Source organism: Larimichthys crocea, chromosome X (genome assembly GCF_000972845.2).
Source record: "Larimichthys crocea isolate SSNF chromosome X, L_crocea_2.0, whole genome shotgun sequence".
NCBI lineage: Eukaryota > Metazoa > Chordata > Actinopteri > Sciaenidae > Larimichthys > Larimichthys crocea.
This window is the reverse complement of record NC_040020.1, coordinates 1,291,801-1,363,889: the sequence shown is the minus strand read 5'-3', so window position 1 is coordinate 1,363,889 and position 72,089 is coordinate 1,291,801. Positions and strand designations below refer to the sequence as shown.

General features: G+C 41.9%; 3 protein-coding genes across 4 annotated transcripts; 2 read left to right on the top strand and 1 right to left on the bottom strand.

Annotated features, from left to right (window-relative positions):
• Positions 1–13,910: 13,910 nt before the first annotated feature.
• doc2g (double C2-like domains, gamma) lies at positions 13,911–55,537 on the top strand. Of its 2 annotated transcripts, none has more exons than XM_027283288.1 (11): positions 13,911–13,953; positions 18,009–18,414; positions 18,893–18,972; positions 19,561–19,635; positions 26,781–26,890; positions 35,795–35,921; positions 36,147–36,203; positions 36,939–37,063; positions 47,103–47,184; positions 47,464–47,560; positions 52,077–55,537. In XM_027283288.1, the coding sequence occupies exons 2-11, from the start codon at positions 18,027–18,029 to the stop codon at positions 52,214–52,216; spliced, it is 1,281 nt and encodes a 426-aa protein (XP_027139089.1). In that variant the 5' UTR covers positions 13,911–13,953; positions 18,009–18,026; the 3' UTR covers positions 52,217–55,537. The 2 variants fall into 2 exon arrangements, with proteins under 2 accessions (XP_027139089.1, XP_027139088.1); XM_027283287.1 differs by lacking the exon at positions 13,911–13,953 and adding an exon at positions 15,553–15,823.
• Positions 55,411–60,057, bottom strand: serping1 (serpin peptidase inhibitor, clade G (C1 inhibitor), member 1). Its single transcript, NM_001303372.1, is given in 11 exon segments — positions 55,411–55,782; positions 56,536–56,758; positions 57,062–57,201; positions 57,284–57,487; positions 57,615–57,758; positions 58,346–58,564; positions 58,701–59,003; positions 59,101–59,262; positions 59,358–59,466; positions 59,567–59,614; positions 59,960–60,057. Coding segments are annotated over 10 exon segments (1,800 nt in total). The 5' UTR covers positions 59,960–60,057; the 3' UTR covers positions 55,411–55,534.
• Positions 60,058–63,574: 3,517 nt separating this feature from the next.
• Positions 63,575–68,336, top strand: tmem134 (transmembrane protein 134). The gene is made up of 8 exons (XM_010752703.3): positions 63,575–63,811; positions 65,609–65,883; positions 65,967–66,037; positions 66,144–66,230; positions 66,328–66,404; positions 66,840–66,884; positions 67,522–67,575; positions 67,962–68,336. The coding sequence occupies exons 2-8, from the start codon at positions 65,653–65,655 to the stop codon at positions 68,042–68,044; spliced, it is 648 nt and encodes a 215-aa protein (XP_010751005.1). The 5' UTR covers positions 63,575–63,811; positions 65,609–65,652; the 3' UTR covers positions 68,045–68,336.
• Positions 68,337–72,089: the final 3,753 nt, after the last annotated feature.

Below are 72,089 nucleotides of genomic sequence, written 5' to 3'. Positions count from 1 at the left end.
AAATGGTTGGCATATCAATAACAATTAAGTAGATGTATAAACATGGATTTATAATGGGAACTGGGTAGAGCAATGGAGGCAATGATCCATTCATTCTTATGGAAACTGCTCGGTGCTGCATGAAGCAAAAACCTGGATCCTCCAAATATGCTTTTACATTGTGCGGCTGATAGAGCAAGCACACTAGTGACCCTCAAAATGGTTTATTCGCGTGGCTCTTCTAGATTTTCCAGATATTATCATACCAACTGGATCCAATTCTGATAGTGAAATGAGACGCAGGGTTGGTGATGCTTAAAAAAAAATGTATTCACTGTTTTATAGCTGCTTTTTTTTTTACAATGTAAGCTAATGGAAAAAATCTTTTTGGGCCAATGTGCATCACATGACATCTCCATAATGTTGTGGAATTTTCTATCCTTAGGCTACACATGTGGGGTCACGTGTGGGCCTTGAGGTCCTCGGCAGTATTAATTGTTTGTCTTTGACTAGGTGCCACCATATCTTAACACTGTGGTGGCCGGGGTTAAAGAGACCTATTGCTGCCTTCATAGACATAATAGATAGCCTAGAATATGCTGACAATAACACCTCCAAGGGTAAAGACATTCTCTTTGACTAATTCTAGGTGTGTAGTATTTGGGGTGTGATCTTGGGGTTTAAAGTTTATCCACCATCACGAGTTCGTCAGAATGTGAGACCGACTCAGGCACTTCTGATGAACTTTGAGAGTGTCTCTAATTCTACTTGGCCAAGCATCAATAAATAATACAGCATAAGACGTCAGAGGCTCCTGAACACTTTCTTCCCTCCTGACCTCAACATTGACCTTTGACTTCAGCAATTTATCCACAACACATAAGTCCCCATGTTAAAATGTCCAACCTCACCGCTGAAATAAACATGTTTACAGCCTGGTAGAAAGCTAATTTCTCCATTCATGACAGCTGCACTAGATATACAGTAACTCACCCATTCAAATTGTATTAAGACTTTAAAGTTATGCATAATTAAGACGTTACTAATTACGTCTTTCCATGAGGTTGACTCTGCTTGAGAACATTTATCAGATTTTGTTTAACGGGAACCACAAAAGACTTTGTACAGTTATTCTCCGAGCTCTGTGAACAGACTTTGATATGTAAAATCAGTGAAGTTTTTTATTCTTTTCCACTTTTCATTTCAAAGGAAATTGCAACACTTGTTCTTCAGCACATGGCACAAAATTTACACTGAAAGTCTTCGAAATCTGTTAATCGTTTTTCGAGATACACTTCCAGATGACATGCAAACAGACGAACAAATATTAATCTCCCTGGCAGGTGCTAACACACAACATACAAAGCCACAGAAAGAAAGCTCTATTCAGATTGGCTGCGAGTTCACCCATCCTTCTGTTTTCTCTTTGTCTTTCGTATTATTTTTCCATTCCTGCTGTCCAGTCACAAGACAATCAATCCCAGAGGGCCAAACCAGCGTGCGTCTGATCCATAAACAACCGATAGTAATGCAATCGGGTCTGGCACTCCATCTTATCGTCACCGATCTTAACACCTCTGCCTAACTTCATCCACTTCATCCACCTACCTTCCTCTAACACCCCCTCCCCCCCAGTACTGATTTCATGTCACGGCTCTGAAATGAGACTGTCACCTTCAGTATTGGTGCAGATAGGAGGAAACAGGAGGGTGAGAATTAGATATTTTTCTCATCCGCAGACATCTTTAACTGTCTCTTTACTCGGGACAATCTCCTCATTACTGCATTGTATAACGCGTGCCTAATTACAGCCTCTTCCTCCTCTTGTGTTGCCTAATAATCACACAGTGGAGCTGGCTTAAATAAGTCGAGTGTTGATGTGATTGTAGCGAGCAACGGGGGCACAAATATTGAACCAAAACAAACAGAAAGAGTGGGCTGGCCATCTGTCAGCCTGCACAGAGAAACATACTCCAGATCCAGATAATCAGATATTATTAAAGCAGAGAAGAGACGGCTGTCATTCTCGTTAGAGAACGAGCGGCCACCTCAAACAAAATCGCTCGCTCGCTGAAAAATGAACTTCAGCTGATTCAAGTAGTTTTGAATTATTAAATATTGGAGATTAGAAAAACAAGCTGACACAAACAAAACGGCAAAATTAACTTTTTGTACGAGCTTACCTTCTTCAGTCACAGCCAAAAGAAAGGAAATAAACAGAAGAGTTTGTTCTTTTTATAATCTATTTAATCTTCCTTGTTTGTCTCGGCCGATGAGGAGTGAGGTGTATCTCTATTGTATGAAGCGTTACCTAGCCTGAGGATTATATAATGAAGGGTGATTATCCGGCTAAATATGTGGGGATTAGAGAGGTAGCTGCCTGCCTCTGTCCTCCAGAACAAAAAGGGCAATCGTATCAACTCACTGCAAACATGTCGGGCAGGCAGATGAGCCAATCTATGAATCTAAATGAATTTATATTTAATTTTTCAATCTGTTTTTGGTTTAAATGGCTTTAGATTCAAGATGCAGGATCATTAGCCCTTATTACCTCACATCGGACAACCTGTGGGTGAATCATTCCAGGTGCACGTTTCAAATTATGGCCAATTTTCTACAGTCTAAGGGACCTGAATTTGTTTGATTTGATTAAATAATAGATTCATATTCTGTTTTTTAGAGAGGTTGAGCAAAAGCACTGATCTGAAAAACATTTTATCTAATTGAAATCTAGATAATTTGGTTGCATATCAATGAACTGTGAATTAAAATCCCTTAACTGATTATCTATTAAGTGTGAACTAATTACAAAGTCATAGTGACTTTTGACGACCTGCATTAATTCATCATGAGTCATGCATTAGTTGAGCATTTGTTCCCTAATTATGAAGTTTTTTAAAAAGCAGAGATTAGAACTAGAAACCTGACTTAAACTTATTCAATGAACACAACCAGGCCAGGACCAAACACAGACTCTGTGTCACTGAATGAGTCCAGTTTGAAGACGGGAATACAGTTCAGAGGGTACGAACAGCGGAGACAAAGACACGAGTTCTGGGTTCAGAAACAGAAGAGATGTCAGGCAGAGAACACTGAACAAACTTGGTGGAACAGTAGAAAGACAGTTCTGGCGAGTTTTATTCTGAGAGTTTAAATTAAGCATGTTTGACGATGAGTCTGAGTTCAGTGAGAGAGAGAAACTTTAATTCAGAAGGTGTACGGTTGTATTTTTCTGTTTGACAGTGAAAATAGATGTAAGAATATTTCAGTTTATTTTTTCTAACAGAGTTTGTGTAACATAGCAAACCTGCTGCTTGCACACATCCCTTGGCTGAAATAACAGGGAGGAGGCTTGAGCTACATGGACTATCACCTCTTGAGGTACAAAGTTGTATTTCAAGACAAGACGGGCTAATCAAGCTGGTTAAGATGCAAACTTCAGTAGATATCTCCACAACACAACGACATAACGTCAGAACGGTTACCTCTTACATTCTTTAAACTTGTAAATCTCTCAGATTCGTATACAGTCGTCCCTCACTATAACGCGGTTCACCTTTTGCTGACTCGCTGTTTCGCAGATATTTTTGTGTGTAATTTTGCATGCTTTTTTTACAGCGTACTGTACAGTGTGTGTAATTTTGCATGCTTTTTTTACAGCGTACTGTACAGTACGTATGTTCTGCACTCGGGAAAAAACACCTGCACCAAGGCCTTCAGAGGAAAAAGCCGTTACAGCGGAGCAGCACCAGGACAAAGAGGCACCGTCAGAGGAACTGTGAAATACGGTTTCATTTACTAAAACAGTATTGTACTTATTTTTGTTAAATCTGCGAAAGTTTGAACTTTGAGAGTGTTTAAATAAGAGAGAAATGTGAGAAAATGTTAATGCCTGTCTGAGAAAAGTGTGTGGTTAGGGGTTTTACGGCCTTAAAACATGTATAATAATTGTAAAAAATAAAGCTGATTACTTCGCGGATTTCGTCTATTGCGGGTTATTTTTAGAACGTATCCCCCGCGATAAACGAGGGACCACTGTATATCGCACCTTTTAACTTTCCTAATCCTGCATTTGTCCTATATATGGAATATGGAAAGTGAAACCCAGGAAGTCTCCCTTTTTTCAGCAAGACAAATGGAGGCAATTCTCAATGACAGATTGCACTGAGTTACAGATGATAGTAGAAAAGGAGTCTTGCCCAGACTTGACATCAGGACTTTGGCTCCCTGTTCATACTGTGAGTAAGTCAATTACTAGGCTTTCTTTTGCTGGAGGAGCGCCATATCAGGACACCGGTAACACGACAGAAACAAAAGCAGCCGGTAAAGTCAAAAAGATATATGTGAAACAAAATCTCACAGAAAGGTGACTCAACGTGTGAACATGACATATTATTGGACTTTTCTCAAAGAGTTTGATGGAAACGGGTGTGCAAATTTGCACACGATGTTGCAGCTATTAAACTGAACAGATCTTTGGATGTTCAGCAGATGAAGAATATATATTGCATATATGGTGTTAAGTGTGAAAAAAGCCCAACAGAAAAGGGGAGAATTCAAGGTTCAAGAGGTTAATTAACTGACAGCTGAAAAAGTGTGGGCCGCCATTCAAGCACGAAGTGGCGTACTGACACGCGGGATGTTAAATGTCACCGGTAGGACGACGGCGGATTCACATATTGAAGTTTAAACTAAAGGCGCTTTGTAAAGCTGTCTTGGTAGTGGCGGATGTGTATCCTTCTTTGTTCTGTCTGTCCTTTCATCACTGTGCTTTTTTCTTCACCGAGTGACTGCTGCTCGTTAATTAAGTCAGGCAAAGCATGCGAGGGCTTTTCATGTTCACGAAACCATCTTCTATCCAACTCCACGCTCTTCATTAACTGCCAACTTGTCTCACTAAAGGACCTTTAGGTTCAACCCGTGAAAAAAGGTCTTTATCTTAGTGTGAATAGTTATTTTGCAGGATAAAAGTAACACATCTTCAGTCCCTCCAAATCAAAGAGGTGTAACCGTCCATACAAACTGTGTTGTTCCGCTCCTTGGCATTTCGCTTTGGTCTGCAGTGGTCAGTGTCTGAACTTTGTCTCACTTCACTGGACAAACCTTCTGCACGACCTTTGATTCTTGTAAATATCACACCTCTCTATAAAATGTATAAAAAGGAAAAAAAAAAGGCTACATCTTCTTTGCCTTGTCATTCCAGTGGAAAAAAACATGCTGTTATCTCACGGATGAGTCATAGGATGTACGAGCGACTTTAAATAGGTAGATGATAGCCCGGTAAGTAGAGCAAAGAAGTTTCCTGTGTTCTCGTGAAAGCAAAAACTGCATGTAAGGCATAATCTAATTTTTGTGCTTCCTCCCCGTTTCTCACTTTGTCTTCCCCCGCTCTCTCTTCTTCCGCTGCCCAGTGAGGCAGTGCTGCAGTGGGAAAGCTGTTGAGGAACCTATTCCCCTGTGCGCCCAGACCCTCGCCACGCTCAGATATGCTTAGTGCGCCGAGCCAAAGCCCTTATTTAGCGCTTTGCTTTTTTTTTAAGAAGTGGAAACTTATTTCACCCCTTACCTTTTTTCCAGAGAAAAGACAAGAGAGTGCAATAATGTTGTGGAATTTCATGCACCACTCAGCTCCCAATGGAGTGTAAACCTTTGAAATGTTTACTTAGTGGAAATCATTTGGCTTGATTTTTGGATTGGCTCAAGCCAGCGGTGCAGTCTTTGAGCAACATGTAGCCAAATCTTAAAAATGCTGATTACAAAAACCATATGCTGCAGATGCAGTTATATAACAGGCATTTTTCCAACTTTACATTCATTTACTAAAGCTTTTAATGGAATTGCATTACTTTAAAATGCAGGACTTTGACACCGGAGAGTGGAGTTTGCAAAACATCTTCTTTCTTTCAAGTCACTGTTCACTTTTACTGTATTTAAACAAGATAACTACCCTTAACTAAGGATTATGAGTTTCTTAAACATAACCATGAAATGTTTGAATCATGCTTTAGTCAGTACTAAGTGGTTCTTATAGGGAAAACAAGTAAAAATATGTCTGATTCTCAGATAACGATTCCAGTAGACTGGATTGGATTGGATAAAGGCTTTATTTGTTATTGTAACAGTACAAGTACAGTACAACGAAATTACGAAACTGTATTGTAGACTGTATTGAACCAAATATCCATCCATCTACCCATTTCCTACCACTTATCCAGGGTCGTGGTGGAAGCAGGCTGAGCAGGGCATTCTGGATCTGCCCTGCAAGCTGGTCATACACCTCCAAAGAAAGTCAACCAGGGGGCATCCCTGGATAAGGCGCCCAAACCACATCAGCTGCACTCTTTCAGCATGAAGGAGCAGCGGGTACTACTCTGATATCCAAGCTCCTCACCCTATCTCCAAGGCTGAGCCCAGCAACCCTGTGGAGGAAACTCATTTCGGCCACTTGTATCTGTGATCTTGTTCTTTCGGTCACTACCCCAAAGCTCATAAACCACAGGTGAAGGTTGGAACTTAGATAAACCAGAAAATTGAGAGCTTTGCTTTCCGGCTTAACTCCAACTTCCCCACGATGGACCAAGTATAACGTCTACATTGCTGCTGCTGACGCTGCACCAATTTACCGTCCGTCTTGCGCTTCATTTTTACATGTATACAAACTCTCCCAACAAGCTGTTGGAGGTCAAGGTTTTCACTTGTCAAGAGTTTAATTCCTCTATTCTCCTGTAGGTTGAACTGGGCTAACGAAACACTTTAAGGGCTAAAAGACACAATATTCATAGACTTGAAGACACTCTAGTCCGGCAACAATAAGACTAAAAACAACCCAAAATGCAACACTTTCTTCAGGAGACACACTTTTCAGAAAGATGTCCTTGAATATAAAATGACGCCCACTTTTCATGGATGTAATTTTCATAATGCACTGCATTCTTTCCAAATGTATGCGCCTGCTCCATCCGTTTAAAAAAAAAAAAGAAGTCAATAAGGTATGAGTCAGATTAGAAATCAGTCGTAACCACCCTGTACTTGTGACCATTTCCAGTTGTCACCATAAATATTTTGCTGACGCTCGGTACGAACGCGTTGCTTGCCTACGGTAATGAAAAGATCATTGTGTTCTGTGCTTGTCCTCCTGTCTGTACAAAGAACGAAGGAGAAAGTACGGTGCCCGCGACATGAGCGAAAAATATTTATATTTAGAGCCAGTGTTTAGTTTGTCCGTTACAACGGACACCCTGCGAGAGGATCCGCGGCAACTACAAGAAGTAACAATAACTATAACATAATTTCTTGAAAACAAGCAACGTTGGACCGATTGAGACGGTTGATTTTTTACTTAAACTTGCACAGTCGTTTCATACATGAACGATTGTTAGCTTTATGTCGATTAACACATGCTTACGCAGTTTGTGTGCAGGGAGCGGGAGGCAGAAAATGACGGCCCATTGTAAGGGGTGTCATGGTTAATGGTGTGTTCACTCATTGGTGACTGATAATGTCATATCAGGAACTAATTGCCTGCACTGTTGCCTCATTAAGCACGGCATGACGTCCTGCCACGGGGCACTGGCTGCACACCTCGCAACAATCACTGCTATTTCAATACGTCCCAGTTTTTACTCCTTCTTCCATCTCCGGCTCATTCTCCTGTTATTTACTGCATTTACACGCCATTCATTGTGTGATAGCGGGGGGCCATTTTTTGCTCCAAATTATAAAAAGGACTTGGAGATCTGAAGGTTTTAGCTCAAGGATTTCATTTTTTTTTTCATCAGACCTGTCAATTTCTTCCTTTCTTTGCATTTCTTTTTATTTCATGTCTCTTCCAGCTCTTATCTATCCATCACTGATCTTTTCTTTTTGTACCTTCTGTCTATTTCCTATAACATTTGCATTTCTCTTTCATTTCTTATTCTCTGCAGTCACCTTCAGACTTCCGATCCGGAGCCTCACTCGTCCCCCTTCCCTCCTCCGTCCATTCACCCCAACATTTTTGCCCTGCCTCTGAGCCACACTCCTCTCCACCTCAACCTCTCCCCTCCCCTCTTTTATTTATGGTAATATGCTGATGGGGCAGACCCAGGTAAAGATAGAAAAGAATGCTAGTTACACGGGGGTGAAAACTGAAATTGAAATAGAAAAAATAATGGCGTGAGAAGGAGGAAGTGTGAAAGTGCACACACAATTAATCACGAGCTGTCATTTGTCCTAAAAAGCGAAGCCATTCATCAAAGGGAGCGGAGGAAAAATAAAGGAAAGGGTGAACAAGGGAAAGTGAACAGAGGGAAAATACATCACATCTATGCAGGATCTAATTGGGTCAGTGGCATATAATGTATAATGTGGCAGTGCTGAGCTTTGCTTTGGAGCTGGCTGGGAGATCAGCTTTTACGTGAAAATAATTTAACCTCATGGGAGATAAAAACAATAAATATGACAAACCCCACGAGCCACCTGACTCGAATCCAATCGTTTGTTTCTAACGGCACCACGTGGTGTGTTGCCACATGAAAACATGGGATTGATACCAAAACGACATGACCTAAATGTTAAGAGGCATGCACATGGCGAAAAATGACAAGAAGACGCATAAAATAAACAAAAGAAATTACACCTTTAACCTGAGGGGATGTTGTTCCACCACTCTGTGGTTTCATTTGACAGGGGTCATTCTTTTCTTTTGCATCGCTGGCTGGACCTGTCACAATAAATATTACAAGAATGAAAACTTGTCCGGTGACATTGTGTATGAATTTAGATTAAAAGAATCGCACGTCTGTTCTTCTTTTTTCGTGGGGCCCCCTGCTTGTCAGAGTTAAGGACGAATCACAGGTAGGGTTAATGGGATCTGTCTGTGTTAGAACAGCCCTCAAGAGGGGAGAGAAAGAGAGAGGAAGACTGATAACAAAAAAAAAAGGAGGGAAAGGTGAAAGTGGAAGGTGGTGTCGGGATGGAGCTGAGAGAGAAAGACGAAAGAGTGGAGATGCCTCTTGTGCGAGGCTGAAGTTGGGGGGCGCGTGGTGAGAAGAATAATGCACCTTGACAGAAAAGCACTCTCTGCCAACACGACCAATGATTTCCCCCTGAAGCAGAGTGATGTGGAGTGCAAGCAGCACCTGTGACACCAACTGCCACCCCCGGGGAACATCAACAACCAGCCACCTGTTAAAAAAGTACACTCGCCAACATCACGCCGCCTATTAAATTCAGTCAATTTATAGCGATTGAAGTCGCTTTGAGATATGGCGCCTGCCTCTTAATGACCTTTAAGTCCCCATTAAGTCAAAATTAATGTTTAAGTCTATTTATCTATATATATATATCTTCTTTACAGCAGCATCTGGCACAACAACGACACAAAAGTCATTTTTTAGATATTTCCAGAAATGCTTAAAAACTAAACGTTTGTTGGTGACTCACCCTGCTCTCTGGGGCATATACTACATTTGCATCCAATGAATCGCTCCTTCTCATTTAATGATGCCACTGGAGCGCAGTGATTCAGAGAGCTGCTAACATGGATCTATGGTCAAGCTTCACCGATTACTTTAATACTTTAGAGTGATTTCGGTGAGACTGGATCATGTTTTACACAGAATATATTTGTTGATGTCCTCTCCTGCTCAGCTTTAACTCTACTATATGATTTACAGAGTTTGCTTGAAGGACAGATAACTGATGACTGTGTCTGCTATTAACAGGAGACAGAACTGGGCTCACACCGCTGAGGTGATTTAATGATTGAAAGATTGCGACTGTAGCTGTAGCTGTAGATTAGACTGTAGTTATTTGGGTCAGACTCTAACTCCAGGAAGATATTGTTGTGTAACCGATGTTGGCTGAGTTCAGAGATGGTGATGTCTGCTCTCTCCTTCGGCTGCTGTTTCACCACATTTTATCCCATTTTGGATACACATAAAGACGTGAACAATGAGCCAGCATTGCAAGAATACTCTTTAAATGGTGTTATCCAAGATATTTTTCACATTTTTCAATGAGTATTATTAGTTACATCTCATTTAAGTTAAAATCTGTCCTTTTTTTTGAACATTGTGCAACTTTTCTACTGTAAGATAACCGCACCGCCAACTATTTCACTTAGTCTGGTGAAACTGGGTCGTATTTCATGGACTCTCTGTGATTTACAGAGTTTCCCGATGGACATCAAAATAAACTTCTGCGTACTGTAGCTGCTGTTAGCTGTTGTGACCCCTAAAACACACTGCATGCGGAACGGCTCCACCACGGCGACGAAGCCGATACGTTTCAATTTTAGTCAACGTGTCAGCTCACACAGTCTTCGGAACGACTGCGGCGTCCGGCAGCCCTCCGCGACACATACGCAGAACTTCTATTTATCACGGACGCCGGAGCACGGTGCATAAATTCAGCACAGAGCAGATTGTGCGGGGAAGGAAATCAGCTACAAAATACAAAAGAAAACCCAGGTTTATTTTCAAAATAAAATACTCCGTGTTCACCGCGGATCGAGTTTCATTACAAGAACACGTCATAATGGGCGGGGGCGACCTGAAGTCAACAGGTGAGGGGTTTTCAGGTGTCTTTTCACCCCGTCGACCCCATGGATGAGGAGAAGATGATTCTGGAGGTCAAGGTGATCATTTATGACACCAGAAAAAAAAGATCTGCCATGGAATGCTATTGCAGGAGTCAAAGAGACTACAGCCGGCAATATCGCGCGATTATGCGTGAATTCGCAAGATCTCGTGCGTTCTCACGATGCTTGGTGACCGACGGAGACGCACCTGAGCGCATCACAAACGGATTATGTGTGAGTTGGCGGATGGCGGAGTACACTGTCGTTCCGGATCGGAGCCGTTCTGCATGCAGTGTATTTTAGGGGTTAATGTTATACCACAGGTGTTTTAGACCACCGAAAAGAGGTGGCGGAGGGGTTGCTTCATTTTTGCCCTGCAGTTGCCATCTGTTTGTTTTTTTCCATTAAGGCGTTGCTCATTTTGTTTGCCAGGTCAAAGGTAGTGAGTCCTTTTGCCAAGATAATCCATCCACCGGTCGACAGGTGTGGCATATCGAGATGCTGATTAAACAGCCTGACTGTGACACAGGTGTGCCTCGGGCTGGTCACAATAAAAGGCCACTCTAAAAAAGGTCACACTTGCTGGGACAAAAATTACATTTTTCAGGCACTGAACTATATTTATTTCAACTTCTCCCCCCTTAGGAGGGCAAGGTCACGACCTGCTCTACTCTGCCTCTGATTGGCCAGTACTCGACCACACCTGTGTCACAATCAGGCTGTTTAATCAGCATTTTTTTATGCCACGCCTGTCAGGTGGATGGATTATCTTGGCACAGAAGAAAGAAGTGTTTCTTTGACCAAGAAAAAAAAGTATGTAAGTTGGTTTCATATCAAAAATAAGTTTCTCTCTTGTCTTGTGTCGAAGCAGCAGAGGAACAACTCAGGAATTCGAGATATGTCTGCACACACATTCAAGGACGAGTGTAGGACGGCGTGAGCTGCTTCCTTTGATCCTTATCAGATAATGTATGCAACTTTTCCCGTCTTGTGTGATGCCGAATGTTAAAGAATTCAGCGTACGCCATGCTGCCATAGTATGTAAATGGAGGTTTTTCTTAATCTCGAGCCCTAATGGCTGGCTGAGGGGCTGCGGAGGCTGTGGTTGTACACTTAATGGAAAACCTGCACTGCTTTGTGCCGTAGTAATGGGTGGAGATTATCTTGCCATGCAGAAGGACCGCATGAATGCTCCTCCACAAATTGGTCGTCTACTTTCTCTCTCTCTCTCCTTTCCGTCCGATCTCTCTCTCTCATTCTAGATGTTTATTATTTATATTGTACTCACGAGCGCCATGAATGCTTTAATCATGCTGACATGGACGCTGGGGGGACGTATATTTTTTGCAAATTTGCACTATTACTGAACATACTTTGAATTCATTTGTCTCTGTCACTGCTTCCTCATCATCAGGCTTCACTCTTCTAGTTTGAATCTCTCTTTTTTTGGACACCGCTGACTATTATTTACTTTTGTCAGCTCATGGGCAATGCCACTGTGTTAAATATCCATCTGACAGGCTACCTAATGTTTACCCCTGAGAAAGATCAATACCGCAGCCCCGTTGTCCAGACTTCATTCTTCAAGCGCAATTGATTGCGTTTCCTTCTCAGAGCTGCCCTCGCGGTAAACCAGACAAATCCATGATGTGGCTCGGTGTCACTGTGAATGGAGAACGGCGTCAGTTAAACCTGTTCCTGAATGTTGAACGTTATTATTATGATTATTATGATGTCGTCATCTTCCCATTCAGATAATAATATCGGATGTGTGAGTCATTTGAAGCCACTTTTAAGACACCAGTGAGTCGAATTTCATTTTAATCGAAAAATAAATTGAGTTTAAATAAATTTTAGTTGGATGAAACTGTGAATTGTTGTTATTCAGATCAATGACTCAGTATTTTCACAAGGTCATACACTGGCATCATTTTCCTTTCCCTAATTTTCCGTCAGTTATTAAAACTTGCAACCAACTGAATACCCCTCCCGTCATCGCCCTTTTGGACACAAACGCAGCAACTGCATCACTGCACTCCTTTTTGTATTTTCAATGGCATGTGTCACGTCACAGTGTTTGTTTTTTTACTGTGCTGAGCAAAGCGTGACTAACACCACAACGCCCCCTCAAAGTTCAACCAGGTTGCGCTGAACCCAGCACAAATCGCTTTGTGACGGACTCACCTTGAAAGAACCTACAGTGACTGTGAAAAATGTGAAAGGCTTTACTAAAGCCAGCGTTTGGTTCGTCTTGTCTGGTTTACTGTAGAAACACAGTGGACCAACTGCATGTGTAGATATTAGAGGTTCATTCCAAGGTAACGAAAACATAAACGTTCTTGTTTTCAGGTGTCTTTTTTTTATATTTATGAATATTATATTCCATTTCTGCCAATAGATCTGTCTCACACTGGGTTCAGTCAACCTAAATTACCAAAAAGATACTGTTTATATGTTTCCGAGGGGAATCTAGCACTATTTCTTCAGTAGAGAGTAGTGTTGATGAAGTTTCTGGGTAGACTCAGGACAAAACATGATGAAAACAGTCTGCATGGTTATTGTAGATACGGAGCCGTAAAACTTTAATTTAAAAAAAATAATTTGTTTTTTTTTAAGGTAGCTGTTTAGTTATATTTGCTCAAGTTTTATTAAAAAAAGCTTCTTTCATGAAAACTTTTCTAGAAACTAACAGTTACTAATTAGTTTATTCTAAATTATCATAATTTTAATTATTATTCCAAATTAAAATCTCAAAGTTTTCCCTACAGTTTGCACCTAATTACACCTAGTTATTTTTGCCAACTTTTTTTTAGCCCCCAACATCTGCTTAAAAGCTCTCACGATGCTGCCAGGAATGAATAAAATGGAGAGATATTGTCTAAAATTAGTGGCATCAGCCTAAAAATAAAAAATAAAAAATGCAAACAATGTAAGCACCCCAAGGTCGTCAAAGCCACTGAATTCCCAGAAAGAACACAGGAGACATGACCTCGATGTCCTCTATGGCAGCTACAACCACGGCAAAATGCCATTAAGTGTAATTAAGACTTTTATTTTGGTAATTTCGATCAACCAACCCTGTAAAAAGACACACCAGAAATCTGTAATTCTGTGTGAGTCAACCATGACGTGAACGTGTCAAGACTGCAATAAGAGCCCTCTGGGCAGGTAGGGTACAGTATGTCTCCTGTGTGCCCAGCCACGTGGAGAGTGTCTGATAGTTTTGGTGGTCAGCAGGTCAGCTGTGAGAGCTCTGCAGCTGTCTGATAACCACCGCTGTGGGTGGAGTAAGCGCTCACCTATGCACAGTCGCACACGTGTGCTTTTTCATTTTTCACTACAGGGATGAGCAGCTCTGTGGAAACCAACCGTAAGGAGCACGAGAGGGCCGTCGTCCTCCAACAAAAACAGAGGTACTAGTACTTCAGCAGCACTTGTGCATTCATTTTAAGCCACTTGAAGCACGTAGTCCACGTCTAAAGCACGTATTTATAGACAGATAGTTTAGCATCGCTAGACTGAGCGTTCATTTATCTCATTTCAACTCATTTAGCCCTCGTGTCCTTTTCGCAATTTAATGAATATACACTGGAATGGTCTGTAAGCACAGTATTGATGACATGATGCTGATAGTAATGAGATGCCCAAAGTAAATCAAGCATGCACATCCACATGTATTTACCTCACGTCTTCACTCAAGCTGACCATTAATTTAATTGGCCAGGGTTTGTTGTTGTTGCTCGTCTGTTACTTCTCAACCGTGGAAAATTACAGTTATCAATTAGTGCCCCGATAACACGTCATTGAAATGCCATATTCTCTGCGATCAAAGCAGCTCGCCTGCTATACTTTACAAAGTGAACGTGTTGTTTTTCAGCTTTTGAAATTCACCCCCCTCCCCCTGACCTGCATGTTTTTAAGCTTTATTTTCAGTGTTTGAGATCTTACAGAGCTCCTGCTTCTACTTAAGTGTAATAATCAGCCACATTTTTCCCCTTAAGATATTGTTTTCTTCTCCTCTGACCTCATTAAACCTCATGCGTGGAAAAATAATTAAGTTGCTAGCCCTCAATCCCGCCACAAACACTTGATAAAGGCGATAAATCACAGTCGTTTCATTGCATCAAATAAAGGGATATTTCAAGCTTTGTGTAGTCTGTGGGTTGAACATGAAGTAAGGCTATTCATATATTACTTTGTTTACCAAAAAGTCATTCACAGACGATGTTATTACACATAGTGATCTTTGGGATCAATTCCAGTAGACCGCCCACAGATTTAACGCCCTGCTGAATTTCTTATGATTTATTAACAGTTATAAAACTATATATAAAACGAGATTTGAAAGCAGTGTAATAAAAAAAAAAAAGTGCTGTCAGGACCGATCAAAGGTGACACAGAATATGAAAATTCATCTCCCAAAAATGAGATCCTGAAACTTCCAGGATCCCCAAACTTAACGTCACACCAGCGTGCATCCATTCCTTGTCCTTGACATTCGTTCATTCTTACACCCAGCAGTAATTTACTGCAGTGTCACCCAGCACAGGTCCGCTGCTGCTCATGCATTGTTTCCTTTTTTATTACTGTGGCAGGTGTCAGCCAACACTACGAGAGCTGCCACAGTTGGATTCATACAAACAAAACACAAGCGCATACGCTAACACGCATATGCTTGGCTGTTATTGGCCATGCTCATGGCCAACACAAAGTAATCTGGCAGTGTGATTGTAAGGCTGGCACAGTATTTTGTTCAGCTCTGTCAACATGTTGAATTTAATTTCCTTTCTCCGTCCTTCAGCTGCTGGATTTTTTTTTTTTCTCATCCCAGGGCAATATTTCCTTTTGTGTGCGTTCAGTGTTTTCACACCCATTTTCCTCTCCAGCTATATAAATATATATAAATATATGGCTCTGTGTGTGTGTGTCTCTCTCTCTCTTTGCACCTCACCCACCATTTTTATTTTTTCTTCCCCGGGTTTCCTTAAATCTCCTCAATGCTGAGAAAGTGAGTGACAGCACTATATGCACAGTCTGCAAACGAGTGACGGAGGGGGGGATTTTAACCAGATACGTCACAACTACAGGGGAAGGGAAAAAGAGGGAGGGACGGGAGGAGAGGAGGAGAGCAACCGAATTGAGACAGAGAGAGAGAGAGAGAGAGAGAGAGTACAGAGGGATATATTGACTCAAAGCTGGTCTGCATGCTCCTCAGTGTGTGAGAAACAGAGGACGTGAGAGCAGGCAAGATGGAGTGCTGGCACAGATGAAGACTGTCCCTGGGTACGTATTTGTGGATGGCTATATTTGTGGATGTGTGACTGTGTGTGCACATGTGCACGCATGTGCGTCTCCTCTGTATGTGAGAGGGAGCGAGAGCGGATGAGAGTTTGTGAGCAACATGCTCCAAGTGATCGTTCGTATGTGGGTACCCGAGCAGTGAATTTGGGTGTTGTGTTACATAAGAGCAGAGCGAGTGACTGAATGAGTGTAGGTACTGAAGATGGGACCAGGCAGTTTTTAACACACGTGTGTGCATGTGAGAGAGAGAGAGTGTATTTGAGTACTGTAAGTTAGTGAGGCAGGAGGGATGTGCGATAAGAGATGCAAGTTTACAACTGAGTTAAATCGGATATGAACGGCTTCGGTGCGTGTGCAGTGCATCACGTATGTTAGTTAGAGTCAGCATGTTTTAGGATGCACGAGAGCTGAGTTATAGATATACGGATGTAAACAGTATGAAACAAAATGTTCTTTCACCTGCACAGAGGAATAATACTCTGTGATGTTTGCGTTGCCTCTACTGGAACAATTTCATTGCAAAGTCAGAGTCTAATCTATAACTGCTCTGATCGCATCATGCATACTGTACATGACAACATACAGGAGGACATGCAAGAACTTCAAATCTGAACATGTCCAAAAAAAAGAATGCTGCTGCAAAGACAAACAGATTTAACAGCTATCTGTCAGCTACACAAGTTGACCGGAGCTAAACGGTTCATTAGTTGATCGACAGACGAGATGAATCTTCAATCATTTTAATGAGCGATTGATCAAGTCTGGAGTCATTTTTCCAGCCAGTCATGCCAGTGAATGATCGCGCCAATCATCCGTCTCTGCTGCTTTTATCTGTTTAAATCGAAACATGTTTGCATCTGTCAAAAAAAAAAAAGGTGTCAGATTGGGCTCTGCACTATTTTCTGACGTTTAAAACAAAAACAAACAAAAAAATCTGTAAAAATGATTAACTGATAATGAAAAAATAATCATTCATTGTAGCCCCCAGAATCAAGACTTTGATATGAGCTATCAAAGCGAGACGCAAGACAAATGGGGCTTGAAAGGGGGCCATTTATTCGGCAAGTCGCACAACAGACGCATCAGTCAAAAACTAAAAGAGCAAAAATGATTTCATATTTCATTTTTTTTTTTTTTCTTGGCGGGTGGAAAAAGAAAAGATGAAACGGACAAAAATTCACAAGACATAAAGGGAGAAGAGTTGACAGTGAGCAGCAGTGACATGATGGATACAGTGTATAGGGGTGATGAGACGTGACATTCATCCTCAAATGACCTGCCCGTGTTTGCAGTGGTCATGTAGTTGTGTCATACAGTTGTCATACCATTGTCTCAAGGCTGCATGTTTTTAGCTGCTATCTAGTGTTTTTTGGTCTTTAACAGCTGAAAGTTTCTAATCTGCGACCAGCACCAGTAAACAAAGTGTCACATCCCGATCTCTAGTTTGTCACCGCGATCGCAGAGTACGAGAAAACGCACATCTTCGGTTTCTCTTAATCACGCCGAGGAAATATAGAAATGGTAGCGTTTGGCTTAACGAGGTCGGAGTTTGGTCGCGGTTATTGTGCTTCATTTAGTGACAAATATGCTAAGGACCGAAGAAGCCTTCAAATAGTATTATGTAAATATTGCTCGGGGGGGCTTACAGACGAGAGAGAGAGAGAGAGAGAGAGGAATGAAAGAGAGAGATAAGGGAAGGATTAAAGTGAAGTGCAGATACGCGACTGACATCACTTGCTCATACTTTACAGCACTACATTTGAAGGTTCACGCTGAGCGCAGACTCGGTGTGCTGACACAATGTGTGAGTCACACTTTTGGAAGTGCCAAAGGTTCCGGCAATTTCTATTTTGGCCTTTTTGAGAAGTCAGGTTTCAGCATGAACTGATAAAAAAAACATTTCAGGCACATTTCGGTTTCCTTCCAAGATGTTTCAGATGTGGTGTGAATCTCAACATATCGCCCCGGCGTCGACTCGCCGTGAATACGTCTGACCCTGCTGCTCCTGCTGCTGTTGAGAGGAGGAAGTTTGAAACTTTCAGGGGATGTTTTGTTTTTCTCTTTCTAGTTCTGAGCCTCTTGTTTCTCCCCTTTGCTATGATCCCAGCTGTTCTCTTTATTCATTTCTCTCTCTCTCTCTCTCCGTCCCTTCATTGTCATCCCACAGTCCCGTTCGACAGTCCACATGAGCGTCTCCAAACCCCCACCGCCCCCCACCACCTCCCACCTGGCCATCCCCCCTTCCTCCACCTCCACCCCTTCCTCGTCCGCCTCCTCGCCCTCGGCGACGTCGCACTCCACCTCTATGCCCCCACCCTCGCCGGTCAAGATCTCTATGCAGGAGCACTTTGCCATCAACGTGTGCCCGGGGCCCATCCTCCCCATCCCACAGATCTCAGACTTCTTCCCACGTTTCCACGACTACCCCTGCACGCCTCCGCCCCCGAGGGAGAAGAAGATCCTAAAGGAGGAGACTTTCAACGGGGAGACGGGCGGGGGATACAAGGATGGGGAGAGGAGGGAGAGCAACGAAGGAGACAGGGAGGACATGCTCGACTCCGATGACGAGGACAGTGAGTTGTTCTGAGAAGTTTTGTGCCGTGCGCGTGTTCATTCATGTGAAAATTACATGGCAACGCTGCAGAAAAACAACACGTTCAATTCTCAAACATCGACAGAGAAGAGAGTCGTCTTTCTCGCTCGAAATGAGTTTCTGCAAATTTTCCTCGGAAGCACAACATATGCTCGCAGAGCAAATGTGGAGTCAAGCATTTTTTTTCCAAAAAAAGTGTTTGTCACTCCCACTTTGTGTGACTCGCCACCTCCGATGATTTATTAGACAATGTCGCCGTAGCGCTCTTCAGCCCTGCAAGTTTCGGGCTCATTCCCAAACAGTGATCAAACAAGACAGATCAATTCATATTAGGCGGCGTCATGTTTTTAAGAGGCCAGCTGCTACAAATATGACTCAGAGCTTTTAAGTGTGTGTGTGTGCGACTGAGTGTCTGTCGCTTTACTGGCAGTAATTGCTGTGGTTTGTGTTGTTTTCAGCCTACCTGGGAACGCTGGAGTTCAGCCTCCTCTTTGATCAGGACAACAACTGTCTTCATTGTACTATTCACAAGGCAAAGGTACACACAGTTTCAATATCTCCTTCATATAAACAGAACCAGTCTGTGTGTGCATGTGTGTGTGTGTGGTTGCATAATCCTCCTTGAAGACCCATTGAAAGCAATTCTTCCATAATGAACCGATGTTTGCACAGCACGCCAAACAGCTATCTCTTAACCTATTTTTTTTTTTAAATCGCACTCTCTCGCCAGCTTGTCGATTCAAGACAAAATCATCTCGCAGCGCCGCAAAATGTTGGATAACGCCGCTCCGTTTGCTGCGGCAGACACTTTCAGTGTAGCCATCGCGCAAGGGCACAAGCCTTGTATTACATATTGTGTAATGTCGCATGATGTTAATTATGTAAATCATGGTGAACGGTTCCCTTGAGGACAACACAAAGGAGTCTAGGAAGGGTAGAGAATGGTAGCGTGGTAAGAAACACCCAGAGGCGATATTGAGATGTAACTACAGTAGAAGAGTTCTGTCATATTCAGTCTTTTTCCTGACCCTGTCAGTTGTGTGAAGTGTTTCGAGGGCATGATGACGTCACCTTTGACACTACCGTATGTGTGTGTGTGTCTATGTGTGTCTACTTGCGTCCACAGGGACTGAAAGCCATGGACTCCAATGGGCTGGCTGATCCATACGTCAAGCTTCATCTTCTCCCCGGGGCGAGCAAGGTCACTGCTCCAAGCAATTAACGTAACATGCTACCACACTGGGCTGTCCCAGACACTGACACTCCCTCACTCAAGGAAAGTCCTGCGTCACACACACAGGAAGGAGATGATTTATTGAAAAGGCTGAAAATAGGAAACATTTCATACATTATTGAACTGAAGCAAAAGAAAAAAAACATTTATTTATTTGTTGTTTTTGGTGATCAAAACACTTTTTCCCGAACATGTAAAAGCACGGCAGCGGGGTTTAATTTAGTGTATCGTTTTAAGCCACTGAGCGGGGGACGCTTTTTTGGTTGGTTACCACTTAATGTGGCCCGTCCGGTGCTCTGCTTTATCGAGCACAAACACGTTCCGGTCTGCTGCACAGCTCTTGTCTTGTTTTCGGCTCAAGCAGCAGGGAAGATAAGGCTCGCCACTACAGCGAGCCCTCCCCGAAACCTCTCCGCCAACCCCAGCCACGGCAGAATGCAACCTGTTGTCGGCCATTTTGGCTCAAGGTTGACACGAAATGAGGTTATGATAAGCGCGGGGAGGACGCCGAGCCGCGATAGGTTGAATGAGGCAACCGTCTGAGGTCTAAGGTGCTAACAATAACAACGTCTGGGGGATTTTTTTGTCCTCCAGCCTTCCTCTGTCTGTCTTCTCTCCCATTGTTATCGCTCTCCTTTCCCCACTTTCCACCCCTATCTCTGTCTCTATCTCACTATCTGACTGTGACCCTCTTTGACCTTGAAATACCAACAGTGTGCGGAGAGAGAGAGGGAGACAACTGAGAGGGAGGAAAGGGGGGAGGGAGGGAGAGAGAGGGGGGGGTGGATAAAGGGAGGGAGGGGGAGACAGATGAGGGGAGGACAGCAGCAGGTGGTTGTCATGGAAACAGGGAGGATTGTTACACGGCTCACGTCAACAGGCGAGTGTTGATGGGGGGTGGCGCGCTGGGTGAAGGGTGGTAGAGGTGGTGGTGGGTGGCGTCAATGAGTAGGTAAGTACTCATGAACCGCCGTTTGTTAAATACCCACCAGACGGAGACCACGTCACTCGAGGAAAAAAAAAAAGTGGGAAGGTGCACGCGTGGAAGTGAGGACGGACACGTACTCATACACACCTACTCTCTCGTACGCAACGAATAATCCAGAGAAGAGAGAGAGAAAAAAAAAAGGTTTCGGTTTCCTGCGAAGGATTTTAGTTTTCAAAATATTGAAAGAAGAGAAAGAGGCGCGCACAACGTGATCCCACTCGTCTCTCTCTCTTCTTTTGTCAGCTCCACGTCCTCCAGCATGTGCTCTTTAACCGGCACACAGTCATGCATGCTGTCTTGTGATGTCAAACTCACACTGTAGCACAACGCGGCGCATGACCTTGCGTATATGCAGACGCACGCTAAGGCTTTTTAGTCACAGTCACACAGAGATGCTGCCTTTATCCGTCACTCACTCACTGCTATCGCCGCCTCTCTCTTTGACACACAAACATGTACGGACAATTTCCAGTTCCTCTGTCAAGTCATTGGTATTTTCATCTGTGCATTCCTAATCGACGTGCATGGAGAAATCACTTACAGTCAGACTCCTCATGCACAGCTCTGAGAAGTAGGGATTGAGAGAGAGAGGGAGGGAGGGAGTGTGAAACAGAGTCATGCAGACAAATGGAGAGAAAAGAGAGAGTATGATGGACAGATGGAGGGATAGAAATTAAACATTTAGAAACAGATGCAGAGGCACTGGTGTAGAGGGGAAATGCAGGCAGGGAGTGACAGAGGGCAGAGGGAGAGGGAGCTGAGTTGTAGTGTTTGTAGATGCAGAATGTGGTGAGATATGTGCCCAGAAAACCAACCCAGTTAAGTCAACAAGGAATGATGATTATTTGTGAAATAGTTGTGCCGTTGAGTTGTGCTGGCACACATACAGCTGTGAAACACCGCTGCGAGTCGTGACTCTGCCTTTGCGCGGCTCCTCCTGCACATTAATGAATCAAACAAACGACGTGAATCAAAAAAAAAAAAACACTTGTTCCCTCCATGGAAGCCAGCTCTGGAGGGCTGACTCTCATAGATAAGCCTCAAAGTTTCCAGCAGAAAAAGAAGAAGAGGAATAAGAAAAAAAAATAAGGGGGACAGTGAAGGGAGGAACAGGCAGAAGAGAGAGAAGGCGACACAGGGATGAACAATGGGATGTGGGGACAAAAACAGACCGAGAGAGAGAGAGAGAGGATGGAAGGGCGGGTTCAGCATCTGGTCCTGGGGCTTTAGCAAGAGGCTGACGGTTGCAGAAAAGAGAAGAGAGATTTTTTTCCTAGAAGCTTCAGACAAGAGCAGGAGTATTTTGTGAGGATAGCCTACACACTGTTCTCTACCAGCTGGACATTCAGAGTTTGTGCATCTATTAATGCAAAGAGATCCTCCACTTTGATAAAAGAAGCTTTAGCAGAATGTGAAATAAAAACACTGCAGGGCATCACAGCCTGTGCAGCATTTCCGTGTAACTGGGAGAGAGATTTCGAAACATTTAATATACTGTTGGGAAAATATGAAAGAAAAGGCTGTCAATGCTGCAAATCCCATGAAACGACCCAGATCGACAATGTGCCTGCGTCCTCCTCTCGGTGGTTTCTGATGACGCCATGCCAATCCGTGGCACTCAGCCCAGAACCAAATAGCTTCTACTGAAGATGCAAATCTTTAAGAATAGGTCCGAAAGACATACATACAATCAAATAAAAAAAACATGCATAAATCCCTAAAAGCTCAGTGGCAGATTAATACACATTTCTTGGTTTGGCATGTATTTATAGCATCAGGGGAGTCTGTGTGGAATTGACTCAAAATAAACTACAGAACAGCGTGGCTCGGTGATGTATTATTAAAGGGACACTCCACAGATTTTGCACATAAAGGTCAGTTTAGTTGTATTGAGACTGAGACGAATTGTTTCAAGGTTCTGAAGGGAGCTCTCTAAAGTCTAACAAATAACACTGATGATGTGAAGTTGGGCTTTGAGCCCAAGTAGTCGAGTATGAAAGCTGTGGACATTTATCAGGCAGAGAGGGTCCAACAAAAGAAGCTGTTCAGTTGCATTATAGTAAATGTAGGAACCAGTATTTCTGAAGCTCGACCCACAGGAGATTGTTCAGCTATCGCTACCTCTGCAGCTTTGATTTTGACCATTCTTTTCAAAAATCTGTCTCTTGTGAGTCCCTCAATTTTCCACCTGAGTGATCCCACTAACATGATTTCCCAGTTCATGGGCCGGAGATCCCAAAGGAGACTTTAAACAGGGAGGCAGGTGGACGATACAAGAATGGAGTGAGAGCAACGATGGAGACAGGCTCGACTCTGACAATGATAGTGTCCATGATGACGATCCTGGGCGGCGCAAGAGATTCGGATACCACAAACAAAGTCAGGAATGTTTTCAAGCGCCTGGACTCTGGGTAGAAAAGCAGCTCTGAGTCTGTTTAATCTTGGAATGTGGGTGACTGACTACTCCAAGCTGAGAGGTGTCATGGCAGAATGCTTCTTGAAGGATGTCATAATGGACTGTCTAAACTCATTAAAGATAAACTTGTCGCCCAAGAAGTCCTGTTAGACCTTGGACACCTTCATCGCCCTCACCGTTCGCATACGCAGACATCTCTCGGAGTGGAAGAGGAAGTGAGTCCTGGCTGCCAGGCCCATCTTTGGCAGTCTAGCGCACATCTTCACCACACTGTCTTCCGGCTCCAGCAATAAGTACACAGAAAAACGCCAATCCTGAGCCAATGCAACAGGAAAGTTTGTCTCTTCCTGCCCAGTTCACCAGTATCCCTGCGATCCTGTGCTTCATACTCAGCGAATTCGGCCAAATTAAGTCATTTAAACCCCACTAGAAGCACCGCCGGTCTGTTTTTCAGAAGTGGCTGTTATATTTTTGATGGCCGCCATGTCAATTAACACAAAGCAGAGGTTAGACACACAAATGGCATAGAGAATCCAGCCAGTTTTCAAAATAAAACACTTCTGATCATTAAAAAAAAAGCCAGAAAACAAATTTAAAAAAACTACGTAGCATATTTACTCATGGTAGAAGCACATAAACCAACAAAAAAAACAATCAAGTGAGCAAATTAATTAATGTTAAAAAGTCCGGCAGGCAAAACAGTCCACTTCTGAAACACTCCTGGTGGGATATGAAGCCACATGGCGAGACATGCCTGGTGGGGTTCCAGCGTAATTCGGTTTCAGTGTTTGTCAACGGGGAGCCGCTATTGAAACCCACAGAAGCAATAAGTGCCCTTGATAGAACTGTGTGTCTGGCAATTATCATCAAAAACTCACCTTTCATTTGATAGACACAACTTAACTGCCTGTCATTCTGGGGTTTCCATGGTTCATCGGACATAATCTACACTTTGACTGGTCCTCTGCAGTTATTTCGGGCTGGAGACTTCACTATCATGCTCTGTGTCCCAGATCTGCCGTGTCTCCTACTCCCAGTGATTCCTCTGCATCCGAGTTTCCAGATCTCTCAGGAGTTTCTTCTGAATCGTCTGGATTTTAAAGAAAGAGTCTTTAATAAAGCTCGAGCCATCTCTCTGCCACCCAGTCAAGCCTCTCAACCTCCTCTGGGGCATGTCTTCAGCCGTGTACTGCCATTATTCACTTTTCGCCCCTGAAACTCAAGCAATTGAGAAACACATCGGTGACCCCTTGGCAGCAGGTATCATCCAGCCCTTGTCACCAACAGGGGCAGGCTCCTTCTTTGTGGACAAAAAGGACAAATCTCTCCGTTCCTGCACCGACTACTGGGATGTCAGTGATATCAAAGCATTCCCTCAGCTTTCGAACTGCTACAGTGGGACAGTTTTTTAAAATTTAGACCCCAGGAATTCTTATTACATGGTATGCATTAAGGAGGGGGATGAGTTGAAGACAGTTTTAAACGCATCAAGTGGCCGCTGGGGATATCTCATGATGCCATTTTCTTCTGACCAACAGTGATGAAGTCAAGACCATCGAAACAGAGACCAAGATCAGACTTTTAGAGGTTGAGTCAGAGCCAAGACCAAGACAGTATACAGCCTACTTACTACTACTAAATCTCTTTGGGCGTTGCGTTGCAGAATTCACATACTTGCTGTTTCTCTTTGGTGCTGGTTTGCAGATGAACTCTTTCTGCTTTACGTAGCCAACATTTGCCTGACGTCTCCTGCTCGACAGCCACAGCTTTTTTTTTTTTTTCCTGTCTCACACATTCACTGTTGAAATGCATGTGAAGGGAGGCAGTGAGTGCTGACAGCTATTAACAGTCACAGAATTTAAATTAGAAAATGAGTCAAGGCATCGGTTGCGATATTAACTAATAAACCAGACAATGCACAGGCAATGTAGTGATATCTTAGCAGTTGGGGTCTTGTAGTCCAAGACTACAAACAAGGCCGAGACAAGATCTTCAAAAAGTGATCTTGGTGAAGATAGAAAAGTGTGAATTCAATGTCTCCAAGGTGTTGATTCATTGTCACTGCATGCAGCACCCAGATAAAGCACAATCAGTTGCAATGCTTACTGCGGTTTGCGATTCTTTGTCAGCCCCCTTCAAACGCTTCACCTCCCAGAATTGTCCAATCCTATTCTGCTAAGGAGGACTTTAGGCAGCGAATCCCAGGGGTTTATTGCAGCCTGCACAGTCTGCTGTCATCACAAGAATTCCCATCAGGCGGCTCTAACCAGCTGTTTGATCCTCATTGACTGATCGCACGTTTCCCTGGACTTTGTCACTTATCTCCCTCCTCATGTTGGTAACGCAATCATCCTTGTAGACTACTTTTTCAAAGCTGCTCATTTCATTCCTCTACCCAACTCACCCACAGCTAAAAAGACAGCTGAACTGCTACAACATGTCACGCATTATCTCTGAACCTAAGAAATTAAGGAACCTCAGTTCACCTCTCGTTTCTGGAAAGAGTTTTGCAGTTTCCTAAGTGCCACCGTTTGGTGCATCACAACCCTGCCTCCTGGTCCAAACAACTGCTGTGGGAGTACGCACACGACCCCCTTCCTGGCTCAGCCACCGGCCTATCTCCATCCCAGTGCTCCCGCAGGACCTACATCTCAGGCTCGACTCCAGGAAAGTGGCTCCTCTCTTTATGGGACCTCCAAAGTACTCGGATGCTGCAATACATCTTCACTTGCCTCAGTCCAATCCACTTTTTTAAATTTTACGGACTTATGCTTATTAATACGAGAGTCACACTCTTGTTGGTTTTGGGCTTTTAATGGGATTTGTGAAGTCAAATATTCCACCAGACTCATTATAGGTGTCAAATATAAGTCTGCAATGTAACTAGCAACTATAGCTGTCAAATGAACTCTATTTACTGTACAAAAATGAATATTTCTCACCACTGATAGCCACTCCTGCAGCTCAGAACAGCCATTTAGTTCTGCCTTTGGCACTGCAAGGTCTTATTAACCCACATTTTATGACAAGAATGTGTCCAGACCTTTCATTTGAGCCTGAGGTTTGGTTGTGTGAAGGAATGTCTAGGGAGTCAGTAAAAAATATGTTTTATTGGGATGCAAGCCCAATATCTAGAAGGATTTTCTACATTAAAATACATCTGAAATGAAAATCTAGACGAGATGAACACATCCTGAAGGCGACTGTGGGAGATGAGGCACCAAAGTGGCTGAAAACTTTATTTATGGATGGTGAGGCTATTAAGAGGCTCATGGGCATTTCCACTCTTGGAAAGCTTTAATTTTTTATGCCGGGTGTGTCATGCAAGTTAATTGGCTGCCGTGTTGTGTTGTGTTTGAGGCACAGTGTTTTGGTGCTTTGTCTTATCATGTCGGGGAGGAGACAGACGGACAGGTGAAGCGAGGGAAGCCTCGTGTCCTCTCACTCTCCTCTACAAAGTAGGCAGCAGATGTCTGCGATTTCCTGTGGGACAGAGATAAATGATGTTTCCCCACTCCCCTTCCTCTCTCGCCTTCTTTCTTGACTCTTCTTTTCATGATTTTTTTATTCTTTCCCTTATTCTGATCTGACGAGCTCGCTACACTCACCCTTAAAGCATTGATCATTCCTCTTTTTCTTCTTTTGCTTCATCCCCTTCCATGAATTTCTTTTCATATTTCCTCTTTTTTTTATTTTTTATCCCCTCAGGCAAACAAGCTACGCACAAAAACCCTGAAGAATACGCTGAACCCAGTGTGGAACGAAACGCTGGTGTATCACGGCATCACAGCAGCCGACATGACCACCAAAACCCTCAGGTAGGTGCCCAGCTCTGTATTTCACGCTGACCAGCAATTAGCGCTATTCCCCCAGACGGCTGAATGACCGGTTTATTATATGGAGGATGAAGATCCTTGCCTCCAATCCTCCAGCGAACTGCCAGCAGCCGTCTACGCTTCCCAGTGGGCTTTTCCAGGTAATTCATTATTGAAGCCAGGCGACGCCAGCCAACTGTTCCACTTGCTGTTGCTGCGGTAACTGCTCAGGTGCTGGCTGCTCGGCTATGGCTCCGCCCCCCCCAACTCCCTCCCTCTGTGCTCCCCCATATGGATTGATTGAGGTCAAGCGTAGCCATCTTGGCCCAAAAACCGTGACGCACTCACACCGTCCCGCATGTGTACGTTGATTCAGAGATGGGAGTTTCGCGGTGTGTTTTTGTTTTTGTGGACGTGTGCACACTGCACACAATCAGTGCCAGTTTGCTCAGCGGATTTATAATGGGGTCGGATGGCATTGTTTATCCTGAGGAAACACGAGCACAGACACAGACTCAGATGTATGAATGCACACACACACACACACACACACTCAGACGTGCGTACACACTCACACACATATGAATCTCGTCTGCATTGCACACAAATGCAGGCAGTCAGGTGTGTGCTTATCCTCCTGTGTGTATGTCAAGGGCAATCACTGGCAGGAAAAGAACATGCATGGCCCCTCCTCTGCATGTACACACACACACACACACACACACACACATACAAACATATGCAAACAACACACGTCCTTGAGCTTTTACAAACACACACACTTGGGGATAACATTTACTCACCCTCCCCGAATACACACACATATCACACGCAAACAGCAGCTCGAGGAGAGACCTTTTTCAAAACTAGAGGAAACCCACCTGACCTCTGTTCAAGGACATAGCCCACAGACACAAATCAGCATGGGGGCTCAGGGATGCCAAAACGAGGAGGAGGAGGAGGAGGAGGAGGAGTGTGACTGGTGTCAAGAAAGGGATGAAGAGCGAGAGAAAGGGAGAGGTGACTGCCAAGATCAACAAAGAAACAGGAGGGAAAGCGTAAATGATGTCGAGTGACAGTGTGGAAGAAGAAAGCAGAGGGAAGCCATGATTCGAGAAAGATGACAGAGTAGAGGGATGGAGAGAATCCACGGGTCAATTGAAAGATAGAGAGAGGCTCACAGAGAGTCTAGTAAAATGGATAAAGTGATGAATGAGGAAATTTACTCAGCTAAAAAAAAAAAAGGAGAAGGGAGTGTGGGGGGTTACTCAAACGGGAGCCAAAAAGCGAAAGAATGAGGACAGTGAGAAATATGTGAGACAGCGAATGAGCTGGAGTGAGTGAAACACTGCCTGACAGCGAGGAAAGGAGGAAAAGCAAGTGACAGACTGAGATAGAGAGAGAGAGAGAAAGAAAATATGCTCAAACTCTCTCTGGATGTGTTCAGGTGCCAGCACGATAGCTCCAGCCAATAGCCAGACTTTGTTCTCATTACTCCACAGAAAACAGGGAAGAGAATGGAGAAACAGAGAGGGATCCCCGGAGAGATGTTTACTCACTTGGTCGTGCCCTGCTACGTCTCGCTCTGCTGGTCCCAGCAGGACGTAAAGGATGGGGATGCTGCAGTCTTTGATCCCCGTGATCTGTGCACTGCTGAGCAGAAGGACTCTGCCCAGACTCAGCCTCTCTGTAGACACGCCTGAAGGCCTGGATGGTGCAAAGTTTATAGCTAAACTGGGCCACAGTACAGTTAGAGTTAGACGAATGTGTTTTCAAGTGAGAGGAAGCAGCATTTTTATTTTGAAGTTTGATAATTGGTTGGATCTTTTTTTTTTTTTTTAATACAGCAGCAAACACTCTTTGAACAGAACACATGAGCACCTGTCGGCTCTATTTATAGTGCAGCCCAACAACTGATTTCATGGCGCACACAGCATGAGTAGTTTCCCACAGCAGGGTGCGGTAAAGTTGTCGGAGGTCCGTTGCGTGTTACTTGCAGCTCTTTATCTTAACACTTCACTGTGGCGGCGACTTGCAAAAAGAATCAATTTACGCAAAAATGCAAAAAGAAAACAGCACCATTGTTGCTTTGTAGAAACATTTTTGTTGAATTATGAGTGACCAGAGATGAAAGACAATGCCCGGTTCACATTAGAAGTAACTTAAGGTCCAGTGTGTAACATTTAAGCAGCTAAATGTTTTAATCCATATAAAATCACTTGAATAGTCAATACGAATTTGTCAGGCCCAGAACAAAGCGGCAGACTCAGACGCAGAATAGGCAGGTTTGGAAGAAACTTTTATTGTTTCCGAGCTGCTGGAACACAGTCTACAAAAATTACAACAAAAATGGCTACACTGACCAGAACTCTAATTAACTAATACTCTGCTACTCTCTCTGAAAATCTCAAACACTAAACTAGAAAGAAAAGCGCTTCACCAAAATGGGAAGGGATAACCTAATAAAATTTATCAAACAAAAACACTCACTCAAAATGAGGAGGAAACAGAACTATCTATATCTATGACCTAATCTCCTAAACTGGCTAGAAACAAAAACGATCCCGGAGGATGAAAACAGGCTACAAAATCCTATCTATACTTAACTTATGGCTGTGAAACTTACAAAGCAAGAAACATGGAACAGGCTTGGAGTCAATGGAAAGGCTTGGGTGCGACGACAGAAAGTACGAAGACACTTCGGCACGGGACAAGGGGGAACACAGACTATATATACACACGAGGGAAATGGGAAACAGGTGGAAACAATCAGGGCGGGGAAGACAATTAGACCGGTGAGACATGAGGAAGGGCAAGTGACCTGAAACGAGAGGAGAGTTATCTTTCAAAATAAAACAGGAAATGACAAGACAAGACAAAAACCCAGCTTGACTTCAGCACGGTGCGACAGAATTGTGTTTTCGAATGAGCCTTTTCTACATTAGGGTCCTCGTCACCTTGGTCTTCCGTATTGCCCTGCCATGTTTGGCAAGTTGCCCGATGGGAATCCGAGTACAGAGAGTTGCAATCTGCAGCTACGCCACTACGAGCCACTAAATCTTACACACTGATACTTTAATACAGCTGTGACATGGTGTATATACACTAAACAGTAACCAGCTGTTACTACTTTAAAAAGTTATGTTATGCATGCAGCATGAGTTCCCTCATACTTAGTTAGGTCATTTAGAGGCGGACTCTGCCACCATCAATAAAAACTACTGCATCATTCGGTAATGACTGAATGTAAATCCATTGACTGGCTCTTGCAGGGAACTGCCACCCAATAATATTATAAAAAATGGGCGGTTGGATGTCATGAAAATCTTTAAACAGTTTTATACTGTTTGGTAATTCAGCCCGTATCAGAGACAGTGACAAAAGCTGGACCCAAAAAAAAACCTTTGAATCATTAAAAAATGTCTGATGTCAAGTCCATTCTACTGCGCTCCCTTTGTGCTGGAGAATAAATGATGTAAAAAGAGTTATGCAGTGTGTAATGTGAAGGGAAGAAGAGTGGTGGTTTTGCGCATTTATTTATTTATTTCGCCATTCATTCACTCATTTGCAGTCACAGTGATTATATAAAGCCATTATGCCGGAGAGAAATGCACTTTATATAGAGAGAAGCTGGATATGAAAAGGAAAAAATCTCTCAAAGTTGTAACAGCATTAATGTTTTTTTTAATATTCTGCATTCAACAGTCTTATTCCCCAGTGTGCAGACTTTACCTCTAAGGTCCATTCTGTTATTAAGAATGACCCAGCTGAGTAAACTAATAACTAATGTCCTCAAATCCAGAATCGGTCGGCCTCATACCGGCTAATCCTTCCATTGGTGCAGCAAGGCAGAAGCTGCCTTGGAATAAACTGCAGAAATCTCGATCTTAAATAAGTTGTTCGGTCTAAAATCATAATTGTCTGAGACACTTTTAAAATCACCGATCTCCAGTAAAAGATTGACCGGTGTGAGAGTTGTTACTAATTTCTAGAAAAACTCCTGAAACATGAGAAACTGCCCCCGGGGAAGATTTATCCGTCTCCTTTGAAGTCCGAGAAGATCAAAACCATTTTGAGAGCAACTCAATCTGTCGTCTGACAGATTGAGTTGCTCTCAAAAGTGGTTTTGATTTTCGAGATCAGGTCCACGTTTCTCTTCTCGGGTTGACTCAGTCTGTCTTTTTGCCTTTGGGTGGAATTCAAATCATTTTTTAAAAAAAGCAGTGATGCATTTATCCGGCTCCCTCTGATTTAAATGACAGGATATCTTTTTTGCGGTATGTGTTAATGCACAAAAGAAATTGAGTGGTATTGTGCGTTCATGACTATAGGCAGAATCTCATCTTTGAGACTCCTTGTGGCTTTTATCACTAAAACGGTTATCAGGCTGCCTGTTAACAGAGGAGAGACAGAACATGTGGAGGTGTTGTGATGAGAGGTGGGTATCAAGAGACCCAGTGTGTGTGTGTGTGTGTGTGTGTGTGCGTGTTAAAGGACTACCAACGTGATGTCAGGCCAGGTCTAGCCTCTCGCTCTCTCTCAATTTCTTCCCTCCATTTCTCCATCTCTCTGTCAGGCTTCGTAATAGACTCGCACTGTCTTCGGCTGTGGGGAGATAGGGACAAATCTAGGACTTGATTTGGTATTGGATGGAGAGCGAGGCTGAGATTGGCTACTGGATGCCTCAGGTGAGATGTACGGTTGGGTACTGAGGATTTGATTAGGTGTTAGATGTCGGGGTTGATATTCTTGTCATGCGACGAGCGTAGCTCCGTGGATCCGCTGATTGTTTCCAGACTGAAATATCTGAACGACTGTTGGATGGGTTTGCATGCAAATCTTGTACAGTCATTCATGGTCACCAGAGGATGAATCTTACAGATGTTGGTGATCCTCCTACTTTTTCTCTGCACCATCAGATGTGGAGCGACATGGTTCAATAATTACCGTAAGCTGTTTTAGTGCTATTCGCCAATCCTAACATTTAGTTCGAAACACTGTTGTGCTTTCATACAGCCTCACAAAGCTGCTAGCACAAACTCTTAAATCTTGTAAGAAGAAATCAGTTAATTAGTCTTGAACAGAAGGCTAAAAAAAACAAAACATGATCTGCTAGTGGTTAATATTAACATCTTCAATATTTTATCCGGCATATGAATCATTCAGATTCACTCGAACAGCTCGCTCAGTGCTTGGGAACATGAAGTGATGCCCAAATGTAGAAAAAAAAAAGGCAGAGTTAAGCCTTTAATCACACAAATCCTGATAACATGGAATTAAAATCAATGTGGCATAACAAATCAATGGCATCGGCTCAATACTTTATTTCCGTGTCAACTCAGTTCATAGGAATTTGCCTCTCACAGCTCTTGGAAACAGATAGATGAATAAAACAGTATAATATTATAATTCCTACATAGTTTCATCTTGTGGGGTTTAAATACAAATGGGCTTCATATTACATGCAGAGATGTATAAAGTACTGGAGTAAAGGTGTGGAGTAGTAGTACAAGTGCTATATCAAAAAAACTGACTTGAGTAGAAGTTGAAGTGTTCTTTAAACACCATACTTAAGTAAAAGTACTAAAATATTTAAAATGTTTTGTACTTAAGTATTGCAAGTAGAAGTATGTAAAAAAATTGCTACTCAAGTACTGAAAGTAAAAGTACTGTTGTTTATATTATTTCAAATATTTATTAAGGCACAACTTCTAATGTTACAGTGTTACAATGTTCATGGTAGAGTTCTGTGATTTCCCATGGTCTGTGAATGCGTCTGAATGAATGCGAGAGCGAGGGGGCAGGGCAGCAGGTGAGAGAGCACCTGGGTCAGTCAGGTGTATGACGTACGGCGCACAAGCAAGGTTGATGTGAGACCGGGACTGTTATGTTGGTTTTTTGGCGTGGTTACGGCCGACAGTCACCGAGTCCTGTAACCAAACCGTTCAGCAATAAATGCAGTTTGTTCAATATCGCCTCGTCATCCATCACGTGTCCGGCTAGACGCTACAATAGTAACGAGTAACGATTCAGCACATGAAACATGTATCGGAGTAAAAGTATTAAATTCATCAAAAATATGTAGTGCAGTAAAAGTGAAAGTTGGGGAAAAAATAATACTCCAAAAAAGTACAGATACTGCATTTTAGTACTTAAGTAGTTCCACTTTGTTACTATACATCTCTGATTACATGGCATTTAATTTTTAGGAACTATGCTGCAGCAAATGTTCAAGTCGATTTTTTGACGACACTCTTGAGGCCATTAAAGAGATACTTTCACAAGTACAGACACCAAGCCGGGGTGTTAAGACACTCTGGTAATCTGACGTAACTCAAGGATTTTGTGGGTGAACACACGCAAAAATCGGGCACACATCAGGTCGAACAGATTCCACGAGCATCTGTTTGGATGATTTCTAATGCTGGAGAATCAATCGTGGGAGGGAGGGTGCAAGGAAACGGATGGAGGGGATGAGGACGCGAGGAAGGAAGGAGTCCAAAAGTTTAGGCGGTGACTGCTGTCACATTTCACAGCAACGTTCGTCTTCATCGCGGGCACGCAACATGTATGACGGAGCAAAGGCACATAAATCATCTAACAGCCGCGGTCATGAGTCAGAGTTATTCTGAAGCTTCTGCTGGAGATACTCATCAGTTATGACTAAAAGGCTGGAACCAGCAATGTCAAATGTCCAAATGTCAGGAGAACAGGACGAAGGGGGAAGGTGTGTTTGTGTGTGTTAGAGAGAAAGAGGTTGAGAATAGAGAGTGGGGGTTTCGTTTAGCTCAGTTGGTAGAGCGACCGCCCCATGTATGAAGGCTCAGTCCTTGCCGCAGCAGCCCAGGGTTCGAATCCGACCTGTGGCTCTTTCCCCATCTCTGTCTCCTCACATTCACTCTTCAGCTGTCTCTATTTAAAATAAAAAAGCTTGAAAAGGCCCAAAAAATATCTTTAAAAAAAGAAAATAGAAAGTGAAGAGCGAGGAAGAACCAAGAGCAGCAGCGGCGGCGGTGGCAGTCCATCTGGGAATACTGAAGCAAAGAGGAAATATTGTAGCAGGTGATGGGCTGTGAAGATTGTACTGTAGCTGATGGAATATTCACCCTCCATCAAACATCGGCCTTAATTTAAATAAGCGCACCCTGTGGAAGAATTCATTTCACAGAACTGTATGTAGACGAAGACTCTTATTACATTTATGGAGCAACCAAATAGAGACACAAAAATCGAAAAGAGTTCATATAAACTAATCTCGGTCGTCTTTACCGCGCTGACATCCCGCTCAATAACGATGAATGCATGCAAAGGATTTTTACTTTGTAACCGCAGAGAATTCTAACCAGGAGAAACCAAAATGAGAAAAGAGAAATCATCACCAAAATCTTATACTTAGCTGTGCTGTGCCGCTCCAACAATAAACTTTAAAAATGAAAAATGATCAGCTGTATTTTTCTCGAGTCATCATGAGTTTGACATTTTTGGTTTTAGCTGAATGTCAACAATAAATGAATGGATTGCTATAAAAAATTTAGTGCAAATGTTCCCGGATGGTGAAGTTTAATCACTTTGTGACTCCCTGACTTTTCATCTCGAACCATCTTTGCCCTATATTTTGGTTTATGACCAAATACCTAAAACTAATGGCTCTACTTTATGTTTAATGCTAATGAGGTTCCTGGTTCTCCCTGTGCCGGGTACTCCGGCTTCCTCCCACAAAGACATGCACTCAACAGGTAAATCGGTGACTTTAAATTGTCTGTAGGGTTGAATGTGAGTGTCAATGGTTTTCTCTCTCTGTGTGTGCCCTGCGATGAACTGGCGACTTACCCTCGCCCAATGTCAGCTCCGCGTGACCCTAGTGGGGATAAGCGGTTACAGATGAGTGAGTCAACAGCCGAACATCAAGCAAGGGCAACAACACAAGACATAGCAGCCAGCTAATTACTTATTAGTCCATCAGCATCAAGCCCAGCACAGATTCTTGCACCCTCTTATTTTCTTGTCTTAGTTTCCTCTGTTAACGTCCCCTTTCGATCTTTTCATCTGCCGTCTATCTCCACAGATGCTGCTGAACCCATCGTCCGCTTGCCCAAAGCGCCTGTGGTACAAACACTAACACTCCCCCCGGTGCACTGAGCTCACAGTCCAAGCAGCCTGACTAACAAACTGAGCTAACAGCAGCAGCAGTTACTGTTTACTGTCCATCAGGAACTAAAGAGAGTTAATGAGCAGCCACGCAGGGATTTTTCTGCATGAAATATGATCCAGTTTCACCAGAATCAGTGAAATAGTTGGTGGTGTGTGACTTAGTGTTGTAAAGTGTCACAAACCTCTCATACAGGACATGATACGGGTCGCTTTAAGCCTCTCAGGCTCTAAACTCTCAGTCCTGAGTATTACAGCACGTCATCAAACACGGTAACACCTCGTAAGCACAAAAGTCAGCTGAAGTAATATATTGAAAACACAATGTATGCGAATGAACTGTCAGCAGCTGTACACAGTATATAATTAGTGTCCTTTGAGAAAAAACTGATTATCTGCTCGAAACTTTAAATCACTTTCCAGCACGTATTAGTGCCTGATGGAGTAACAGCCAAGACGGATATTGATTGAAACCCTCTGGAAAGCATCTTTCTCTCCGGCAGTCATGCGACTTATCATCATTCATTCGGCCGCTCGTGTGAAACCGCCGAGAACTTGTCGTGTGTTGCAGATGGAGGAGGCTGATTGATTGTTCAGATGCACTTTGGATATATTTGGCACTGTCTTCACGGTAATAAGCGGAGCTCAAAGCAGCAGCAGCAGCAGCAGAATCAGCAGCAGCGCGGTTCACGTGGAAATTTTCTCTCTGACTCACCTGCTTTCTCTTCACCTTTTCTTCCTCCTGTGTGTGTGTGAAAGGCTGTGCGTGTGTGACATGGACAGACTCGGACGAAATGAATTCATCGGGGAGGTGAGAGTGGCTCTGAAGAAGCTGAGAGAGGGCGAGAGCAAACGCTACAACATGGGCCTGGAGAGAATTGCACAGGTACATATATTATTATATCGTGTGTGACCGTGCACGGACTGTTACCACAGATATCAAATGGATTTTTTTGTGGACATGCATATCAAGATGTGTCCTATTTCCTATTGTTTGCCTCGAGGCCTATCGGGAAACAATTCCAAATACTGCATTAGAAAGCGTAATAGATATTCACCTGGAGGCTCTGACGACTCTAACCGTGATGTCTATCGCTCTCTCTCATTTCAGAATAAAGAAACTAACAATCAGACGGTGGAGCAGGGAGCGCTCGTGGGAGAGGAGGAGGTAAAACTATCCTCAGCTTTTATCGCCGCCAAGCTTATCGTTTTCAACCAAAAAACATGGCAGACCCATTTCCTATGCGTCTCCTATTTCTAATAGATTTATTTCTTATCTTGCAGCAGTTCCAATCTGGTCTGTGTTTTCAACATGTCTTAAGAGAGAAAAAAAACTCTAATTAGGTGTTTTTTTTAATCAGTATATGTGTCTGAGACATTAGCTCTAATAGACTTGCGTGAAGGGAAACTACTCACAGGGCTCCTTATGGCAACGTGTTGTAAATTACACCAGAGCTGCCGGTCTAGTGTTTTTCCCTCCTCCGGTAGTCTTTATCTCATTTCTCTTCATGATTTTAGAGACAGAGGCTAATAGCTTTTGGTCTCTGATTAGACTCAGTTTATGGTTCAACCTGGAGATTAAAAGGAGAAGGGAGCAGTGTCATTTTGCACAGCTCAGATAAGGTCTTTAATTACAAGCTTTAATTTGAATACTCCTGTTGCCCACACACACACACACACACACATGTTCCAGGTAGTGAACAAATCGGTAACTCATTTATTTTCCACCAATATTTTAATTACATTCACAATTTTTCCTTGTTGCCTTAAGTGAAAAGTGTGTCGGAGAAACTTTCCTGACCCTGCTCCAGGATTTCCCACTGTGTGTATTCACTGGAAAAGGAGGGATGTCAGATTGAAAACAGGTGCTGGTGTCTGACACTGTTGTTTTTTGTGTCCCCAGCGTGGCCGCATCCTCGTGTCGCTGTGCTATAACACAGAGAAGAGCTGCCTGCTGGTTGGAATCATACGCTGCGCCCATCTGGCCGCCATGGACTCCAACGGCTACTCTGACCCTTTCGTCAAAATGTAAGTCACGTCAGATATTCACGAACGGAAACCTGCCATCCTACAAATTATGTTCATATGCGGCCCATTCTGCATCAGATGTAATGTTCTCTGCAATAAGTGGTACAGGACTGTCGGGGCATGGTGGGTTCAACCATGGCTTTATTAAAACCTCGTGTCTTTCTCATAAATGTGGCTATTGTGACTCTGCGAGTCGCCACCTCCATTGTAGAGAATCGAAGAAAAGCAAAAATCTTCTAATGTGAGCTTTGTCACCACCACCCACTGTCTCTTTTCTTTCTTTTCAATCATTACCAACTCCTTCATTTCCTTTGTGCATTGTTTTATGCGACAATTAACCCTCTGGGGTCCTATCGATTGCTTTTGCAGTCATGGGCAATTACTCGGACTCAGGCGGTTAATGTCCACTTAAAAATTCAGTCTTTTTTTTGTCTGAGCACACCATATAGTCTTAATCTTCTCAGAGTTAGCACACAGTAAGGACACGGTTAAGGTCAGATGGCTCGCAGACCTCAGAGTTGGATGACCTGTGTTCATATTCACACACGCGTCGCCGTTTAACCAGCTTGACAGGATTGCGGGGGCGAAGGCCAGATGCCCTGCTCTGACACCAGCATGGCACGACACCCACAAGCCAAAAGGGACGCCAGAGTGTGGGGGCGACCGAATGCAAAAAGCAAACTATTGACCTTGCATGCAAACAATCTGTGTGCGTCGATGGAGAATATAACCATGACAACGCCGTACACGCATGACGATGAAGGTTTTTCTGATTAGGCGAGCTGCCTAATGCCAACGGGAACCTTCAGATGTTAAAATGTCACCGCCATTCAGCAGAGACACAAACCCGCAATGCTGCTGATAGCACTGACGACACTGCAGGAAAATGAATTCATGGATCAACAGATAGTTTAGCAGCAGCTTTGATAACTGATTAATCGATTAGTCATTCGCTCTGCTGCTTTTCTCTGTTTTATATCATCTTTGGATTTGGGAGTGCAATTTGAAGGGTGAATCGTGACCCTCATACATTTTATAGATAACATAAGTAGGCAATTATATTCCCATAAATAATGAAAACACTTCTTAGCTGTGGCCCTATAGACTTATTTTACCAGCCGTACTCCATCTTTTCAAAGTGCAAAACACAGAGCTGAGGAAAGTCAAACTGTCCGACACCGCACCTGAGCCAGCCTGCCTCTAAGGCATGGGGGGTGACAGATAAAGCCCACACAACTCAATCTCTGAGCCGCCTGGTGCACTTAAATATCAACAGTGCAGCGAGTGAGCGAGCTCCCACACAGGACATCCAATCCTGTAACCAACGCCACCTCCAGTGTAGTGGGAGGCTGCGAGTTAGACGAAGCACCGGCTTGCTGAAATTGCTTTTTTTTAAAAGCAGCTTTTTAGTTTCACCATTTGATCCAAACTCGCGTGAATGGGATGCACTTATTTAATGTTCAATGACGGATAAGCTGCTCTTGGCTTTGACCGGGATGATGTTTGTTTACAGCCCGAGGATGGTTGTAAAAGACACAGAAAAGGAGATGGATTAGTCCGAGCATCCTCCTGATCCTCTGTGTGCTTGACGTAGGTTTAAATCTGGAGCATGCTCATAAGAGAATATGCACTGGTGTCATTCAGAGACTTTTGTTTGGCTGTTTCATTCATTCATTCATTCTGTATTTTCTTTTCTTTGCCGTTCTAAATCAACCTGCTGACAGGAAATTTGATCAGCTGATTGCATGGCTGCATGATGCTTTGTTTGAGATCTCGGAGGTCTGTTCTTTGGCTCCTCTGCAAGCTACAGAAGAGCCCACAACACCTTTCTCTCTGTGTAAATCTGTTGAGATGTTTACATGAAGAACTGGCTGACCTAATGCACAGTGAATGAAAATAATGCAAAGAATGCAAGAAATAAACAGAGCAGTCATTTCAGAAAATACCAAAAAATGACATTTTGTTTGCAAAGTTGTTGTTTCCCAAACCTTATTTCACTTATCTAAGCATTACTGTGTATTTATGGATAGATATAGATGGTTTAGAAGGTAGAGTGGGTTCTACACTAATCACAGGGTTTTATACTGGGTTCCTCGTAAAACATTGAAGTTGTTACACTGGAATCCAATCGCCGAGCCAACGCTGTGGCGTGGTATTTAAATGGATGAATGGGAGGCATATTGTCAATATTTATTTTAACCTAGCCAAGATATCTATGTACATAACCCCAAACAAACCTTAAATATAGCAGAAAACAGGTTTATTTTTGATGATGTCGATATGTGGTTTGAGGGCATGAGCGAAACATATTTCTTTAGTTTATTTCAGAGGACTTGCTGTAGATGGAAGGATTGTTCTGACTGAGAGGGACAGCTACAGTTACTCGTATTGAAAAACGTTATTTTCAGGAGGTTGTTTAAGTGGGAAATACCGAGCAAACTTTTTCAACCCCTCACCTACAGTTTGGGGATTTTTGAAGGTCTGTCTGTACGTTTGTAGCGAGATGAGAGAAACAAATCAAAGCGGAGAGGGGGAAGCTCACATCTCGTTAAAAAGAAAACTCTTTCTCTTGTTCAAGACGCATTCTTTCTTTTTCTCTCTCCGAGATATTGATTCGTTTCTCGACTTGAAAACTGGTGTCTTGTGCTTTATCGGCCCGTTTTAATGCACGAAGTCCAGCAGAAAATGACATATGCTATCTACCTCTTCTTTTGTTGCTGTGTCTCTCTCCTCTTGTTCTTCCCACTGCCTGTTTCCTTCTGTACAGACTCTTCGTTTACATGATTTGTTTAAGCCACTGCTCTGATTTGATCCTTATTTCTGGCACTTGAGTTGTTTGGATTTTCCATTTGTCCGACTGCCAGACTTCCCTTTTGTTGTCTTTTGTACCAGGGACTGTCTGTATCCATCTCAAAGGCTTTACCTCAGTGCAGAGATTGGTTTACCAGCTCTTTGTGATTTCCAGCATAATTAATGCTCTTAAGCGTTAGTGAAGTTAACTTTAAACAAAGAAAATGGAGGTGAATGCACTGCTGGCACAGGTTCTTTTTGCTTATCTTGCTTTCTGACTTACTCAAGCTGCGATCTGTAACCAAACCTGCTCTTGATGCCTGTCCATACGTCTGTTTGTCCAGAGGGCTTTTCCAATTGGTCTTTTTTTTTTTTGTTCTCTCTCTGTGACTCTCAATCAGCCTCCAGAAGCCACTCAAGTGACACAAGGTCAGAATTATCTCAAAACTAATTTGTCTTTCATTTAAAAGGACAAATTAGCATTTAAAGACTAAATGAGTTTACATCCCTCGGATGGACCCACATTCCTCTCCGCTGCTCTTCACACATTACCTAAAAGACTTAATAAAAAATAAAAAAAGAAGTCTGTCAGAGAAAAGACGTGAAGGCAGAAAAAGTGCAAAACACGTCAGATATTTCCTGCTGACCAAGCACACTGCCATCCGTTACAGTTTTTTTTTTTCCCTCGCCGCTCTGAATACTTGTGTGAAGTGCAAATCACGGCTCCTCTCTGCAGCTGGCATATATTTAGCTCATCTTTCCGATTGTCACTCATTTTTTCTATCACATTTTTTTTTTGTTGTTGTTTTTTGCATCTTAACTTGTGGTTCTTGTTTTTAACACCGCCTCTCTCTCTCTCCCTCCCTGTCACTTCTCTGTTTTTGTTGCCTCTTTCTCTCATTCATAGGTAAAGCTCTCTCGTTCTTTCTGTTTGTCGCTTCGTAACTCAAACTCTCCTGTCACAGACTGTTTTTAGGTATCAAAATCTCACGACCCTGGCAGTTAGAGAGCCGTCAAGTTGTCATGTGATTGAGCCATGTGGTCCCCATGGCATAGAGGCTAAAAACAAACAAGACATTCATGTCGAATTTTTTGAATATTTCAGCTTCTGTTCAACCCTTTCCTGTCACCGGACCTCGTTTAATTCCAGAAAACAGAATAAAGGCAAATGCAAAAGTGAAGTAAAATGTTTAACAGGTACACAAACTATTATTTGTCACCATTATCATTCATGCTATACATACTGGCTTCAAACAGACCTCTTCCTAGTGGCAGGTCATGCTTGCTACATTCACATGACCACCCGGTTCATGTGAACCACAATGGGCCGTGTCCCTGCACAAACACCACGCACCACACACCGCCCACAATTTGTGACTGCATGTGCCAGAAAAGCAAACTGCAAATGCTTCTTGGGTGAGCTGTCACTACAGTATACCGTCTTCGACATCCTTGATCAGATCCTACATGTTGATCAAGAACACTAACGTTAAAATTAGTAACACCATCACTAACGTCGGGTATATTTTACCCGATATAATATCCAGGATAAAAGATAGTTTTCATCAATTTATGAATCAATTTCCCAATATACAATATCACATAAAATAAAAACAAAAAAAGGTACCATAGGGGACCCTTTAAAAAGGCAGAAAAATTATTGAAAAATCAAGTAAGAAATTTCCTAACAAAAAAAATAATGGAGCTGGGAACTTGTTCTTTGGTCCACCCATTCCTGGGACATGTGAGCCTTGTCTGGTGAAGGCACAGTCTTTCTGCATCAGATTATAGATAGACAAAAAATGGCATTATCTCTATCACTAACATGCCTCTTTGAAAAAACCATAGATGGGAGGAGGGAAACAAATGACATCAGCGAGCTGCCTGAAGCAACAAGGACCCATGCAACTCAGACAGCAGCAACACAATGAAAATCACATGGCAAGAATTGTGTGGATGAAAATCACCCAACGTTAGTGTTCTAGGGTTAAGCAGTCACATATGCATGTCGTTCAGCCAAATACGTCAAACACACCTGAAGGTGACAAAGTTCACAGTGCTCATTCTGTGCAAAGAAGCTGAGGCGTCGCTTTACTCAACAGTGACGGAGGACTTTTTCCAAGCTTTCATTGCTAAAATCGGGTGGAAACAATTAGAGGGTTTAGTCTTTAAGGCAGCAACATGACAATGACGTGCAGAAGTTGCATGCATGTACTCTGGAAGACTGGAACTGCTTCACAAATCCCCAGCTGATTGGTAAGTGGGGAGATCTCAGATCATCTGCTGTCATGAGACTAAACTTCAGCAGATCGAGTTAACCGAATCGAGTCGGTATCTTCCAAAGTTACAGTTAAGTTTTCGTATGAAATTCAGCAAGGAAACTTCGCTGCAAAGAAAGATATAGTAACATGAAGAGGACGTGTTATCTAGTCAAATAAAAACGTGACATTTGATTTGTCTAACTGAGACTGCTGCGGACTCATAATCGCTGAGCTTGAAGCGTTTTCGCAGAGAACAAAGACTATGGATTTCATCCTGCATATTTTACAGTCCAGGCACGCGAGATGGGGATTGCTTCACCGGCAGAATAGACAGGAGAAATAATTACAGTGACTAATAAGTCTTTAAATCGATACATAAGCATGTAAGCATTGCATTGAAAGAAGTAACTCATGAATACAAACATCTACACAGCAAACAAATTAGATAAGAAGGCTATAAGATAAAATGAGCGGCATGTAATAAGTGAGCTGCTGACTATAATAATATATAGCACCCACAGCACACAGTGGAACAAAATACTATATAAATCTAATAAGCTCGAGGTTTTGTTGAGGCGGATGTTTTTGAAGCTATGTGTTTAAACATTGTCATCTTTATAAAGAAGGACTATCAATCCATGTAAACTCTATCAGTCAGTAGAGTGACTAGAATAGTGAATGTGTACAGCACAGAAATATCTGGTTAGTTTACTCTATTTTGCAGTGAGCAGCCTACTTTTTTAAGAGGAGACAGCTAACAAAAACTGAAGGGATAATCCTCCCTATCTCTGTGGACCAGCCTTGCATGGTGTGAATTATTCCTCACATTGAATTCTCTACACTAATTCGGGCTCAGTTCGGTTGCCGCCGTACGGAAATATTTGTATTTGTGGTGTTGTTGTTGTTGTTAAAGAATGTTGTGCTGTCAAATCGCGTTTTTGTTACTCTGGAAATTGCTACCCCGTATGTAAAATGTGATTTGGCACAGCTCAGGCTGAGATGTCCCCAAGGCTTTCCACCTTCCCTCTCACACGCTGCTGGTCAAACAGAGGCTTTGTTTTGTCTGCCTCTCTCAATTGATTCCTTTCTTTCTTTGCCCGTCTCTTTTCTCGTGAAGGCAGCCTGACCATGAGCAGCAGGTATTTCGGAGGATAAACGCTGATTAGCATGTGGAGAAAATGACCTTTTTAAAATACAATAACATCTAACGGAGCCTGTGACTCGTGACGGCGAGTTGTTTGGTAACGTCATTGACTGAATGGCTTTGAATGGATCGGCTCTATAATGATAGAGGAGATTTATTACTAGTCTGTACTTGGGATGAAGCGATGGGATGACTTCTAACCAGAGAAACAACATGTCCTTGTGGTTGTGCAGTAGTGACCGGCGTTGATCCAGCATTGAACTCCAGTGTCTTTTCTGGGACTGAATGTGAGTGCGGTTGCTCTGGATGCCGTCGTGATGGCAGTCCCGCCTCTGGTTGCTCAAATAAGCCACCAAATACCACATAAAGGACCATACCCTTCATTATTCATAACTTTAAGCTTTAATATAATGTGAACAGGTGAGTTGTTTATAAATTCACCCTCAGTACAGTTGTCATGAACGGGGAAATTAGCTACAGAGACCAAAACTGTTTTTTGTACCAGGCTGTAAACATGTTTATTTCTGCTGTGAAGTTTTTTAACATGGGGACTTATGGAGACTGACTCGAGCCACGGAGGTTGCCACTTGTTTGTTAGCTGCCCACTTTCAATGCTGTAATCTCTTGGCTTGAGCCTGTTGAACAGTCAGAGGCTGTGTTTCTGACTGTTCAACCAATCAGAGGCAGAGTAAGGCAGGAAAATAGTTTTCTTGGTGTTTTTACAACTCACCGTATGACCCACTTTTATTCTCCGACTTTTATATTTATTTATCTTTTAAATTCATGTGTCTGTCTTTGTGTTAAAGTGCTAGATAAATAAAGTAAACATGAAACTTTTAGACTTTTAAGGACTCACCAGGATTTAAAATAATTAAATATTGGGGTGAAATCAATTAATGCCATTAACTTCCGTGTGAGCAGAGGACCAGAGGACAAGAGGAGGCAAAATTAATCAGCCAGACACTTCTGCATAGATTTGAACTCTGATGAAATTTGACATGTGACATTGCACCTTGATGACAGAGCTGACCTTTTTGACGGGACGGAAAGCCGGAGAGTCCAAAATAGAAGAAGCCTTTTTAGCTTATTAACCGTCTGGCACCATGTACTGAACTGTTCCACCAAAGAGCAGCGGTTAGCCGACAGTTATTAGGAGTCGATGGTCCAATTATGTCTTCTGAACAAAGCAAACTTATTGTCCCTTTAGCGAGTGGGCTAAGGTAATGACTCTGTTAAATGACCTGCACCGAGCTCGTTAGCTCGGAGAGCTTTCATTCCTTTTTCAGTAACTTTTGGAGCGGATGTCACTTTGATGTGACTGCTGCATAATAATATTCAGAGCCCTTTCATGAAGCCAAACTTTTAAAGCCAAAAGCTTTGAATGCAAATATAATCATCCCTGTTATCTAACTTTATTATATTTCATTATTTCTCTAACACGATGATTCCCAGTCTGGTAAAAACTGAGGGATCACCACAAACTGTTACACAAGATAATATATATATCCATGTTCTTCATGTTTCTGAGAAAATAAATTACTGGATATTGTGAAAAATACTTTAAGATTAGCAGAAATCAAGAATTGTAAACACTTTTACATGCTCATGTAATCTCTGTGTAATTTCCAGATCCCCATCTTTGATTCGCCTGAAGCCGATCAGCATGTTCTCATTAGTCATAATGTTATATTTAAGGTTATAGCTGCACCAGCTGACAACACCACATGCACGTGTCCCACCTATATGCATATTCATCAACCAACCCACCCGCTGCACTCTCATCAGCATATTTATATACTTATATATATATATATGTAAATACTGATTTATGGTAATATATGCATGAGTCTTCAGCAGCTAAATGTGGATATTGCTTCATAAGATATATATATAGAGTATATAATATATATATATATATATATTATATAATATATAAGAGAATATATATATAGATAAATAACATATGACACGGCATACAGCTGTGCCCAACTTCTCTAGATTGTGAACTTTTAAAGCAAAGTGTACATGAGTATGTCGGTGTGTGAGTTGTCAGCAGTTCGGTACTTATATATCACCTTTCTATTCTTCCAGCCACTCAAAGCACTTTTACAGTACGTCTCATTCACTCGTACACTGATGGCATCGGCTGCCATGCACGGTGCCAACAGCTCATCAGTTTGAGGAGATAACCATTCATGCACATTCACACACCGATGGCACAGCAATTTGGGGTTCAGTATCTTACCCAAGGACATGCAGACTGGAAGGGATTACTACCTCCGAGCCACATTGCATATAAATGTATGTATTTTCAAGAATCCCAGCTTATTGCAGCCTTTTATTTCACAAAGCTCTCGTCAACGACTAAAAATCTCTTCCAGCGTCTCCCATCAACATCCTCTTTGGTATTTCGTCCTTTCTTGGGCTGCTGAGCGCTGGTTACAATGCCGACTTGCCCAGCTCCAGTTCTGGCACAAGACCGGCTCTGTTGCCCTTCAGCATTCGCCCTAGGCTTGAAAACCTTCTTTTTCTAACAACAGGCGGGTGTTTTGCTAGTTTGCAGCAGTTTACTTTACTGTCCATCAGGAAATGTTCCATAAAATATGATCCAGTTTCACCAAAATCATGGAAATTGTTGGTAATGTGTGACTTACATACTTCTTCCTAGTGGGTATAACAGGAACACCATTCACCAGATTACTTGTCAATGCAGGTTATGGTTATTATGGTTGGAAAAGTCACACAATGTTGCTTTAGCCATATTCTGAAACTCTCGGTTGGTAGTTTTTGCCTAGTTATGAAATTGTAAGGTTGCAGTCAGGACATCTGGATATATTCTGATACCGAGGCTCCCTCGGTCAGTCCTGGTCCGGACAAAGCTGAAGAAATGAGTCATGTCTGACAGTAAATCTGTGTTTGCATCTTTAAGTTAGTTGTCAACAGCAGGAAGGAGGACTGACGTCTCGATTGCCTCTAATAACTTTCGCCCAATCATTTCATTTCATGAGAAATGACATTGTCAGCAATGTACAGTTGCCTCGAGTTTTAATGCCACCACCTTGCTTTTTGTCAATTCCTCCTCCTCTGCCTCCTGTTCCTTCCTCCCCTCCGTCCCACCATCCTTCACTTGCTCTGATTCCGGCTCTGCAGTGACAACCCCGAGCCCAGCTCATGCATCAGCTGTCACGCCAGGATTCGTCACTAGAAGAGGGAGGGGAGGGTGGGTTGGCGGAAGAGTGAGATATCTCACCGTCTGAACATCTTGACTTGGAATTTATGCTGATGACGACTCTCATTGCCCTCTAGCGATCCTTCTGTTGTCTCTTCACCAGAGCGTAGAGTCCTCCAACACCGGCATGATTATGATCTTGCTATGGTCTACTGTCTTTCTCCGTCTCATTTTCTTTCTGTTTCTTTTTTCGCTCTGTTCACTTTGTTCTGGGTCGCAATTATCTCTGAAAGAGATTTTTTTTTTTTTTTGCATATCCTGTCTTGCTTTGTTTTCGCTGTCACGGCAGGGCAAGAGATTAAAAACAGTAATGGATTAATTACTTCCCTTTATTTATCTCAGAAGTAATGATTGTTCTGACCTTGTTTGAAAGCTAAAATCCATTTGAGGATCTCCATTATTCAAAATCTTTATTTATAGTTACATCCTTTTGTCCTGTGCTGCTCAGAGGTTGCTCAGTTTCTCTCAGGAATATGGGATACAAAGTGGCCAGAAAGTGAATAATTCCCAAGCATTCCCAAACGTTCAAACTGTTACATTTTCATGCCGAGGTTCAGTAGAACCCTGATGACTTTGTTTCCTCTTAAGCGTTCCCTCTTTTCCTCTTTTTCTCAGCATCTTGCAGCCAGATATGGGGAAAAAGTCCAAGTACAAGACTACAGTGAAGAAAAAGACTCTCAACCCCGAATTCAATGAGGTACAACTGCTCTACAAACATCCACAGCACACCTGGCAACTTCTTTTGATTCCTTTGCTGAGCTCAAAACAAAGTTTTGTAGTGTATCTGATGTTTGCATGCATGTGGCAATTATGCACACCTTTCCAAAAAAAAATTACTTCAAATCTGACACTTCCTTCTCCAGCATCAATTTGCATGCTTCCACTGAAAATGCACTAAATTACGCATTCAGTTCCTTTCAACTCATCTTTATGAATCATTGATATAAATATGCTCTTGTGTGTGCCACCTGCACAGGAGTTTTCATATGATGTATCCCTGGACCAGCTGGCAAAGAAAACCCTGGAGATCTCTGTGTGGGACTACGACTTAGGAATGAGCAACGACTTCATAGGTAGGCCCAGAAAAACTGAGGTGTGGATGGGAGGAGTGGAGACGAAAGAGCAGCAGCAGCAGCATCAGCAGCTAAAATAGATGACTGCACAAGACTGTTTGAATGAAGTGGTGCAATTGCAGAAAACATAAAAACGAGGGCGAGCGTGGGCGTAGAGATGAGTAAAATTAAAAAAATGAGGAGAGATGAGGAGTAATTATGAGGCTCCAAGAGAAAGATTGAGCGAGCAAACGGGGAGTTTGAGTGGAAAAGGAAATGCGAAGGCTTTAGAAATGAAAAAGGAAGACGTTCCCTCTCGATCCTCGTCCTTGGTGGACTTGGCACATCAGATCGCTGCTCCTTCGTCAGACTGTTAAACAGCTTTGGGGTGGCGTGGTGTGTATATCACAGCGACGGAGCACTCGGGAGCTTAGGGAGTGATGGGGAAGTAGTAGGGAGCCACAGTGAGAATGGATTTACCACCCTGCGAGCTTGAAGGCCTTTCAGATCGAAGCGTTTTACTCTGTTTAATGTGTGTGTGTGTGTACATGTGCATGAGGCACTGGGTGGGAGACACCCTGTGTTTAGATAAGCCCAGTGAGTTATTAGCCCCGCTGGGAGAAAAGGCCATCGGTCCAACGTACGACCCCAGATAACAGCCAGCCATTCCCCTGACCATTATCATTACAGGTTTAGCTACAGCGAGCCTGCCAGTTATGTTAATTGGGGCTGGGAGAAAAATGACACAGACAAAGAAGAATGGAGAAAAGGAGTTGATAAAGAGGCAGAGCGAGCACCATCCCTGTGCACTATTGTAAGAGCGAGAGCCTTAACAAGTGTCCTAATAGGCAGAAGATATAGACGATGTGACATGGTAAAAGGTGAGCTTTCAGAGATACGCGGAGAGAGGTAAAATTTAACAATGAGAGGAAAAATGTACACAGAAACAATAAATCAAGCGGACTTGAGTGAGAAAGATCGATGCACGAAGAGAGACGGGAAATTTCATCTTCGTCATGAAGCACGTCTAAACCTCTGATTTTAAGTTGACTGATGTTGACGTTTGTTAGCTCACAGAAAACACATTACAACTGCTGAAGAAACTTAAGAGACGATATAGATGCCGAAAAATGTTTGTTTTGGTGCAAGTCAAGTCAATCGAGAGTTCAAAACGTGCATTGGCTTCGAGTTTCTTTATAGTTTCTTATCAATGTCGTTATAAAATGCAGTGATTCAGCTATAAATTACAGACATGCATGTAGTCACAGTGGGTGGCTGATCAGTTTTTTAGTGTCACTGCACTCCCTGGCCTCATGTTGCCTTAAATATTTCCAACGAGTTTGGATTGGTACTCAGTCTGAAGTCTGAAATGAGGTATCGGATCGAAGTTTTTGCAGCAAGCCAAACATGACATCTCTTTATTTTTAAATTCAAGTCTCAAGTCCTTGAGGGCAACTCACAAGTACAAAGTTCCAGTGAGAAAAAAAAATTGCAAGGAAGATACAAATCTTCAGGTCAGGTCAAACCTCATTGGTCAACCTCGGTTTGCCATCACAACAGCACAAATGGAGTTTTTAATGCCAACTGTCGAAAACTATCTTTTCAATGCATCGACCTTTTAAAATTTCAAGGCTGAACTGTGGTATCAGATTCTGTAACACGAAAAGTTTCTGCTATTTGTGCATCATTACTCTTAAGTCAAGCAGTTTTTTGGGGGGTCTAAGTCCAAGTCACATCTATTTATTATTTTCAAAACGAGTTTCAATTCAAGTCTTAAGTTCTTGAGAGCAAATCACAAGTCTTGATAATTAGGAAAGGTTTTCAGGTCATTGGAACAGTTTGCAATCCAAACTGTGCTTGAGCTTTAATGCTAATTACCGATACCAAATCCTTTCAATGCATCAGCCTTATGATTCAAATTTCAAGGTATGTGGCTACGTAAGGCATGCCCGGTGCTGTTTAACATGTGAACCAGGTAAAACCGTCTTCAAATCTCAGGTCAAACCACATATGCTTCAAATAAACTTGTTCATCTGACGTGTCATCCGCACACGTCCGGGATAAAAGTGTTTGTACATGTTCCAAAGAGCCACACTTGAAGGAGGGAAAGTTTCAGAAATTGTTGAACACAGCTCATAAAAGAAAAGGAGGAAGTCGTCAGGAAGTTAGTTTGAAGTCGACTGATGCCTTCGGGTCTACAGTTCTGATTCTTAGTTCACATAAGTTCTTGTGTACGTGCCCGCTTGGCTTGAACGAGACAGAAGTGTTGCATTGGAAAGCGATAAAAATAAGCGTTAAGAGAACAGGGTGAAACCTGCCGCATGTGTTGATGCACACCTGCTCGCCAGCCCTGTGTGTCAGCCTCGCCCTATTACTTGTCATCTCCCCCCGGCTCTGGATCCTCATCCTTCTTCTGTCCCCCTACGCATGTCAGGATGGCTGACCGTTTGTTTGTCACCAGCAACCCGCAGGCTCAGAGAACACTCCATCGATCTCTGCTCGGAGGTGGTGGGAGTATTGCGAGGGCGGGGGGCGGCATGGAGCGGAGGAGACAAAGCCTCGTGCGTGATTATCTTATCGAAACTCTGTCAACAGGTTTTAACCTGTTCTCCGAGTTGTGTCTGTGCGTGTGTGTGTGTGTGTGTCTGCATACGAAAGCAAAGTTAAAGAGGATACTGGATAGGAAACACTTAAAGGCTCTCCTCCCAGCAGCAGCAGCATCTCAGGCAGTGTTCAGATGAGATGCAGATCAACAATCGAGCCTTGTTTGCTCGCGGCTGTCGTTTTCCAAGGCGCTGTTAGAAGACAGCATTGCCAAAATACCGTGTTTAAAACTTCACGCTCCATTAAGCGTGCAATCGCAGCCGAGGGAATGGCTCTGTAATAACCTCGGTGTGACAACTGCCTGCATCTCTCTGTCTTACAGTCTGCCTCTTTACCAACGCCTCCATCACATCAGCTCACTTTCACCTGAGTCATCTCCTGCTTCTCTGCATATTTATTACCCCCATGGTCCTTCAATAGATCTCTCGTTATCTAAATCTCTCTTCATTGTGATTCCCCAGCTACACGTTCATCTCTCTTCCTCTCTGCCTGGAGGAATTTGTCTCAAATGTCTGTTTGCTTCCTTCTTTGCTTCCATGTCCGTCTGCCAGTCAAATAATAATAATTTTTATTGCCGCGAAATGTTGATGTGCATTTGTGCTGAAGCTCATATTATTACATATTATTGAAAATTAGATTTTAACGAGAAAACAACAATGTCTGTCGGTGTGTCCTCTTGTTTTTTTGTAATATTCTGATGCCTTTATACTCCACTACATCGATCTGAAGGCAGAAAGCTAGTCACTACACGTTGTTCTCGACCTTTTCAGCTTGTGAAAAGCAGAATCTAGTCAGCGCTCTTTGTCACATTCGAGATATCTGAGTTATTCATAGTTCCACCAAAGACATTTATCATTAAACGTAACATATGGTGTCGTTTAAAGCATGAAAATGTGAAAATAAAGTGACAATGTAAAAGGTGTCACTCATCATCCGAGAACTATCACCTCAGTCAGTCTGCAGCTCCTTTTCGGATGGAGCTTTGTAGGGAGTTTTCCGCTCACAGTTCAGCTGCTCGAACCACAACTTTTAATTTTTCGGTTCGCCGCTCTCATAGCGCCGATATCGGCAACAACGAGCAGCTGTTTTCAGTGAAAAGGCTCGAAAAATACTGTACACAATCTGCAGAACACCAAACTGCAGAGAGAGGTAATTAGTGGATAGTTGTTGAACATCGAGCAGCTAAAGAGACAAATGTTTCCCCTCAGGAGTTGGTGGAGACCAAATACAGAGCTAAAAGAGAGTGAACACTGGTCTTATGTTGATCAAGTGACTCCAAATGAGTTATAATGTTTCTTTGTCACTGCCGAAGGCAACAAAACATCACTCTGTGCTTCACCTGATGCAAACATACATTAAAATTAATAATTATCAGTTCCTATTGACTTGATTACAACTGTTAATTAAGCAATATTACATGAGAGGGTGTGCTTTACCATCATGATTGGAGATACATGGTTCAATGTCAATGTTGTGTTTCTTTACGACTTGTTTCCACTGCATCAGTGACCAAAATAAATCAGCTATTTCAAGGTTTCTTACATTTTTGAGGCCAAAAAACTGAATTATTTAATATTTCACAAAAAAAAAAAGCAAAGAGTACAGAAAAAGAAGGTCCATGAAGAAAACATTAATCATCTCACAACCTCTGAGATTTATCTTATGACCCTTTGGAGGAGCCTGACCCCTAGGTTGTGAACCATGTATGTAAAGATGTTGAAACTAGCTCCACCTTGGCTATATCACATTAGCACTGATTCATTAGTGTTAACAATTTAATAATGTAACACATCAGTCACAGGGCCACCTTTTCTGCAGACTTTTGATGTTGTTATATCAGTATTCTTTCTTTCTTTCCTTCCTCACAGCTTCAGTCCCCTTTGATCGGCGTCTCCTGACTCTTCTCCTCTGTTTCCGTCCGCTCTGTTTGCAGGTGGAGTCGAGCTGGGCATCAATGCAAGTGGACAGAGACTCAAACACTGGTTCGAATGTCTCAAAAACAAAGGGAAGAAAGTGGAGCACTGGCATACGCTCACACAGCAAGGAGCCCCGAGCGGTGACAAACCGGACTAGATTACAAGACAAGACATTAAATGCACCCAAACAGACCTAAACACACACACACACACACACACACTAACACACACACACACTGTTTGTCTCATTGAAAGATGGTTGGCAGCAGAGACCTAGTAAAGCAGTAACAGGAGCAAAGGATAAAACATGCAATAATAATAATGTTGAAAATGAAATCCATCATATAACGCCAATAATTACAGCGCCGAGTATTAGTATATGACATTCATACTAATATTAGTGATGGTGACGATGTGTATCTGAATACATTTTTTAAAAATGTATTTTTTTCTAAAGGTGAAACCAAATTGTGACGATGTCCCTCATTAAAGTGTTGACGTAACGAAACAATACTCACAAAAAAATTGTGCTTTAGACCTTACTGTATCGTGGAAGTCGCTCATATTCTGTCATTCGAAACTTAACACCTAACGAGGATATTTGAGATTAATGTACTCAAAGATTCATTCAGTGAACGGGGGCCAAACGTACGTGCACCCTAGTGACTCATGACGTGGTATTATAGTTACAGGAGAGGGGGGTGTTTATGAGAAGTCTGTTTCAGTGGTTGTTGATCTGATGCAAAACAACACACCGTATTATAAAGCACAAAATGATCCATTTGGTGGATTTGTACCTTTACCGTTTCAGTGTACTTATGTCTTTCATTGTCTTTCAGTGACAGTGGCTTTCTATACACCTTCATATGAGACATTAACGTGTCAGTATATGTATGTGTGTGTGTGTGTGTGTGTGTGTGTGTGCATGAGGGCTACGAGAATACGAGTGCCTACATTTTCCGTCTGTGCAGTGCGTGTACTCCGGCATTCACGTCATGCCCCATTCACAAAAAAAAAAAAAAAAAGTCTCCATCCACTTCCAGAAGCACAGAGGTGTGAAGAAATAATAACAAAGGACAAGAAAGACACATACAAGAGAAAGAGAGAGAGAGTCTCAGTGGTGTGAGTGTTCCTGGCTGGATGACCAGCCGTCAATCATGTGTCCCAGACCTTTGCCATCCATTTCCTCCATGTCCAGACAGTCATTGAGCAACTTTAAGAATGGAATATATCTCGGTATCTAACCACCGACTGCTCCCTTTCCCGATGAAAGGCTGAAGTTGTGTGTGTGTCCACGCGCAGACAGAACGGATATTGCTTTAGGAGGCACCGTTTGTGCTTTCACTCTCACCGCAGCATTATGAACTAGATTTCAACAAGATCCAAGCAGGGTTACCTCAGTGGCTCCAATTCTGCTCCAAACAGAGTTTACAGATGATGCAACATTTGCTCCCTGCAGGGTAATATATATATATAAAAAATAATAATAATGTATTCATTTGAAAATTCTGGCATTTTGATTTGTCTTGTCTTTTTATTTACTGAAAATGCGACTGCCCAAAGTTTGAAAATACGCCATAATCCACCTTAGTACACCCTGAGACGCTGAGAAGGATCTAAATGAACCGTCAGAGAGGCTGTGATCAATGTCGCATTCATCCCATTACTTCTGACCTATTAAATATCAGGCCTGTAGTGGCATATATTTCATCCTCTAGACAGGAGACAAGACCACAGGGACTACTGTGTCCATGTCTGTGGCACAGGATGGCCTGCCGAGATAAACTGTAGTAGAAACCCCTCCTCCTCCTCCTCCTCCTCCTCGTTCCTCCCCACCCCGCCACCCCTTTTACAATTTAAAATGGGATTACACCCTGCATGGAAACACATTTGGCAGCAGGGGACAGCTGATAATCACAAGCCAGGATCCAAGATATTGGAGAACTGTGCTTCAGCCGAACACTTCATCTACATGCGTATAATGCCTCTGCATATTGATGGTGTATACGGGCTAGACTATCATTGAATTGTCCAACTGCCTGCTGGGATATTAGATGTACTCTCCCACCCCGTTTCAACGCCCCTCCCTAGTTCATCAATCACTACAGCTCTGGCCATACACTGGTTCACAAAAGCACACCCACAGTCGGTCAGTGGCCTCCGGGAGTTTTCTAACTGTTGAATCGATCCGGCTGCTCATATTCTTGGTGTCCTTCAACAACCTTGTGTCTCAGCGTTGACAAAAAAAAAAAATGGATCCATTCAGAGGTGAATTAGGTTTCGATTAACAACAAAAAAAAAAGGGCTCGGGCATTATAAAAGCTTGGAACTAAACTAACTGTTTAAACACATCCTCAGTTCGACTGTAAATGACTTTAACGAGACGGGGTTTTAGGGAAAGGATGGTGGGTTTGTTCTGTACTTTTTCTATGCACATCGAAAATACACCCAGCATGTCGGCAGTGAGATAATCAAACCAAAACAACAACATTATCATGTTATCCAAGCATCGAAGATGCATTTCTGGGAATACTCAGTACTTTGATTGGGGCTAGGCCGGGTGACAGTGATCTAATAGAGTTCACATTTCTGGCTGGATGGTGGATTATTCCTGTACTCCTGGATCGGGTTGGTTTTGTTTACAGTCACCGAATTTTTCTGACTCTTGTCTATTGACCCCACTTTGCTTATGTAATCATTTTATCTGCAATACAGCTGCATGTTTAGCAGTCACTATCAGCTTGTATAATAGAGTGCAACCTTAGCTGATCATTCTGAATGCTGATGTGTTTACAGTCTATGCCATCCATTCAGTCTCCTACCATCAGTGTGTGTTTTTGTTTCTCTGTGAATATGATGATTCAGGGTATTTTTTGCTCAGTTGCTTTATCAAGCAAGCTATTGATTTAACAAAGAAAAACCAATAAATAAAAAAAAAACCTTTACCGTCACTGGTTTTGACACTCGTCTTCCTTAAATTGAGTGGTAATGATGCAGGAGGGCAGGGGCGGATGAGATTGGGAATTCACTACTGCAGTCCCCCTGTGCATTCACTGTCAATGTCAATCACACAGTGTGGCTGCCATCTTGTGGTGGGTTTGTGTAACTACTTCGCAAAAATAAATTGAAGTTGTTTCAGTGGTCGTCTGTCTTTCCTTTTAATGATCCACGTTGTGTTTAATTGTTCAAAAGTAAGACCACTGACGCGGTGTGTTAGTGTGTTTATTCATCATCGCCTTTTAAAACAATGCACATACAGGCCTGTATGGATGTTACGCTCACTATATGAACTACTTGAAGCAAAACTGGCACTGAATTTCAGAATCAGAATCATAAGTACTTTATTAATCCTCGTAGGGATTGTTTTATTGTTTAATTGTTTGAATGTATACTGTGTTATGTCAGGTCTTGGATAAGAAGCACAGCACAAGATAATGAAATGCCTTTCTTTAACATCCTGTCTGTCTCGCCTCCCTCATGGCTCGGTTACTCTGCCAATAAAGAGCGGCACGTTGGCCTGGTCGCTCCACAGCAGCAGGATGAAAGGCCGCAGGACCGAGAAGGAAGAGAAGGAGCGAGAGAAGGTGAAACTGCTGACGGCTCCGGCCTCGACTCCCTGTTCGGTCAGCGCGAGGAAGGCTCTGTGTCTGGCATCGTCCAGAACTACCTTCTCTTCAGAATAGAGGCCACACAGATTGGCACCCTCGAAGAGTGATGACAGACCTGGTGGGAGGGAAAGAGGTTAGAAAAGGTGATGGTAGGGAAAGTGATAGGTAGTAAGTGGATCATAGATATATAGACATATATCACAACTGGGACCTGAAGCAACTTGTGTGTAACTTTTCAACAATAAAATAACCTGCAAGAAGTACGTAAAGTTTTACGGCACACACCACCAACTATTTCTCTGATTTTGGTGAAACTGGATCATATTTTATGGAGAAAATGTTTCCTTTTTTTTTTGACTGAGTTTCCTGATGGAAAGTAAATGAAACTTCTGCAAACTATAGCCGGTGTTAGTTAATGTTGGCTCAGTTTGTCCCCAGGACTGTGGACTCGAGGGGTGTGGTAGTGATTGTGTAGCCCTGGGGAAGAGGAGGTTTTCATGGATGGGGAGTGGACGAATGCTGACAATGAGGAGCAGAGCCTGTGTCGTGCCAGAACCAGAACTGAGCAACATAATTCTGCTCCAGCAGCCTTTATGGACATAATGACAGAGGCAAAGAGACCGAAGAGGATGACGGGAGGAGGGAGCTGGGAAGAAAAAAAGGAGAGAGTGAACGAGCAAGAGGCTGCCAGACAAGAATAAATCTGGGACTGATTTTTGGTTTCGGCTCACTTAGCTGCGAGTTATGCTTGAATGTCTGACAACTGGCTGGTAGAGAGAGTAATACGAACGCTGAGAGCGTAAATTGTATCGATTTTGTGATGTGAATACGTTGAAAAAAGAAAAGCACAGGAAGAACCGAAACGAACCTAATTTCTTGATAAGTATGTTCATGTCTGTTTGGACGTCCAGCTTGATTAGGGGCAGAGTGACCTCGACCTCCTCAGCAGGGACCGTCTTCATGTGTTCTATCATTTCACGCAGAGCCGTGTCCGTCATCTTCTGCTCCACCGTCTGCAGGTGAGTCGCTGTGTTGGTAGGAGGCAGCAGGATATAAAGACTGCTGTCATCTGTGAGAGCAAACTTCCCCACCTGTTGGCAAAATTTAAAAAATCCAGGTGTTACCGGTCTCCTCAGACAAAATTGAGACATCTGCGACCCCCCAAGACCCTTAAATATTAGTTCACATTTGGCAAACTTGGCAAAGCACCAATGCACGTACATCCAACTATCACTGGGTTACTTTGATGCAGAAGAAAACTTTAAAAATGTGATGAGTCTTAGGCAAGTTCTGTTCAACATCCGAGTGTTTTCGTGATGAGTAGGTGTATTTATGGATGTTTATTATCAATGGACAAGAGATGATAATATCAATAAGTGGTGGGCGTTAGTTACCTGTGCCTTTAGGCCAGCGATGTACGTCAGAGGCATCATGTAATTCTTTTGATAGAGGACGGGCACCTTTATCAGATCACCATCCAGTTTGGAGAAAAGTCCTTTCTGGGGCTTCAGTTCAAACTTGACCTTCCACTGACCTGATGCACACATGCAAGGTTTATTAGTTTCCACCATTTCCATATGCACACACACACATGTGCACACACACACTTCACTGACCACTAAATGAGACAGCATTGAGCAGGATCAGTTGTGCAGTGCTTGGTACGGAGTCAACCAAATGCTTGATTTTATTGTTGGTCTTATTTGCCACCCAGCTGTTGATCATCTGTTTGCTTTCCTCGCCGGATTCCAGCAGTCGGACGGGCTCCGCTCCATAAAACTGGATGGACTGGTTAGTAAATGACTCACTGAGATTCATTTCTGAGAAAGAGAACAGAGAAACCACGATGAGCTGCAGAGATACAGATCCCCTTTTTTTGCTCTTTATGCACACAAAATCTTTGCAATCTATCTCTCCGGCTGCATTTCTGTTGTGTGATTGTAATACGTCGGTCATAGAAGATCTGAGAAGCCATCTGCAAAGAGCCGGCCAACTTCTCCCTCAGCTTCTTCATCTGGAAGTGAACGCAGTGGAAGTCGTGAGGCACACAGACGGCCCGCTCAATCGCTCTGCGGGCATTATCCCTCGCACCTGAAGGTAACAGAATGAAGAAAATAAGTCATAAAATAAAAAGAAATGTATTGCAATGTATACAGAGATAGAAATGTGACATTTAACATAAAGTAAAGGAAAAAACTTCTATGACATTTGACACATTTAATTGAACTTCTAAGTCACATAAAGTTTATCTTGGCTTACTGGTGCGCAGGCAAGAACGGGACAATGTTGCATGTTAGACTAAATAATCCTAAAAGATGAGTCTGTTTATTATTCTATCTATTTTTTAATGTCAAGAAATCCCATTAAAGGACTGAAATCAGCAAAGCATTAGTGTCTGTGTCCTGCTGAAGGCATAGACATTTGGAAAAGATGAAGAATATATAACATCCATCCATTATCTGTAACCGCTTATAAAGAATTTATACCTTCAACAAGTAAGGTGACAAATCATGATAAGTGATGACCCAAAACAGCTGGGAAATTCATCAAAAAGGAAGAAATAAGTTTGTTTTTGTGTTTTCTAATGGGATATGTCAACTTTAAGGACTTTATTAACCAATTCTCTTTGAAGACAATTATCAAAATGATCTTTAAAAAATGAGGCACTTGCTTTATACCTAACAACAAGTGGGACAGTAACGCGCTGATACTGATAGGAGAGAAGAGCAAGTTGCTGGAGGGTTGCCACTGTCTGAGCAAAGAGTACAGCTTCGTGGAGAACTCTGTCAGGGACTCCTGCAGAATGGGTTCCCCAGTGCGACTGTTCGTGTCCTGGCAGGGCTCCCATGGCGCGGTGTGTTCAATCTTGCACGAGTGAGGAGGAAGCGTAGGAGGAACTGGAAGAAAGATAAGCAGATGGTTAAAAAACGTGCATAAATGTTGTATTTTTCGTTTTAGATTTAGTTTATGGGTAACAAAAATCTGTGTAGCATAGCAGTACGTGGATGAGTGGTGGATAAGGTTGAGTTTTACCTTCAACAAGAATGTCTACAGTGCTCAGCTTCTTGTTCTCGGGAGATTCACAAGTGTAACTTCCAGCGTCCTCCATGAGCACCTCTCTGAGTACGATAGTCTGATCATGGTCAAGTGGATAAAGCTGTTCCAGTCTCTCGACCTCATCTGTTGAACCGTCTCCAGGATGCAGCTGTATTCTCTGGCCAACTCCCGTCTCTTTGAACCAAAGTGCATTGGCCTTGACTTGGCTTGAAGGTGGGAAATGGCACGGGAGGTAAACGTTGGTGCCTTTGTTCACCTTGATGGCGTAGCCAAACGTTGCTGTAGGGAGAGACGCAAACACTTCACACCTTTTCAGATTCTGAGGATATTGGAAATGTTGAACAGATTTTAAAACAGAGTAGTATCTGTTCCTCACCTTCGACTGTAACGTGGTATGTCCTTATTATCTCAGTAGTGCTGTCTTTTACCAAACACATGTACTTGCCCTCGTGAGCGTCAGTCACAGGAGATATAGAGAGAAGCAAGCCACGCTTTTTAAATGTAATCGAGCCAGGCGACTGAGTGGTTACATTTTCATCTGTATTAAAAAAAAAAGAAGGTCAAAATGGGCAAATATAGAACTGTGCACTGTGAGAATAGTGATGTTATTTAATGAAAGTTATATAATTAAACCATTGAATGTCCAGATGATTGCCCCGTCAGTGAATTCAGTCTGAATGGAGAGACAGGGCAGCTCCAGAGTGGCGCCTGGTACCACCCGGAGATGTGTGCATGATGAAAGCTAAACAGAAACACAGTAATAAACGAGCTACGTTAATAGTTGTGGAAGATATTGTTTGACATTCTGCCAAAGCTGAGTACAGTTATTATTTCTCAGGTACCTCAAAGGTGAGCTGCAGCAAGAGGAGAAGCACGGCCTGAAGTTTCATCTGAAGGGAGTGAAAATCAGATCAGCTAGTTGATAAAGTTGTTTTTTTCCAAGTGAGGATTTCAAAATGAACATGGCACCAAGCCGTGAAAAAAAAAAAGATCAATATATGGCGCAATCTGTGACACTAGGTGATATTCCCCACTATTAAAACATTTCAGACTGAGATCATCTGTAGCTACTGCTTCAATTTGCATTAAATACAAATCATGTCAGAGAATAATCCCTTAAAAATATAAATTCAGAGGATTACGTGTGGCTGTTAATAACAGTAATACATAATATATTGTCGCTTTGCTTCAGTGATTAGTCAACAAGTGGTTAGAAAAACTTAGAAATAACTCACCTCTTTGATTTCCAAACGTATCCAAACTCAGTCACCAGTTTTTGTTTTAATATTTCTGCCACATCCGAGCCCGTTCACTCCATCCACCACCTCTGACTGCCTGCTGCCCTAACCTGCAACCAACAATGACTAATCTGTGATTGTTGGCTCAGAGATGTTTGTTTGCTTATTGCAGCTCTTCTGACTTGCTGGAAATCACATGATTTCACATGCTGGCAACATGTGAAGTGAGAAGATAAAAAATAAAAATAAAGACAATAAAGATAAATTTAAAAAAATAGCAAAGATATCTTATGTTATTTTCATGATATTAGTGCTTGTACAGTACATGATCACAACATCTTCACAAGTGGAACATAGTTATAGTGTAGTTGGGGGTGGATAAGCAGTTTAACCCTGGCTGTTTTCCAATTAGTATAATAAAATGTTGTTGCCTCAAGTGTTTTACGTAATAAAATTTTTGACAAAGGTTGCGTGGAGTGTTATACAGAGACAGGGAAAGTAAACACAAGCTGAGTTTGTGTCGCCACATACGTGGACATCATTCATAACATGTCAGTAAAGTAGCAAAACAACGTAGGCGATGTGCCAATAAATGTTTTAATGGAGTCATTAAATTAATTAGCACATTTCTACTCTTTAATGTGAGTATTGGCCCTATCATAATTTCTAGATGCTGGTGTTTTTACCCACTATGATTTGGCAGTAAGTGTAGTTTTTAGACAGTTCACTTAACCTTACTTTAACTTTGCAGGTGCAGTGGAGGAGGTGTGACAGCAGATTATACCAGCTACCTGCACACTTACTCAAAGTGAAGCGTTCGCTCCAGGCGATATTCATCTATTCAAATCCTCCATGTATTACAATCTGTTTAACCACAGGCTATTTCATTTAAATAGATGCAGTTTCTATAGCCCACAGCTTAACTTTTGTACATTGATCTGGCGCTGCATTACTTTTATATGTCTGCTTTAGATTAAATAACCAAAATAAAACAGCAGTGTTTGATTTCGACGTTTGACCACTCACACTAAAGTGGTCTTCTTTTACCTCCCTCAACATGCCCGGTGAAAATAAGGAGCAGAATTGATTTAAAAACATGCACATGAACAGATAATATGAATTAAAATATCTTTGTTTAAAAGAACAAATGATCAAAAAGATCATCAAATTGTCAAGCCTTAACATAACCTAACAAGTTGACCTTTCTCTATTTGCTGTGTTTTTATTCAAAGATAATTTCCCTTCTTGCTTTTACTCCTATTACCTACTTATTTTATGAAAGATGTAGATGCTTGGTTAAAAACTGACTGATTTCTAGAGTTATTATTGCAAAAGAGCATTTATCAGCATGCGTGCCATGAGGTTAACCTGGTGAGGTGGTCCTAAAAGTGGCACCGTGCCCAAAGCCGTGACATTTTTCCAATCAAGAAAATGTCACAGTCAGTTGTTGTGATCATCAACACTTACACAAACACTTACATGGTTCATTATTTATAACCTTAAGTGTCCCACTCAACCTGGACCTTACCCACTCATTTTTAGTCCTTAGATTTTCTTTTCATACCACTTCATACTACAGTTTTGAAGGAAATATTGTACTTTTTACTACATTTGATAGTTTTAGTTACAGATGAAGATTCTTGCATACAAAACATACAAAGAGTTTATTAAATGTGATGTTTTATTGCACATTAAACTACTCCACCTAACAATATTTACATCCATCCATCCATTATCTGTAACAGCTTCTGTTTACCAAAGGATGACAGAGTCACTCGAGTCTTTCCATTAAGTTTTAGGAATCAGTACATGCACACAGCAAGGGTACAGGATTTACTGCTGATTTCCCTCAGCACAAAGTTTTTTAACACACAATATTTGGGTGGCATGACCTCAAGTTGGCAGTTTCATGTATCTATTTCACACATTTGTTACTTTCTCTTGTCCTTGCATGCCGGTGAGTCATTGATGGTTTGATGAGAGGCAGGACAGCATGTTCTGTCTCTGAGCGACGAGAGCCAAAATTAATATGAATCTATGAACATAACAGCTACAACAGTTTAATAATTCTCCTACAAGATTCTTGCATAGAAAACATGGAGTTTAATAATTCTCCTACAAGATTCTTGCATAGAAAACATGGAAAGAGTTTATAAAATTTGATGTTTTATTGTACGTTAAACTACTCTACCTAACAATATTTCCATCCATCCATGCATTATCTGTAACAGCTTCTCCTCATCAGGGTCACGTTGGGGTTAGAGCAAAAGCCTGATTTAGGGTGGAAGGCGGGGTAAACCCTGGACAAGTTGTCAGCCCATCACAGCGCACATAGACAATATTTACACGTAGAGATAAAATAAATGCATGCAAAATATACAAAGACATTGTTTTACCTATCGATATTAACATGTAGAGCTCAAATAATCAGTCATCTGATCGAGTCACAGATTTTTGTGATACAAAACATACAAAGAGTTCATAAAATGTGACGTTTGGTTGCAGATTAAACTACTCGACCTGACTATATTTACACGTAGAGCTCAAATAATCGGTCGCTTAATTGATTAGCCCCTCTGAGCTTCCGTTTAGCCCTTGCTCCTGGAGTTACCAAGGGCTAAACGGAAGCTCAGAGGGGATAGAGCCTTTTCTGTTGCTGGTCCTAAATTGTGGAATGACCTCCCTTTACACATTAGACAAGTCTGTCCATTTTTAAAACACGTCTTAAGACCCATTTTTATTCCTTGACTTTTAACCCAGCATGAGACTCTGTTTCTGTTTTTGCTTTAATATTATTTCAACATTGTTTTATCGTTTATTATTGTTTTTATATTGTTCTTTGTTTTATATGTCTTATATTTCATGTTCTATTTTATCTGTGTCAGCTGCGGCTGTTTTTAAAGGGCTTTATAAATGAAGTTGAGTTGAGTTGAGTTGAGCCGATTAAAGCGGCTATTTCGATGATTGTTGAAGTAACTTTCATCAATCCAGCTCAGTTGCAGACCTCTATAAATAAAGATATAGAGACTTGGCTGGACCAAATTATGGAAGGTGGACTGGTAGCTGGAGGGGTGCCAGTTCACCCCCAACCACCTCTCTCCACATGTGCATGTCCCTTTGTATGTGTGTGGTTGTATAAATGCATGTGAACAAATTTATTAATTAAGTTTAATATATTTTATTTTATATATTTTATATATTTTATTTTTATGTTATCGTATTTACTATTGCTTTTTTGATATTTTATTATGTATAGTTTGCTTTATAGTATATTTTTATTCTTATGTTGTCACTTGTCATCTATCTATCTATCTATCTATCTATCTATCTATCTATCTATCTATCTATCTATCTATCTATCTATTTAAATAAAGTCTCTCTTCTTCTTCAAATGCAGCTCCACCTCAAATGGATGCAACAATAATAATCTAATGATATTAATGTTTGGGATTAAGTTATACTTAGACCCTTTTACTTAAGTAACATGCACGTGTACTGTTGTATTTTCACAGTACTACTGCAGTAGTACTACTCATGCAAATAAACCGATCGACACACCGACAATCGATTACGTGTCCTGACTCCAGAGGAGCTCTTTTGGGCGTAATCATCAGACGAGTGTAATCGAGTGCCGGTGCTTAAAAAAAAAGGAAAACAGGAGCGGAGGAGCCGAGGCGTAAAAACTTTAACAAAAACTTGTTTTACGCGCTCGTAGACCAAACAAAGTTCAGCAGGAAGACTTTATAAAGAGTTTCCAGAGCTCGTACAAGCATGTGACCCGAGTTTCAGCAGCGTGGAGCGGAGTTTGAACCTCCCCGGAGAGAGAAAGACTGAACCTGAAGACAGACAGTAAGTTTTCATCCCGGTCATCTGACCGAGTAGCGGAAAGACGCAAACAATGGAGAGAGCCGCTCAGCCTCACCCGGCCGCTGCACAACTTTCCTAACTTTGCTTTAAAGTCGATGTTTTCTAACTTAATATCTATATTTATAACTTTTTTCTAGCTTTGCTCAATGTGCGTATTTATGTTGCGTAGTTGGATCATGTGAAGCTCCGTGCGTAAAAGCGTGTGCGTGCGCGTAAATGTTTAAAGAGACATACCCAGGCCCCAAAAAAACCACCTTAAATTCCACCTTAAATATCCAAAAAGGAGTCCTTTTAAAAAGTCTCGCCCTGCCATGCACACACACAAACTTTATCATGAATGTTACCACTCAAAGAAATCATGAATGTTTGTCAAACATACACAAATACACAAATGTATAGTGTATCCTATGCCACCGCTTATACTGCACACTCATGCCTATATTTACTTGAGATCTGTTTCTCTCACACGCACTATATAATTATAATAATTAATAATAATAACTGTTCATACTGTACATATTAATGTAATACATGTAATACAATAAGACATAAGAGAAAGAATCATAAATATCTTGGCTGCGTCCAAAGAGAGACAGTTTCTATAGTTTGCTAAGTTGTACTTTATGGTTTTAACCGTTTTTTAAAACATGTTTCTTAAAGTTCAAATTTGGATCCAATCAATGACCAAATTAAAAAGTCTGCCAAATTCCTGAATATATATATTCAGGAATATTGGGCCCCTCTGTGCAGCTGTTGTCTCCACATCTCTAGGACCTAACTATCCCATCAAAAGCTTCACATAACTCTAATCAAAGGCTTGCAACTGTTTTGCGTCTTGTAGTCCAATACTAGTACTAGCACAATATTTACATGCTGGTAATTTGTACATGCATACAGTATGCACTGCAGTTCACTATTTGATGCGAGATTAAAATGTGCTAAAGGACTTTTTTTTATTAAACTTTTACTGCCCAAAACACGTAAAAACAAAGAGATAATTCATTTCATTATTATATCTGAAATGTATATACTCAATAATGATGGTTGAATCATGTTATATTGGTGTTTACCTATTTTTTGGGGGCCCCTGTCAGTCGTGTGCCTAACTTTCCCCCCCATACGGCGCCCCTGTATATATTCTATAACATTTATATACTGTATATATCCCATAGCATATTCATATTTATACCTGTATACCTTTTATTCTCGAACTCTAAAAACTCTAGACAAAAAGCAAATGCATTTCCACCAGTGTAGGGTACTGGGAAAATACAATTTACTGAGCTTTGAGAATTTTAGATTATTCTCAGATTTGTGCCTTGTTTATAAAATGTTGGCCCCTCCTCCACTCCGTGACTTTGTGTGTACTCGCTCAGTAAGCTCTGTTAGATCCTGCAGAATATCCTCTGTACCAGATTGTACCATACCATTTCATCCCTCTGCATTTGGGCAATCAGCCTTCTCTGTGAAAGCCATACCTGACGATATAAAGAGCTGCAGCTCCATCAGTACATTTAAAACCAAATTAAAACAGACACTCAGCTCTGTAGCCACTGACACTGTGGGTGTATGTTATGTATTATTGTGTTAAACTTTGTATTTTGTTCTATGTGTCCTGTGTGTTTTTTGCTTTGTTTGTTATTGTGCTGTAATATATCTTGTTCCCTTGTATATACTCTGCACTTCTGGTTAGATGCTACGCTGCATTTGTTACTTTGTGCAATGACAAAAAAAATCAAGTTGAATCTAACCTAATGTTTATTGATTTTGAATCCACAGTGAGCATCAAGCTGCAGGACCTCAGGGTGTAAGAGGCGGTCACCATGGCAACGCAGTTTAGTATCGACGATGCCTTCGTGCTGGAGGGAGACGAGGAGGGAGCCGTGTCCGACGGAGAGGCCGAGGGATGGAAAGCCAGAGACAAGGACCGAGAAGGAGGAGGAGGAGGAGGAGGAGGGGAGATGACGTTTGGTCCTCTAAGTTTCTCCAAACCTCAGACTCATCCCTCGCCCGCTGCCACCGGCTCCCTTGAACACAGCAACCTAAAGTATCAGGTGAGCGTACGCCCTGCTGTGCGTACAAATATCTGGCTGCATACTCGAAACTGCAACTCTTTTCTCATCTGTTGGGAGTTTAGAATCTGGAAAATGAAGACGCCTTGGGCAGCAGCAACGGCAACTCTTCTTTCAATAACTTCTTCAAAATCAGGTGGGTCCCACAGGCAGCGCTATCGATCCGCTCTCCTCTTTTGCTTTCATGATGTTTGGACGTGACACAGAGTGTGTGTGTGTGTGTGTGTCTGCTCTCTCCACAGTGACCCTGCGACTCTGTCTTACTGCAGCTCCCAGTGGTCCTTCAGCACCTTGAGCTCTGTCACGCAGCTTTCTGCACACTGCTGCGGGTGAGTTCAAACGTCTCAGACACACAAACGTGTTAAGCGTTACTGACAAAGCAACAACAACAAACACGGGTACTAAAAAACAAAATGTGTCGCCTAGGTGGGTGTCCCATCCGCTGGTGAAGAAAAACAGAAGAGTTGTCCTTGCTTCGTTTCTTCTCCTCATCACTGGAGTTGGTAAGCGTTAATCAGAATAAATGCAAAATATCCAACAAGATGGGTGACATTGTTTTACTTTTTCTGCTCCTGTTTCTTCTCACATTGATTATTCTAGTGTCGTAATTATAATATATAGTGATAAGGGCTCTTTAAATTTAAGATTAGTTGCTTGAAATGTGCGACAGAAGTAGATAGAATGACGTTTAAAAATGTAAAGTGAATATTTAAATGGCTCAGAATGACAATATGAAATGAACTTCATTATTTTGATGTAAATATTCTGCTCGGCACAGTACGGTAGTTTGTTCAGTGTTGTAACGTGCTTGTCAGGCTGAACTTTGTCCCCTTGTTGATCCTCTTTGTGTACAAGGTTTTTAGCCAGAGATATCCAAGTTAATGAAAAAAAACAATAATATATAATCTAATTATTTTTGTATTGTTTTTTTTTTTTAGCTCTTATTTTCACGGGTGTTGTCATACAGCTGAATCCAAACGCAGGTAAGGAAAAGGCAGTATTTCAGTAAACTTTATGATTTTGGTGTCCAGAAATGACAAGATTAGAAGCAATAATTCGAGCATTACTAAGAAACGTGTACAGCTAAAAGGATGTGGATATTTCAAAAGAAAAGCTTTGCCGAAAAGCAGTGAAAGAAACAAACATTTCATGAAACAAATGAACCAAAACAGAAACAAATCAACATTTTTACACAAACTACCAATTACAAAACATCTTTATTTAATGAATCAAACTTATAAATTGCAAAAAAACAAAAAAGTCTTGCTCTGTGTGTATTTAAACGGTCTAATTTAGAACTGTGAACTATGAATGTGTATTTTGGCCGTGCACAAACGAAACCTGGCGGCTCTCCGCGTAATCTTCTTCTCCTTTGCTGGTTTGATGTGAGGAAGCAGCAGCAGCAGCAGCAAGACCAAAGTCCTTTGCAGGATATAGAGACTAAATAACATGGAAACAAGTGCATTTGAAGTGATTGTCCTAGATGCAGTCATTTCCTGGAGTCTGCTCTCACTGCCTGGAAATCTCAGGGTGATAACAACACTCCAGGAAGTTAGTTATTTATCCTACAGATGTGTGAGCTCTGCTGTGGATCATGGCTAAAGAAAACTGTCCTTGCAGGTGTTTCGAGTGCTATCTTCTTTGTACCTGGATTTCTTCTCTTCATCCCTGGAGGTAAACCGATCATTTGGTTTCTAGAACCGTTTCCTTTGACTTTATTTACATAGCACCAAGAAATTAATGAGCAAGTCTAGAACGTACTCTCAATAATACATTTACAGAGACCCAACAGAGCCAACCATGAGCCACGCAATTGGCAACAGTAGCAAGGAACAAACTCAAGCAGAACCCGGTTCATTGTGGGTTGCGTGTCGTGACTGGTCGAGTTCGAGTTTAGGTGACAATATAAAGAGAGTGTGAGAGAGACAAAGATGCACAGCAGCAACAATAACAATAACTATTATTATAGTAATAATAGAATCTGACTTATTGTAGTAATAGTGCCTGCCCTTGGGCTTTTGCTGACAGTAACGGTGCCTGTGCCTCTTTATTTCCTCCAGTGTACCATGTGATATACATCAGCTGTGCTGTCCGTGGACGAAGAGGCTTCAAATTGTTCTACCTACCTTATTTTGAAAAATGACGTTTCATGACACTCTCCGTCTTTGTTTTTCTATGTTGAGATGAATTGTTTTTTCGTTTTGTTTTTTGTCACTCGTAACAAAAACGTATTGTCACATGGTTGTTTTTTCTTGTCATTGTAATGACCACTACTAATTCAACCACTCAGCGCCTCGACTATGTTTCCACTACATGAACTGAAATTACTGTATGTGTACACGAGGGAAAAAAAGAAGGAGATTGGTCTGTGCCTGTGTTTTCTGTTGTGTGAATAATGACTGTGAAACTACAATAAAAACTTTTGTATATTTTAATTGGTGTCATTCGACTTCCCTAAACAGTAGCCTGTAGGCGTGGGTGGGTTCTGACTTTGTGTTTTACAAGTGAAAAGATTAAGCAAAGGCAAAGTCGTCTCTGTGGCTTCTGGTGAAATCCTCATTTGCAAAGCAAACGTTCCCTGACATATTTCTGATTGAATTTGAGTTGAAGTAGGCGTTGTTTGTGTTTTGCCATCATGTTGCCTGGGTTACATACACTTTATATTATTAATAAATCAAAGGCCACTTTACAGCAGTAATTGTTTCATTTCTTCCTTAGTATAATGTTTAATTAAATTGGAAAACTAATCCAACTGATTTATTTTGTACCCGCACAGTTTTCAGTTACTGTGCCCACTCCCAGCATTGTGTAGGTGAGAATTAGTCTTACTGATCTCCCACGCTTTGTTGTACCTGTTAAGGTGCAGTAACTTTTATCATTCTCACCTTTTCTAAGGATAATGGTTCTTCGATTGCAGTTTCATACCCAGTGATTTTCAGTCCTGGCCCTCAGGAAGCCCTGCTATTTTTCAGTCAAGAACACCCTTAGAGTTCTTTGTAGTTATCAACCCAGTAAGAGACAACAGGCAGAACTCCACTGTCATTTTGTGGTCAACTCTATATCTCAGCTAGATATCTATATTAGTTCTGGCACATTTTAAACAAACTATTTAAATCAAGTCTGTGAGCGCTCATTTTTTTTAGAGGAAAATCGGTCTGTGGAACCCAAGACATGCAGGTCCTCTAAAATAAAAAGATTATCAGCCTGCTGGTATAATTTCACAGCCAAAATCAATCTCAATCTCTTCAGATATGAAACCGGTGGTGATAATAAACCACGTAGCACACCACAGTGTAACATTTAGACTGCAGATTTAGGTTTACATAAAAAAAGAGACAACACATTACATACTGTAGATACATGACGGGAAATCTGGATTTTGTGATTAAATAATTGGGATAAATCGGCTTGACATGTTTATTTCTTGTGATGTGATACTGTATTTTGTGTTATACACAGTGGTAGATGATGTAAAACATGATGTTTTGCTTGCAGTGTTCTAAAAGATTAAAACCCATAGCTGACCAAATAATTAGTTGTGAATTAAGACTCGATTTATAACGATCACTGTAAGGCTCACCTTCAGTAAGGTAAACTTGACAGGGCAGTAGAATGTGATATTTGGCACAGTCCAAAACATAAGTCATCTTTAAGTGTCACCGGTGGTCCAAAAGTTATCCTGAAGAGAAAAGCACTCCGAAAAAAACAGACAAACAGACTAAATACATAGCAATACTCATTTGTTGATGGTTGACATAGAAGGGGAGCATGCCTCCAATGCTTTCTTCCCCTATAAGAACACCTCATCTCCACACACTGTCAAAAATTGGATATTTGCCCTTTAACATAAAAGTGATTTCTCTAGTGGAAGAGAGTTTGACAGTCCTGCAAGCCACACAGACACTAATGCTTAGTTTGGTTGGTGGATTTTCACTAGATTTGGCTATGGTATGTTTAGCTTGTAACATGCAACAAGTAATCATAGACTTGTTTGCCTTGCTATAAGGTTATGATTTAACTTTCAACTTTATTTATTTATATAGCACCTTTCATACAGAATTGTAGCACAAAGTGCTTCACAGAGCAGAGTAAAAACAGAAATAGGCAACAACTAGCAGTTCTTAAGGCAACAGAGAATTTGCATAAAAAACTAGAGATTAGAAGAAAAGTAAAAAGCATAAAACTACAACAACAAAACAAATAAGAAGTAAAATTAAGACCTATAGGGTAAAAGGCATAATTTAGGAACAGTTGCAGTAAAAGTAGATAAGACCTGTACTTTAGCCAGTGCAGTCCCTCAGATCCATAGGCAGGCTGTTCCAGAGATGGAGGCCGCAGTAGCCTCACCAAACTTCTTTGTGGAGGTTCTGGGGAGAACTAGGAGTCCAGATGCCGATGCGGATCTGAGGGACCTGCTTGGTACATGCTTCTGTAGCATGTCACAAAGGTAGGTCGGTGCCAGGCCATTCAGTGATTTAAAAACCAGTAAGAGAATCTTAAAATCAATTCTAAAACTAACAGGTAACTAGTGCAAGGCTTTTAAAACAGGGGTTTGGGCGGCAGTAGCTCAGTCCATAGAGACTTGGCTTGGGAACCGGAGGGTGGCCGGTTCAAGTCCAGCATGGACCGACAATATGGAAGGTGGACTGGTAGCCAGTTCACCTGCTGGTGCATTGCCGAGGTGCCCTTGAGCAAGACACCGAACCCTGGCTGCCCATGACTCCACCATCTCTCTCCACATTTGCATGTCTATGAGCCTTTGTACTTGTATGTGTGTTTGTATGTAAATAAAAAAACTGAGTAAGAAAAAAGAAGAGGGGATTAATAAAGTATCTCTTCTTCTTCTTATATGTGTATATATTTCTCTCACTCACCATCTGTAAACATTCATTAATGCATGTTACTAACTAAACTTCTTCCCTGGAGTTTCTGTGCTCTCTCGCCCAGCAGGTTCTCGTGGATCGTGGCTGTTGTTGTGGTCCTGCATGACGTCCACTACACATATTACTACTGTCATTATTGCTGCCATATCTCCATTACAGTTTATAGTTAGTTGATGATTTGCTGCTGCTGTGCAACTGTGTCTCTCTATCTCTATCACAGGTTCCACTGCTACTGTAATCATTTTATCAGTCATTGTAATTGTACAATATGTTTGTGTTGATTTGTTCTGTACACGTGACATCTATTGCACGTCTGAGCATCCTGGGAGAGGGATCCCTCCTCTGTGGCTCTTCCTGAGGTTTCTTCCACATTTTTTCCCTGTTAAAGGTTTTTTGTGGGCAAGTTTTTCCTCACTCGAACCGAGGGTCTAAGGACAGAGGGTGTCACTCCCTGTACAGATTGTAAAGCCCTCCAAGACAAATGTACTTTGTGACTTTGGGCTATACAAATAAAATCTGATTTGATTCATTGCTTCTGTTCGCAGGTAATATAAAAAGTCAAGTCATTTCTTTTAGTTTTCTGTCATTGTGAAGTTTCATAGTGAAATCCCAGCAATGTGAAATATTCCAGTTCTGAGTTATGGAGGCTTTCTCATTTTTAATGGGGCTTTGACTTATCTGTGCCTAAAAATAAAGATAGATACTTGCCTGTAATTTATGAAGGCTGTTGGAAATGTATGAGCTCAGGCAAGTTTTTCCTCACTTGAACCGAGGGTCTAAGGACAGAGGGTGTCACTCCCTGTACAGATTGTAAATGTACTTTGTGACTTTGGGCTATACAAATAAAAATCGGATTTTGATTTGATATGATTTGATATTTTATTTCATTTATACCTTTGCAGTTATTATTTATTTCATGGTCACTTACTTTTGTAATATTATTTATATTATGGTCACTTTACATTACAACACTTTTTTATATATCATGCCACTTTTATCCTCAGTACTTGTCTGTTTTGACGGTTGATTGTTTTTCCTGTTTATTGTGTAGGTTATAGATATTTCTATGTTGTTGTTTTTTTTTGCTTTTTCTACTTTTTTCTAATTCTGTAGTGCATGCTACACTTTCCTCTGCTGCTGTAACAAGTCAATTTCCCCGTGGTGGGATGAATAAAGTATATCTAATCTAATTTAATCAAATTTATTGATGTGAAATTTCCCTAATAATTTCCCCACCTTTTTTCCCTGTTAAAGGGTTTTTTGTGCGCAAGTTTTTTCCTCACTCGAACTGAGGGTCTAAGGACA

Coding starts and splice junctions, on each gene's coding strand:
- doc2g (XM_027283288.1), top strand. CDS start 18,027: ATGAGCGTCTCCAAACCCCCACCGCCCCCCACCACCTCCCACCTGGCC. Junction 35,922..36,146: donor GCCTGGAGAGAATTGCACAG/GTACATATATTA, acceptor CTCTCATTTCAG/AATAAAGAAACTAACAATCA. Junction 47,561..52,076: donor AATGAGCAACGACTTCATAG/GTAGGCCCAGAA, acceptor CTCTGTTTGCAG/GTGGAGTCGAGCTGGGCATC.
- tmem134 (XM_010752703.3), top strand. CDS start 65,653: ATGGCAACGCAGTTTAGTATCGACGATGCCTTCGTGCTGGAGGGAGAC. Junction 65,884..65,966: donor ACAGCAACCTAAAGTATCAG/GTGAGCGTACGC, acceptor TTGGGAGTTTAG/AATCTGGAAAATGAAGACGC. Junction 66,405..66,839: donor TCTCCTCATCACTGGAGTTG/GTAAGCGTTAAT, acceptor TTTTTTTTTTAG/CTCTTATTTTCACGGGTGTT.